General features: G+C 42.3%; 1 protein-coding gene and 4 long non-coding RNA genes across 5 annotated transcripts; 2 read left to right on the forward strand and 3 right to left on the reverse strand.

Annotated features, from left to right (window-relative positions):
• Positions 1-8,095: 8,095 nt before the first annotated feature.
• On the reverse strand, positions 8,096-14,698 carry LOC121641172. Its single transcript, XR_006010663.1, has 3 exons — positions 14,625-14,698; positions 12,605-12,612; positions 8,096-8,106 (listed from the first exon to the last, which is right to left on the reverse strand). It is a non-coding gene; the product is annotated as an uncharacterized LOC121641172 (long non-coding RNA).
• A 19,038-nt stretch (positions 14,699-33,736) lies between these two features.
• Positions 33,737-59,203, forward strand: LOC121643344. The gene is made up of 5 exons (XR_006011103.1): positions 33,737-33,840; positions 40,440-40,446; positions 42,180-42,185; positions 54,490-54,495; positions 59,193-59,203. It is a non-coding gene; the product is annotated as an uncharacterized LOC121643344 (long non-coding RNA).
• On the reverse strand, positions 40,789-41,294 carry LOC121643336. Its single transcript, XR_006011102.1, has 3 exons — positions 41,130-41,294; positions 40,956-41,052; positions 40,789-40,855 (listed from the first exon to the last, which is right to left on the reverse strand). It is a non-coding gene; the product is annotated as an uncharacterized LOC121643336 (long non-coding RNA).
• On the reverse strand, positions 42,088-42,977 carry LOC121643350. Its single transcript, XR_006011105.1, has 4 exons — positions 42,793-42,977; positions 42,512-42,584; positions 42,220-42,249; positions 42,088-42,135 (listed from the first exon to the last, which is right to left on the reverse strand). It is a non-coding gene; the product is annotated as an uncharacterized LOC121643350 (long non-coding RNA).
• On the forward strand, positions 48,068-50,235 carry LOC121643325 (cytochrome b-c1 complex subunit Rieske, mitochondrial). Its single transcript, XM_041990694.1, has 2 exons — positions 48,068-48,316; positions 49,318-50,235. Exons 1-2 carry the CDS (start codon positions 48,106-48,108, stop codon positions 49,926-49,928), a joined length of 822 nt encoding a protein of 273 aa, XP_041846628.1. The 5' UTR covers positions 48,068-48,105; the 3' UTR covers positions 49,929-50,235.
• Positions 59,204-63,580: the final 4,377 nt, after the last annotated feature.

Below are 63,580 nucleotides of genomic sequence, written 5' to 3' on the forward strand. Positions count from 1 at the left end.
GTTCAGGGTGACATCGATCCTCCTCACTTTCAACAACTGACAGTCAGTTTCCATAAAAATGTACACTCCTATACAGTTTATTAACATTTTTGGGTTGATCGATAGCACTGTAGTTGTAGTTGTAAAATGAATCCTCAAAAATACAACTTGCCTAATAATAGCGCACACAGGTTATAACTTGTCTTGTGAACTTCGTCAACATATCTAATTTACAGTTTTGCAGGTTGGGGAGAAAACAGCATAACAAGAAGATTGTGTGGGTGTGAGTTAACATGTTGCTTCATGTTGCTAAGCAAATAATGGATAAGCTGACATTTAAAGATTCAGACTTGCATTTAGGGGAAATTTCTGGTCTGCAAAATGTATCTGCTCCTTTTCTGCAGAAACAGGAAGCAAGTAAGGATGGAGCAGAAGGCAGACAGCAGAAGATGCAGAAAGACCTGTCTGGCAACAGCTGACTAGTTAGCAATAGCGTCCAATCACTGTTTAGCTTAAGAAAGATGTAGCTGAGTCCAGGAAGTGAGCAGCAGTTCTGATCTGGATGCAGACAGCAGTACTCCTTTCTCTGTAATTAGGAGAGGGTCTCAGCTGAAAAACAGGGCTCAAAGCTCTGTGCACTTTTCCAATTAGCTCAAAGAACCTTCCATGAGGGTCACTTGTTGTACAGCCAGCAGTAAAACAATTAAAACATCAGTCACAAACACACAAACAACAATAAATATTTAAAATATACTATATTATACATACATATATATATATTTCTATTCTATATATATATAGAATAGAATAGAATAGAATAGAATAGAATAGAAATACTTTATTAATCCCTTCGGAGAGCCCTCAGGGAAATTTCGGTACCAGTAGCAATACAACACCAACAGTAAAGCAGGACAAGCACAAGACACAATATATACAGGTACAAAGCAAAATAGAGGCAAATAGAATGCAATAAATATAACAATAATAACAGTAAGATAAGTTAAATAAAACAATATAAACAAGCATTGCACACAGTAGAGGTGGTACAGATTCCCAGTTCACTATTGCACGTATAAGTTATTGCAACTGTTTGTATGGGTTATTGTGCAGGTGTTGTATCAGGCGGACTGCACACCTCCCTCTTCTCCCTCCTTCTCCCCCTCCTGCCTAATGCAGAGTTGTACAGTTTGATGGCTCAGGGGACAAAGGAGTCTCTGAGCCGGTTGGTCCTACTCTTGGGGAGGAGCAGCCTGTTACTGGTCAGGCTTCTCTGTGCACTGATGACAGTGTGCAGAGGGTGACTGGCATCATTCACAATAGCCAGTAGTTTTTTTAGTGTTCTCCTCTCTGCCACTGTCACCAGGGAGTCCAGCTTCATGCCAACCACAGAGCCCGCCCACCTGATGAGTTTTTCCAGCCTGTTAGCACACCTTTTTGTCATGTTACCCCCCCAGCAGACAACAGCATAAAAAAGCGTACTAGCCACCACAGACTGATAGAACATCCACAGGAGTTTCCTGCAGATTTTAAAAGATCTCAGTCTTTGCAGGAAGTACAGACGGCTTTGGCCCTTCTTGTACAGGGGATCTGTACAGCATGTCCAGTCCAGCTTGTTATCCAGCCACAACCCGAGGTACCTGTAGTTGTCTACAATCTCCACCTTGTCGTCCCTGATGGTCACTGGACGTGGTTGTGGGCTGGACTTCCTGAAGTCAATAACCAGCTCCTTAGTCTTTGAGGTGTTAAGCTGGAGATGGTTCATCTGACTCCAGGTGACAAAGTCACTGACCAGATTCCTGTACTCGTCCTCTCCATCATCCCTGATACACCCCACGATGGCTGTGTCATCTGCAAACTTCTGGATGTGACACAGCTCAGAGTTGTAACAGAAGTCTGAGGTGTAGAGTGTGAAGAGGAGGGGGGCCAGCACCGTCCCCTGGGGTGCTCCTGTGCTGCTAATAACAGTGTCAGATGTGGTGTCCTTTAGTCTGACGTACTGCGGTCTCTCTGTGAGGTAGTTACCAATCCAGGACACCAAGCAGGGGTCTACCTGCATCTCCCTCAGTTTGTCCAGAAGCATCAGGGGCTGGATTGTGTTGAAGGCACTTGAAAAATCCAAGAAGAGGATCCTCACTGTGCCCCTCCCCTTATCCAGATGAACTTGGACACGGTGTAGGAGGTAGAGAATAGCATCCTACACACCCACACCTGCGCGATAGGCAAACTGTAGGGGGTCCTGGGCCTGTTGCACTTGGGGCTTGAGGAGATTGAGGATGAGCCGCTCCATCGTCTTCATCAGCTGGGATGTAAGTGCCACCGGTCTGTAATCGTTCAGCTCACCAGGGCATTTTTTCTTTGGAACTGGAAAAATACAGGATGTTTTCCACAGGGTAGGCACTTTCCCCAGCTGTAGACTGTGGTTGAAGACATGCTGGAGTGGTTCCCCCAGTTCAGCAGCGCAGGTCCTAAGCAGACGAGGAGGCACTCCGTCAGGGCCTGCTGCTTTCCATGGGTGGAGCTTCCTCAGTTCTCCCCTCACCTGTTCTGCTGTTATGTGTGGAGGGTGTTGAGATGGGGGGAGGGGTAAGGGTTGGCAGGGGGGCTGCACAGGGGATGAAGTCAGGGAGGATGTGTACTGCAGTGGGGTAGGGGGGACAGTGGGCTGGTCAAAGCGGTTAAAGAATATATATATATATATATATATATATATATATATATATACACTGCTCACAAAAATTAAAGGAACACTTTTTTTATTGGGCCTGGCATGAAATCAGTTAAACCTGTCTGATAATTTTCTGGTTGGTTAAGCAGCTGAGGGCATCGTTAATCACTTTCAGCTGTATTGGTGTTCATGGAATTAACAACAGGTGCACCACAGTGGCAACAATCAGAAAACCCTCAAAACAGGACTGGTTTTACATGTGGAGGTCATTTCAAGTTTCTCCCTCTTGATCTTTTTTGGCTGATTTTTCACTCGTGCTGGTTTTGGCTTGAGTAATCATCTCTACTGGCAGTATGAGGCGATTCCTTAACCCTACAGAAGTTGCACAGGTTGTCCAACTTCTCCAGGATGGCACATCCACACGTGCTGCAGCAAGAAGGTTTAATGTGTCTCCCAGCACAATCTCCAGAACATGGAGGAGATTTCAGGAGACTGGTGGTTATTCTCGGAGAGCTGGACAGGGCCGTAGAAGGTCCTCAAGCCATCAGCAAGACCGATACCTGCTCCTTTGTGCAAGGCGGAACAGGCTGAGCACTGCTCGTGCCCTACAGAATGACCTCCAGAGGGCCACTGGTGTGAATGTCTCTACCCAAACAATCAGGAACAGACTTCATGAAGGTGGCCTGAGGGCCCGACGTCCTGTAGTGGGCCCTGTGCTCACTGCCCAGCACCGTGGAGCTCGACTGGCATTTGCTGAAGAACACCAGAATTGGCAAGTCCGCCACTGGCGCCCTGTACTTTTCACAGGCGGGAGCAGGTTCACCCTGAGCACCTGTGATAGACGTGAAAGAGTCTGGAGAAGACAAGGAGAACGTTATGCTGCCTGCAACGTCGTTCAACATGACAGGTTTGGTGGTGGGTCAGTGATAGTCTGGGGAGGCATATCCATGGAGGGACGCACAGACCTCTACTGCCTAGCAAATGGTTCTCTGACTGCCATAAGGTATCGAGATGAAATCCTTCAACCCATTGTCAGACCCTACGCTGGTGCAGTAGGTCCTGGTTTCCTCCTAATGCACGACAATGCCCGGCCTCATGTGGCAAGAGTATGCAGGCAGTACCTGGAGGATGAAGGAATTGAAACAATTGAATGGCCTTCACGATCCCCTGACTTAAACCCAATAGAACATGTGTGGGACATTATGTTTCGATCCATTAGGCGCCGCCAAGTTGCTCCTCAGACTGTACAACAGCTCAGGGATGCCCTCACACAGATCTGGGAGGAAATGCCACAAGACACCATCCGTCGTCTCATTAGGAGCATGCCGCGACGTTGTCAAGCATGCATACAAGCTCGTGGGGGCCACACAAGATACTGAAAAGCATTTTGAGTTGCAGAAATTAAGTTTTTGAAAAAAATGGACTAGCCTGCCACATCTTCATTTCACTCTGATTTTAGGGTGTCTACACAATTGAGCCCTCTGTAGGCTGAAAACTTTTATTTCCATTAAAAGACTTGGCATCCTTTTGTTCCTAAGACATTGCCCTGTCGTTATTTGTATAGATATCCAACTTCATATTGAGATCTGATGTATCTAATGTGTTTCTTTAAAGTGCTCCTTTAATTTTTGTGAGCAGTGTATATATATATATATATATATTATACCTGCCTATTTTTATCTTTGGGAGAAGTACCTGTGCATTTTTTAAGGTTTTCTTTAACACCACACAGAAAGATGCTGCTAACAGTCTCAACTTGCTCGCTGATGTTTGGGGACGAGGATGTGAGTCTGTGCATTCAAAGCACCTTTGCAGCCTATCAGTGCCCATGGTTTGAAGACCCCGGTAACCTTCTCTGTCTAATTTACTACAGGTGAGCCAGACAGCTCTGTAAGCATTCTGGACCTAACCATAGCATCTATCCAGTTTTTTACCCAGATGGGTTGTGCAGTTGATAAAATCTTTTTAGTGATTTGTCAACTGAACAAAGGTTGAAGTTGCCATGATTAATTTCAGGGAGTCTAGGATATCAGTTCAAATTTATCCAACATGGTTTTGATGTGCTCTGTGTATGCAGATGCATTCGCTCTTGGGTGGATATAAACGGAGATAAAAGATAGCTGAGGGAAGAACGCAAGCAGACATCCATAAGTTTGATGTCAGGGGTACACATTTTTTCTCTGACAACTGTTTTGCACCAGCACAGGTTGACATAAAGGCCGACACTGCTCAGAGCCTCAATCTTAACTTATGGGAAACCTGAAGCACTCCACCTTTAGTCCACCTGTACATAAGCCTCTTAGGGAGTATTCCGCCTGTAAGCCTCTGATGGCGTACTCCGCCGATACGCTAGCCTCTAATAGTGTATTCGGCCTCTACATCAGCCTCTAATAACATACTCCGCCTCTACATCAGCCTCTAATGACGTACTCCACATCTACATCAGCCTCTAATAGCGTACTTCGGATCTACATCAGCCTCTAATGACGTACTCCACATCTACATCAGCCTCTAATAGCGTACTCCGCCTCTACATCAGCCTCTAATAGCATACTCCGCCTCTACATCAGCCTCTAATGGCGTACTCCGCCTCTACATCAGCCTCTAATGGCGTACTACACCTCTACAACAGCCTCTGATGGCGTCCTCCGCATCTACAACAGCCTCTGATGGCGTACTACGCCTCTATATCAGCCTCTGTTGGCATACTCCGCTCCGCCTACATCAGCCTTTAATGGTGTCCTCCGCATCTACATCAGCCTCTAATAGCGTACTTCGGATCTACATCAGCCTCTGATGGCATACTATGCATCTATATCAGCCACTGATGGCGTACTCCGCTCCGCCTACATCAGCCTTTAATGGTGTCCTCCGCCTCTACATCAGCCTCTAATGGCGTACTCCGCCTCTACATCAGCCTCTAATGGCGTACTACACCTCTACAACAGCCTCTAATGGCGTACTACACCTCTACAACAGCCTCTGATGGCGTCCTCCGCATCTACAACAGCCTCTGATGGCATACTCCGCCTCTATATCAGCCTCTAATAGCGTACTCCGCATCTACATCAGCCTCTGATGGCGTACCACACCTAGACAACAGCCTCTGTTGGCGTACTCCGCTCAGCCTACATCAGCCTTTAATGCCGTCCTCCGCATCTACATCAGCCTCTGATGGCATACTCCGCCTCTACATCAGCCTCTAATGACGTACTCCGCCTCTACATCAGCCTCTAATGGCGTACTACGCCTCTAAAACAGCCTCTGGTGGCATCCTCCGCATCTACATCAACCTCTAATGGCGTACTCCGCCTCTACATAAGCCTCTAATGGCGTACTACGCCTCTGCAACAGCCTCTGATGGCTTACTCCGCCTCTATATCAGCCTCTAATTGGCGTACTCCGCTCCGCCTACAACAGCCTCTGATGGCATACTACGCCTCTACTACAGCCTCTGATGGCGTACTCCGCCTCTATATCAGCCTCTCTTGGCGTACTCCGCTCCTCCTACATCAGCCTTTAATGGTGTCCTCCGCATCTACATCAGCCTCTAATAGCGTACTCTGCCTCTACATCAGCCTCTAACGGAGTACGACGCCTCTACATCAGCCTCTAATGGAAGCTCACGGACATTTCAGGAATGTCTGGGTGCAGATCTGTTCACATTTCCACCGCAGGACTGACAACACTGTCTCACTGCAAAGGTAAGCTCACCTGCTGTTAGTGAAGGTATGATGCTGGTTGGGGTTACTTTACCTGTTTTGTCTGATTTCTTTACTTATTTAAATTTTGAGCATAAATGATTCATGTGCATTACAATGTTCCTAAAGAAACTTCATATTAATATTACATAACTCAGAAAAAGTTTTAAATGCTCTAATAATCCGACCACATGTTCATACAACATCATTACTGGAGCTAACACGTCAGTCTGGCATCAGCCTGTAAACCAGAACCTGTAATAATATAAACGTCCTTATAAATGAAGCTAAATAAAGCAAACGGGTGTAAACGGTTGTTGTTTGTCTGCCAGTGTGTCTACAGGTCCTCCCAACACCTGACTGGCTCTCCACTGAAGCTCTGGTCATCATGGAGGTCTACGGCCTGCAGCAGATAAAGAAGACTTCTGGATCTGCTTCATGGAGGTCTACGGCCTGCAGCAGATAAAGAAGACTTCTGGATCTGCTTCATGGAGGTCTACGGCCTGCAGCAGATAAAGAAGACTTCTGGATCTGCTTCATGGAGGTCTACGGCCTGCAGCAGATAAAGAAGACTTCTGGATCTGCTCCCATTGGTCCATTTGGTGACTAATTTACATATTTAACAGTTTTTAGCACAATTCCATGTTATATTGTTTGTGTAGAAATTTCCATCAAACATGTAAAATTCTTTCTCTACATGACTTGAAGATATTTTGACACAACTTCAGTGTTTTATTTTATCACATGTTCATATTCTCTATTTTCTTTTATTGAATTTTATGTTTAACGTTGTGCTGCTGCTGTTTATTCTGAGAATTTCAATAAAAACTTATGAAAAAGTAAAACTGTCAAAATTCTTTTAACAATCATGTTTCTATTCAGTGTTTATCTCCACAAGATTTTTAATGTAATTAAAATTTAAAGTAATTTTTATTATTAAACTGACGCTGGTTTTTTATGTTCTTAAAAGGCAACGAAGAGTCAAAATACTTCAAAAATGTCTTTAACACACTTTATTATTCATGTTTACGTCATGGACAAAAACAAAAAAATGCACATTTTTACTGCCCAAATAATATAAAAAAAAAACTTCCAGCTGTCTGACTGTACACACACATCATCTTCATCATCGTCATCATGTGTCTCATCCTCTGATCAGCTGATCTCCATCTAATCCAGCCTCTCTGGTCTGTAGCTGAAACTTTCCTCTCCAGCATCAGGTGTCCTCTTCAAGATCTCCAGGGTCTGCATTCTGGTGGACTCCATCTCTGCTGCTTGCAGCGTTTCTTTCCTCAGCTGATCTGTCCCCTTCCCCCCATTAATAGACTGTCCCAAACAGTGAATCACAGTTGCGTATACAACAGGTGACAGGCATGTAGCCCAAACTTATCCACTTGTAAGAGCCCACATGACCCCAGCGTAGGTAAAGTACAGCCCAACATAGCACCGACGTACAAAAAGGGGAGGGTATGTTGTTGCCAACCAATCGGATGGAAGCCTTAAGGTCCAAACATCTTAAGACATTAACTTTGTATGTCTTAACACGGAAAAAATTTACGCCTTAAAGCGAACGTCAAAATAGACGTTTTGGTCCATTCGGCCTTCCATAATGGACCAGTGACTTATTGCCTCCAATACGCAGCTCAGGAGGTAGAGTTATTTAAAACAGAGCACCAAAGTTTTAGATTGACATGTGACTGACAGGGGTTGTTGTTGTCTAGGTGTGTTTTAATATATTGGTCATCCAAACAATAAACAGCTCTGAATGTTTACTCTTAAGTTGTGTTTTAGCTGTGCACAATGGATGTACAGTTAGAGGAGTAATCATCATGAAAACCAGAGAGCTGTTGCTGCCAGTTAGAGCCGTTGCACCAACTCTAGCCATAGCTGGTATGACCAGCTAGAATGTCATGCAGCAGAGAAACTACTGCTGTTCTAACATGGTTATAAAGGCCAGTTCAGTTTAATCTGGTTTAAGTCTGTTTTAATATTTCTGCTCATCTAAAAGTTTTACCTCCTGAGTTTTCTGGATCTAGATAGAATAATAAAAGTTGGAAATAAACGCTGACATGTGGACATTTTGTCTCATGTTCGTCTTGATGTCAAACCAAATGTTTTTATTTTACAGCAGAATAAAGAATCTGGCCTCACTGTTCCAGAACTTTGGAGTGGAGTATACTTATGTACATTATAAACATACCCAAACTCTTTACTGGTACTATGTCTCAATGTTTGGCTGAAGTGATTAATCCAAAACTGTTACCCTGATATTCCTTGATGAGCTTGTCCACACCTTCGTCCAGGTAGATGAAGCCCTTGATCATGTTGCACATCAAGGCTCTAAAGGAGAAAGAAAATATAAATGCATGATACAAGTTAGATGGACTGTACTTATACAGCCCTTTTCCAGTCAGCTCGACCACTCAAAACACTTTGAACTACACACACACACACACACCTACACACACACACACACACACACACACACATACCTACACACACACACACTCATTCATACCCCAATAGGCACATCGGTAGCCAACGTGGGGTTCAGTGTCTTGCCAAGGACACTTCGTCATGTAGTTAGGGAAGGCCTGGAATCAATCCACCGACCTTCCAGTTGGACGGCATCTGGATTAATAGACTCAGAGAAATTCCTCTCCTCATCCACCGAACAACCACGTCGCTTTCAGCTCATCCACTTCTAATGCCGTCACATTTTCCAGTCTTCACACTGGAAATGTCCGGGCCATGTGATCCTGTAGAAAGCTCTGATATTCATGGAAGTCTGGATTCATGTCCACATTGACTGGAGGAGAAACAGGACCCATCTTACCTGTTTGCCACTTTTTCTAAAGCAGTGTTTCTCAATCCTGGTCCTCGGGGACCACTGCCCTGCATGTTTTAGAGGTATCCTTCTTTAACACACCTGTCTCAAATGAATGGCTCGTTAGCAGGCCTGCAAAGAACTTGACAAGCAGTTCAATTAATCTGAATCAGGTGTACTGGAGTTGGACAGAACTAAAACATGCAGGGCAGTGGTCCCTGAGGACCAGGATTGAGAAACACTGTTCTAAAGGTACATAAAATGTGTTTGATCTATTCAAAATGTGTGTATTCAATTGCTTCTGCAAGAAAACTTTAGCATCAAAGTAATGATCAGTCTGACAGCAGGTGTTACAAACTGTCCCAGTTTCTTTTCAATCACTTCATCCTACAAACCAATTATCACAATTACACAAGATTCACTGGAAAAGCACCTGTGATGAGACAAATATGAAAGGAATAACTTCCTTTTTAACATATCATTACCCTTTTATTAACCTTAGTTTTTAGTCTAATAACTTACATTAATTATGGACTAGATTTATATAGCACTTTTTCAAGGCACTCAAAGCATTGTGTATTCATCATTCATCCACTCTTCACTCATAGGTGAAGGTAAGCTACTAAGCTAAGGTGTAGCAACAGCTGCCCTGGGGCAGCCTGATGCAAACATGGCTGCCAGTCTGCATCTACAGCCTCTCCAACCATCATGAACATTCATTCACCAGCGATGCCGACACTGGAGGCAACGACAGATGACTGGGGGGATTGGGAATTGATCTGCCAACCCTCCAGTTATTGCACCAGCTCTACCACCTGAGCCACTGCCACCATTACAGAGATTTACTTGGTATTTTGGGAGTTTTGGTAATTCTTAATGAATAAATGTGAAATATGTCAAACTTTAAAAAAATACCAGCAAATTAGACCTGCCACTCAGTTTTCTTACCTTTACTAATAAAATACATGACATGAGTTTACATTTGAACATATCCAGAGCATTCTCTAACATGCTGCATTTGGGTTGATGTTTAAACATCCATGCAAAAGGTTTTCAAAGCCATTTATTTTCTGACTTACTGTTCAGCCATGTGGCGAAACCTGAGGCCTTTTCAGAAAACCAAAGACCTGATGACACAAAAGACAAGATGAGATTTCATATGCTGTTTTTGTGTGGGAACAATTAGCATTATTGCTATCTGTCATTCTGACTATTTACTAGGTCAGGGCTGTTCAGTTCAGTCTCACAAGGGCAGCAGGTTTTTGAAATTTCCCTGCTCCAACACATCTGACTCTGCACTGAATAGCCCTGAACTGGGGCTTGAATAGCCTGGGTAAACTGTACCTCATTGGTTTGCATGGGTACTCTGGCAATGATAGTTAAGCTTTCGCCTCTGATGGAGAAAACGCCCCACCGTATGTAGGACTTTTTAACAACACTGAGCAGCTCCTTCAGGGACAGGCTGCTTCACCGTCGGTGTGAAGGAGGGATGCTAGTCATTTGGACATTTAATTTGTTTTTAATACAGTTCTTTTACACCAAAGACGCAAAAACTATTTGCAGTAATGTGAAAGCAACAAAAACAAAAGTGATTTTCAGTTGCAAAATAAAACCTCCCTAGAATTTCAGCTTCGGTACCTCATGCAGGTGGCCTGCTGTCTGTGCCTGAACCAAATATCAGTACAACCCTGCCCTTGTCAGACAACATGTGCATATGGAAGGCAGAACAGGCAGTGTCCTTGTTTAACTCCATTTAAAAAATCAAAAATAAGAATTTTTTTCCTGACCATTAACATGAATTTAACCTTGCACATGTAATGGCAGCGGCAACCGAAGCACTGTCAAAGTGAAGTTAGCTTTAGGCTAATGTTGTGTATTACTTGAAGCAGGTGTTGTGGAGAAATAGTCTGAGACGGCATTTTGTAGTTTATGTGATGAAGTGGGTGATGACGTGACTCCACTGAGTGATGACCCTCTTTCTGGGTTCTAATGCCATTGATAACTTTCCCTCTTCTCTGTGCCGTATTGTCGTTTCTTTTGTTTATTGTCCTTGGTGTCTTCATGGTCGTTTCTGTGATATGATAACTTTATATGAAGATCTTCCCTTCCGGGGAGAGTAGTAGTTCTCTATAGGGGGTCATTTGCAGGGATATGTGGTCAGACTGGCCCAGGTGTGTAGATGGCTTAGCCCTGTAGCCCAGTGTAGACCTTGTCTAGTGTGTTGGGTCCTCTTGTCACACACTTCAATTGCTGGTAAAAGGAAGCTTTGCTTTTAAATCCACATGGTTAAAATCCCCCTGCCAAAATATGCACTGCATCAGGATACACACTCTGCTGACTGCTAATGCCACCATGTAAAAGCCCGAGCACCACGTTAGCATTTGTGCCTGGGGGTATGTAGACAGCAATTACCATGACAACTGTAAACTCTCTCGGGAGGTAAATTGGTCTGCATTTTACACTCACATACTCAAAGTCTGGGCAGCAGTGGCTGTCTATGGGCACTGTGTTAGTACACCCGTTTTTGTTGACATACACACATAGTCCTCCCCCCTTGCTTTTGAAGTACGGTATGGATGAATGAAACCACGTCTCTGTAATCAGCAAACTGCAACTGTCACTCATGATATTTGTTTCAACCTATAGCCTCAATTTATCCATTTTCTTAGCAACAACTCTGGCGTTGGTCAGGAAAAGGCTGGGACTGGCGGTCTGGGCAGCTGCTTCTGAGGCCTTACTACCACGCCAGCACAGCAGCTGCCTTTTTGCTTCCTTTCCCTGCGCCACCTTCTTCACCTGCCAACTGGAATGGTAATCTACAGGGAGCCAGGTCTCCTCGCCATGTCCTTCTGGATGTTGCGTGAGTGGATAAACTTGGATGTAATACTCAGCTCAAAACGGACATCGATCTTAAGAAGGGCATCCCTGGTGTAGCTATTGAGTGTGTCTCAAACCGCGCACTTACATGAGTGCACTGGAAGGTAGTGTGTGGTGCGCACTAAGCTCTACCTTCTGTAGTGACACTATTGTGGGTAAGTCCTGATCCAAATTGAGCTCTAACGTTTTGCACTTACCGGTAGGAACGTACCAGCTTAGCAGCGCCGCTCTGTTTATATAACTTTTTTTTTCTTTCAAAATCACGTTGACATACGTGTTTGCATGTCATCATACTTTATGCTATTAAATCCTTTTAAAAGGCCTCATTAGTGAAACAAAGAACCGTGGCCTCCACTGTATTAATCTATCTCAGTAGATAACAATAGAAACCATCAGCACACATTCATGTGTCTTTGCATGTCTCCCCCATACTTGTTAGTGTAAAGTGCAATTTAAAACACTAAAAAACAGCTTTTAAATAAGCAAAGATATCTTAACTGAATTAAAGTACATTACATTATACATGTGTTTTCATTCACGTCTGCAACAGGAAACCGATTTTACTAGAAACCATCATTTAAAATATGAAATGCAGTAATGAAGACGCTAAAACAGGGATGCAGAAAACATTTTATTTAAACTTTTTAAATATTAAAACATTTCTCTCTTGCCGCCTCCTCTTCTCCACAGCAGCGTCCAAGCCCACAGGTGGTAAATGCCTCAGTGCCACTGCTGGCTCGGCAGTTTGATGCCACAGTGACCTATGGTGAACACAGAATGGCAGGTTATATAAAAGCAAACGTTATTATGTACTTTATGGGTACTTTGCAGACACTTATCTAAAGTGATGTACAATCAGCTACGGCTTAGTCAGCGTTACCATGGAAACGGGCCGGTTCTCTAACCAGCGGTGTTTCCGAATCAGTTTTCAGATCAAGGACCATTTCGTTTACGCCAGAGACCCCGCAGTGCTTCATCTGGAGGTTCAACAACCATAAATAAACATACGGAACCTATAGCATTAATCATTTTTAACACTTATAGCCCATCTAGATCCGCAAAATCGGCTATAAAACTGCTAACATTTACGTTGCTAACTCTACTGCAGCCTCCAACAAATGATCAGATCCATAACTGTCATCAGGGATAGAAGAGATAAGAAGCATGCTGCAGTTTATATTAGAATTATGATCAAATAACTTCATACTTACAACAGTAGAAAATACCCTCCGCCTGCATTGGTACCGCTGAGCTCTGAAAAACTGGTTGAAAGTCCCTCCCCTTCCGCTATGTCAGCAAGATGGCGTCCGTTTAGTGCGTGTAGTGTCCATCGTTTCGCACTAGATTTTTGGCCGAGTTTAGGGCAGCATCTGGGTACTTTCAGTGCACTGAGTTTTTACTGAAATTTCTATGTCAGCGCACTAAGCACTTAAATGTAATGTTCGAAGTATAGAAGTGCGCGGTTTGGGACACACCCTTTGTTTGACCAACAGACTGAAGTCCCATTGAGAACTAAAACATACACAAAAAAAATCTAAAAGTCACAGAATGCCAAAACACTGAGCTGCTGCAACTGCATGCGGCGCCATCTGCTGGCACACACATGAAAAACTGATATACGATTCAAATAGGATAAATAAACCATAAGTGATTATACCAACAGTGCTATAAAACATCAGAGAACAGAAAGAATGATAAGGCTCAGACCATAAATGAATCAACTCCTGTTGATTAAACATTATACAAATTCTGATGATTTGAATGGTCTGTAAATCTAAATACATACATATATAAAGCTATTAAAGATAAATGTTGTGGGCATTACTTGATCTGAAAGAACAAACCAATTAACATACAAGTAAATTAATGGCAGAGAATATTCCCAGATGCAGAAAATCTTCCCAGGTCTCCTCAGAAAAAACCCTTCTGGTGGAAGTATATAAAACCCTTTTCAGAGTTTCAGATAAAACTTCTGTTAGTTAAACAAGGTTTCATTATAAGATCTGCAGAGATCTAAAGGATGATCCGGTCTGTGTCATAAACCATTTCTGTTGGTGTGGAGACTGGGGGTCTCAGAGTTTATGAGTTTAGAGAGACACAAAAAGGATGACAGCAGGGGGGTCCAGGTCTACAGTTTCAGACCTACATCTGGAACAGCTAAACATTAGTGCGGTTTGCTTGATAATTTATCATCCCAATGACAGATTTGTGTGTTTGCAGGAGGTTTGTTCAGAACTCCCCACATACCAAATCATGGTTTAAGCAAAGTCCACCTCTCGATTCTTTCTGAGAAGAGTTGATGTCTATTGCCCTGTGGACATCACCTCTAGTCGTAAATTCATGTGTGGTTTCATTATGCTTCTCCCTTTGGAATAAGTTAATCCTTGGAAAGTTTCTCTGTCTCTGTTAAGAGAAATCCATCTGAAAATAAAAAGCAAAAGCAAAGTTCTTGACGTGTCCCATCTGTTCCTTTCTGTGCGACAGAATACACTGTGGAACCATCTTCATGCCAACATAGAGAAGGCCAAAGAACTGGTGGTGGATTTCCACCAGCGGACCAACTCCCCCTCAAGACCAGTGAACATCCAGGGAATGGACATAGAGATGATGACATCTTACAAGTACCTGGGTGTTCGCCTGAACAATAAACTGGACAGGTCACTGAACATTGATGCACTGTACAAAAAAGGACAGAATAGACTTTACCTACTGAGGAGACTAGGGACCAGGGATTTAGTTTTACTTTCTCATAAAACAGTAAATGCTGCTAAGTGTCAGAGTCGGCAGAATGATGTCCTTGCAGCGTTTGTCCACTAGATGGAGCTCTGACTCCATTCAATCCCACAGTCATCCCCCTGTCTTTTCAACTGGGTTAGCTAGTGGCTAGCCAGGTTAGATTAACAGTGGTCTAAGACAGGTAATTTATAATAATTTTGTGAAATTAATGACTCAGCTTGTCTCCAGTTTCAGCTGAACTCTGGTTGCCGTGTGTAATGACAAATAACGCATGCTTTGTTGTGTTAGTCAGCCTTTTATTTACGCTGCATTGCTAAAGTTGTGTTAAATTAGCTTATGGCGCTGTTTTGGCTAACTGCTGTAAGCAGAAGTCTTATTGTGAAGTTTGAAGCACTGGAACAGGATGTGCATGTAAAATGTTAGAGCATTGCAACGTTGACTTGTTGCTGTAATAGCATGTCAAGAACTGGCTGATGTCGGCAGTTCACACATATCGTGTGGTTAAGTTATTCCTAAAAAGCAGCCTGTCATAACAGCCGTCTGTGTTAGCAATAACATCGTTGTTATCCCAACCTAGCATAGCATTAGCTAAGTAGCCAGTAACTGCAGAAATAACATAAGTGTGTAAAATATCTGAGCGTACAGAAGGAGCGTTGTGGATGCAGAGGGGAGGATTTTTACTCACTGCCGCACCTAAAACTTTATTAACATTACAGTCTGTCTTCACCACGTCATGATGTCATGTCTTAGTTTTACTTTGTCAGAAAATACTAGCGTGAGCGGCTGTAACAGCAATTCTGTGTTACAGTTAGTGCCAGACCATGGTGACCATAAAACACAACGCTATCAAAGATGACGTCTTTCTGACATTTGAGAAAAACATATCTGGTTTTTATTTTGGTTCATATATGATTTATACCATTATATATTTCATTGCAAAGAAAATATTGGCATAAAGAAAATGTAATTTAACATTAAAGGCATCAGAAGGCTGCATAAATAATATTTAACTTCACTCATGTTTGATAAATAAGGCAAACACCTTACATATATGTTTCTATTTGTACTTTAACCTACTTCCAATTTACATCAGCAAGAAGTACAAAACAAGTTACATTTAATTCATTCATCATTCATTTATACAGTTCACTTATAGATTGACTTTTTTAAGGTTATATAGTTTAATTTTCCAGTTATTTAATACTGTGTTGCATATTTTTGGAAACTCTTCTCCTGTAAAGTTGGTGTAAGCGTTAATTAACCAAACATGAAGTTTATTTATTCAATATATATATTTTTTTAAAAATCAGCCGATTAATCGGTAATTGGATTAATTGGATCGGTATCGGCCTCAAAAATTCCATATCGGTCAGGCCCTAGAGGAGACTGAGGTCTGTTGGAGTCCAGGGGGCGCTGCTGAAGATCTTTTCTGACAGTGGTGGAATCAGCCAGTCTTTATTGAGCCGTCTGGAGCAGCTGCATGTCTGCTGTGGAGAGGAAGAAACTGAACAAATGGATCCAGGCCAGCTGTGGACTGAGATGCCCCTTGGACCCAGTAGAGGTGGTGGGAGAAAAGCGCATGAGGCATAAGCTGTCTACCATGTTGGAGAACAGCTCCCACCCCCTCTAGAACACTTTGACAGCACTGCAGAGCTCCTTCAGAGACAGACTTCTTCATGTGTGAAGGAGTGCTATGGTAGATCCTTCCTTCATGCAGCAGTTAGACTGGAAACCAGCACAGCTCCCAGTAGACCAGAAACACACATGCAAAATCAAAAGACAGCAGAAATTATTATTCTACATATTGTAAGTATGAACAATAATGAACAATTTTTTCATTTTTATTTCTTAATTTTACTCTTTTTTGTAAATGTCTGAACAGCTTTGTTGGAAATGGGTTAGGGTTTGGCCATTTGCCCTGACGAAGGCCTTTTTGGCTGAAATGTGTTGGCATGTTTTTATTAGACTAGCCATGATCTAATAAAGTCTTTTTAATCATCACTCTCTTGAGTGCCTCAGTTATCCTTCTATGAGCTCTACTTGAATCCCTGAACTGAAGAGCACCAGAGGAATACTCTAGCAGCACCACCTTCAGAATCACCTAAAACTCAATAACCTCTAAGAAGGATTTCAGTCCGGTTTCTGTGCCACCTTCAGTACAGAAACAGGACTTGAATGAGTCACAAACGACCTACTGATGTACTGGTTCTCCATCCCTCCTCATTCTCCTGGACCTATCTGCTGCATTGACCCAGCTGACCATGGAATCCTAATGGTAATATACTGTACTTACAGTATAGCGGTTTTCTAGTCTTGACCACACAAAGTGCTTTGCACTGCATGACACATTCACACACACACAAACTCTATGGGTACATTCTAAGTGCCTTTTGTCCTAACACACACATTCATAGACACATTGGGAGGCAACATGGGGTTCAGTGTCCTGCCCAAGGACACTTCAGCATGGAGTCAGGGGCTCCATTCTTCCATTTTTGCTTCTTCCACTTCACCACTGGACTCCAACCAACACACAGTCACCTGTGGAGTTCCCAGGGGTCAGTCCCTGGCCCTATACTCTTCCTCCTCTATCTCATCCCCCTTGGCCAGGTCATCAATTGCCATGGTTTTCCTTTTCATTGTTATACTGATGACACTCTAGCTCTATGTACCTTATAGCTCTAGCTTCAAGCTCTATGTCAATACCTCAACTCCACCCTCATCTTCATCATTGTCATCGCTGTCACAGTTCACCATCTGTCTGGAAGAGATAAAAGTTTGCATGGAGCACAATTTCCTCCAACTCAACAGCTTTAAATCAGAAACCATCCTGGTCAAAACTCCTCAACAGACCAAATCACCAGCATCACCTTCTCTGGTTCCAATATTTCTCCCTCACCAGCAGTCACAAATCTTGGTGTAAAAATGGACGCCCAACTCACCCTGATTAGCCGTCGTTAGAGGGGGATGATGGGAAGACAATCTGCCACAGTTTAGTAGTGGAGCTTTAATGAAATCTTTAAGATATCTGATATAACCAGATATACTGCTGAGCATTCTTTAAATTCAGATGACAGCGGCAGGGGTTGGTGAGCTTATGACGAGCATTTTTCAGAAGCATGAAGCACTTCCAGCAGCTGACTTGGTAAGTAAACGCCATGTTTCCATGTCTGCTATTACTGAAAGTGTGCATAAAGGAGGAGGGACCGGTATGTTCAAAGGGTCGATCATCACACTGTTTAATCATTGTCTTCAGGGGTGATGTGGTTGGAAGAAAATATTCAAAGATGGTGATCAGAAATCTGATCATGATGGTGTTTACTTGGTAAAGAGAATTTTCATGACTCACTTCAACCACCTTTAAAATAAAAAAAAAATTTCTTCAAACACAGATGTTTCAGAGCCAATAACACTGTTAGCCTAATAGTGAAAAATGACCTCACGTCAAGACTCAAGTAATTTCAGCCCATCTCAGAGAAAATAAGAGAAACTAGGGGACAGTATCTTTGAAAGAAAATGAAGGTGCCACTTTTCTTTGCACCCTGCAGCTATCCGGTTGGAGACAAATTCCTTCTCCCCAGAAAGATTTGCAGGCATACGGCAAACCATTAAAAAGCCATAATCCATAAATCACAGCATCAATAAAGGTTTCCTTCCCTCTTTACAGCCGTTTCCTAATCACTGACCTTCCTTCCCTTGGGCACTCTGCAAACAGCTGCTCAGGTTCCCCTCTGACTGCTAACTCAGTTCCAGGTCTCCCTACGACTAAGAAGACAGAAAGCACCACTGAAGGTGCCCTGAGCTCTCTGGAGAAAAAGGCATTATGAGGAAATCTATAAAGACTGAAAGGATGGGGGTGAGGGCTGCTGGTAGTAGATGAGAGCTTTTCTTTAAACTGGACAACCTCAAAGCCTGGACCGTACAAACATCATACATCTGCTCTCCATCTTTGTGAGTTTTGATGCAATTATTTAATGATATTAATGCTCTCTCTCTCTCTCTCTCTCTCTCTCTCTCTTTCTCTTTCTCTAACTCAGTCTGGTTCTTCTTGTTGAAAAGATGGTTTTCTGTCTGAGAAAGTTGCTGGATTTCTCTCCAGGTAAATGTGAATTAGGCCCTGTTCACACCACCATGCTTCTTTTGTTTGTTTGTTTTTACCTCGTCCTCTCAAGCATGGTGGCAGTAAAATGATGGTCTGGCTGCTGTGTTGGGTTGAAGCCAAGAGGAGCTTCATGGGTATAAGGCTTCTCTTGATAATCTCAATTTTTATTTCTTTATTTATTTAAATATCTTGTTTCATCTTATTTATTTAGTATTATGGAATTTCAGTAATCTTGCTGGACCTCACCAGAGGGCACAGAAAAAAAAGAAAAGAAGTGAGAAGGAAAGTAAAATAAAGGAAGAGGAGACAAAGATCCAGCAGACAGAAGCAACGAGCTTCAGTCCAACCTAACAGCAGACAAGCAGCTGCTACACCTGTACAGAAACACAGCAGAGAATTTCCTACAGCTTTTACAGGTAAACTAAGCAGACAATCATCAGGAGTTCCTAAAAAAATAACCAAGACAACAACAAGGTGTATCACAACAACAACCAAAGAACCAGAAACACACACACCTGAACCAAAGCATCTCTTAGTGTATAAACACACTGGACACCTCAGTGCTGAGTCAGCATGCAGAGGATGAGGAAGGAGGAAGGATCAGAGATGAGTGTGATCCTACAAATGTGGCCACGTCTCTACGGAGGTTAGAGGCAGACTAGGGCGGCCCAGAGACCTGGGCCATCAGCAGCATCCCGGAACATCAACCCAAGCAACACTACCACGAAGACCATACTGGACCCAGAGGGCAGCAGGTCCCAGAGCCCCCCAGTCACGGTGGGCACCAACCATCCAGGGCGGTTAGAGTGAAGGGCCCAGGGCCCCAACAGCCCAGATACAATATAGTGATCAGGTGCAACGCCGTCTACACAGTTAAACATAGGTCAGAAGAGGCTTAAGCAGCCGATGCTGAAATTGGACCAACAGACAGCGCCTCAGTGGTGTCATCTAAACAAAGAGTGCAATGAATCTGCTTTTGTGTGTCTTCTACTGCATCTTATATATATCTGTATATATATATATACATATATACAGATATATGTATATATATATACAGATATATATATATATATATATATATATATATATATATATATATATATATATATATATATATAAGGGCTGTGAAAAATAACTTATTAATGGTGGTAACTAATTTATGTTGTTAAAGGGGTAGACCACCGTAAAATGTGTTTTTTGAGCTGTAAACAGCAGTTTTACTTAATTGTGATGAAAACCACCTATATTGTTGATAAATTTAGTAATTTTATAAAATTTAAAAAAAAGAGGATTGTGTGGGTAAAAACCAGGTTGTGTTTGTTTTTGTGACAGAGAGAAGTTATCTATGCCATGAGAAAAGTTTAAAAGCGTTCTAACCCCCTCCCACCAGATGCAGGTAGGCGGGGCCTCATCTTGCAGGTATAGAAAACCACACCCACCAATGCAGATGAAGGGATGTGAGCTTATGTGGTGTAGATCTGCTAGTTTCAGACTTCTGTTCTTTCAGAGTTTCTGATGAAATCTTCCTGCAGAGGGACGGATTTGTGCTTCTGTAAAAGTAACACCGGACTTTATTCTTTACCTGCTGATCCTCATCTGGTGCCAGACAGAAGCTCAAATCGTAGCAGCAGCAACTTCCAGCAGCTCTTCCTGTAGCTGCCACAACCTGCCATGAGTCTCCACAGCTTTCCAGAGCTGCTGGAGCTGCTGACAGGCAGCTAACAGCTAACAGCGCTAACGGCTCACACTGATACGTTCAAGACCACCTGGTTCATGTGTAGCTGAGGAGATTCAGGAGGGAAAGTCTTCCACCTCAAAGACGCTCTGTAGCGAAGCTGCTTTGTTAATCTGGCTTTCCATCCTGCCAGTGAGCTGAGCTGCTGTCTGTCAATCATTCCTGCCTGTGTGTCCCGACCCGTCCACTCTCCGCCCCCTGATCACCCCACACCTCCCACCCAACCCCTGCAGTTTCAGGCATTTTTAAAAAAATGCCTGAAACTGAAATGCAGTGGGTGGAGCTGAGTTACAGTCATTTAACAGATGACTACTTTACTTTACAAAGGTTGGCACTCTGTGCTCCTGCAGGGTGTCGTGGATTTTTGGTAAGGAACATGATATGACCATTTTAAAGGCAAAATGACACCTAGTGTTTCAAATCGGAACTGCAGTTGAAATAGAAAAACATGGACAGCGTTCTTCCTCCCCCTCGGAGAGTTTGTGTAGGTTGGCGGTTTGTGAGAGGACGGTTCTTTTATACAGTCTATGAAGGACGGAGAACAAAGCGCCAGCAAACATCATGATGACGAGCGAAGATGATTCAGACACAGGAAGTTGCTATGCTTTGCAATGCTAGCGCTAATTTACGTTAGCATAAAATAGAGTGTACAAAAAAGTTACATTAATCAACAAATGCCACGCAGCAGCAGTGGAGGAGCTATTGCTCACGTTGAGAGATGTGCAGCCAACAAGAGTCAGAGAAGCAAAATATGTGGCTATGGTAGTGTAATATCGAAACTAATTTTTAGCACAGCTAAATAATAAAACAACTGTTGCAATGTAAAAATTGTTTCAGAATGTGTTTAGAAAAAATATTACATTGCTTCCAACACTGTCATACAGGCACCAGCATACAGTCATGGCAAAAAAAATTTGACAGGCTTAAGCCTAATTAAATTCCATGGGTAGTTTACCCCCCTAAAGCATGTCAAATAGGACTAAGTATTATGGAAACAACTACATTTTTGTGGCATTCATTGTATTCTAAAGGTTAAATACCCTTAAGTGCTACCAGGCATTAACAAGAAACAAAGGAGTCAAGTGGTCTAATAATATTTTTCATGGCTGTATTTTTTGTTTGTCCATTTTTGTTGCTGTTGGTTTTTTTTTCCCAAAACCAAATAACCTTGCATAACATTTAAATTAACACTGAAACCTTAACACTGGAAAGGTGCATCATTCAGTAAACATTTTTTTAACTGTTCAAAACTTGACGCTGGTTTATTCTTCATTTTGAGTCTGGAAGGGTGGAGGATGATCCTGGCTAATGGCAGCATGCTGTATTTGCATGTGCCTGGAAAAAGGGCTGGGTACGACTTAGATGATGTAGATGAGCATTACTGAAGGACTGTGGTTGATTTAAATCTTCAAGAAAGGACTGAGGCTGGGTGGGGGTTGGAGCAGAAGCCACAGGAAATAGTGAGGAATGGTGAGTAGGAGGCCATACTGGCTTGTAAAGCTGAGAGGGCTGCGTTGGTGGCTGGTAAAAAGGTGGTTTGATCTCTCTATGAACTGTTAACATGGTGAACATTTTTGATCGTGCTCCTGCTGAGCCGCCTGCATTTTCAACGGAAGGTCAGCATCGTCATTTTTTTTTTTTAACTTGTCCTGTCCAGCATCATAGCAAGCAAAATGATAATCTGGTTGCTGTATCGTGCTGAACAAATTTGCTCTGCCAAGGGGAGGCCTATGGGTAAGGCTCCTCTTGATAATGTGATTAATTTATTTATTTATTTACTTTGAATCACAGAATCTATGTAATCTTGCTGGACCTGACCGGAGGGGACAGAAAAAAGATGGAAAATAGCAAAAAGAGTAAAAGGGAAAGAAGAAAGGAGACCAAAAGATCACAGACAGAAGGAAACGACCCTTCAATCCACACCATCACCAGACAACAAACTGTTACACCTGTACATGAACACACCAGAAAATTTCCTACAACTTTTACAAAAGCAGAAACACACACACACACACACACAAAAAACAAACAACAAAACAAAAAAAAAAAAAAAAAAAAAAAAAAAAACAGGACTGCCAGTCATTAAGAGTTTTTAAATAATAACCAAATCAAATCAAAAAGACATAACAGCGACCAGATACTAACTCACAGGAAAAATGCAAAATTTTTTTTTTTTTTTATAATTATCGCTTAATATTAAAAACCCACTAGACAACTCAGTGACTGTGTCAGCATACAGAGCATGAGAAACAAGGAGTGATCAGTGATGAAGAGTGGTGAGTGAGATCATGCAAATGCGACCTCGCCTCCACGCAGGCCAGAGGCAGACCAGGGCCTGGGCCGGGCCCTCAGCAGCAGACCCGGAGCACCAACCCATGCCACCCCACCACAAAGACGACTCCAGCCCCACCCGAAGGGCGGCAGACGAGGGCCCCAGCAAGAGCCCCCCACGGTCCCGGGGCACAGGACCCAGTGGGCCAAGATCAGCAGCCGCCGGCCCCGCCAGGGACCGGCCCACCCAGGGCAGCCCAAGCGAAGGGCCCAGGGCCCCAGGAGCCCAGAGGCGGCCGCCCCACCCCCAAAGGCAGAGGGCCCGCAACATGCCTAGGAGGACCAGGCCCCCCCAGACAGCCACCCGGCGTAGGCCAGCACACACCCCGATGTTCCAGCCGCACACCCCGGGAACCAGGGTGTTATCGGCCCCCTCCCCCCTCTCCCCATCTACTTTAACCTGCACCCCATATAACCCCACACTCACACCCTCCCCCGTGCCGCACCCACAATCACTCACCACCACACAATCACGCCACACACAACCCTCCCACCATGCCCCGTGGGGGACACCCCAGGCGGACCAGCGGACAGCGAGCCCCAACCCCCATAGAGCCAGCAGCCCACCAGCGCAGCCACCCCGGGACCCGGCCCCGGGGCAACTCCCCCCGCCCCTGCCCGCCCCCAGCCACACACAGGAGGAGCAGGGGTGTTAGAGGTCCCCAATACCCTCTCCCTCCCCGCTCCTGACTGTTTATGTAGTGTGTGTTGTGTGCAATTAAAATTGAGGGGCAGTGACTGCAATGAGCCACGAGCCGGGCCACCTAAGTGGCCCCGCCCGCCATGCACCGCATGCCATGCCCCGCATGCCATGCCCCGCATGCCATGCCCCCCAGGTGTTTGTTTGTGTGTTGTGTTTTTTGTGTTTTGGTGTCTCGGTGCAATTAAAACTGAGAGGCGAGCAGCCACGGGGTGCGTCCAAGGAGACCACTGAATGGTCTCCTCCGTTCCACCCCGCATGGCTCCACGCCTCCCAACTCCCTACTTGTGTGTGTGTGTGAGACAGAGAGAGCGGGAAGTAAGAGGGGTCCGGGGATGTACGTCCAGAGGGAAGCAAACTTCCCTCTGGATGATGAGCCTTTAGTGGCTCCCTCCCACTCTCACTCCCCAGACACACCCCCACTCATCCTAACACATGCATACGCACGCACACAAACATACCCCCCCATTCACACAAACATCCAAAGTATAGACACACACACACAACACACAAGCATCCCTGTCTCACACCCCAGCACCTCCCCCTATAATCCCCCGAATCCCACTCAGCCCTCCTTCAAACCCCTACACCCCCCCTGCCCCCGGGCCATACCCTGGGTCCCAGGGTGTCAACCAGACACCAGGGCATGCACCAACCCACATCACGGCAGCACATCCGGGCAGGCCCAGACCCCAGGCACATACAGAGCCCACCACCCCGGAGGGAGGAGGACCACCCCCGGGCACCAGAGCCCAGAACCCCCGCCCAGCCCGCCCCAGAATAGCCCGGCCACCCGGCTCAGGACCGACGCCCACCAACCCAGGCACCACCAGTGGCCTCACCCCCCGCCACGAGGCGACTCCAACCGTTGGCCCCCTCAACCCCCGACGGGGCCAGACTCAGAGCCACCCCCACCGCAGAGCAGCCCGGTCCCGCATCACGGGCAACCACAAAAAACCCGCAACCACCAGTCAATCCCGGCCATTTCTCAAACCCCCATAGCAACGAGGTCACAGTCCTCCACCTACACTAAGTGATGGAACTAAGCACAGGGGACCAGAGGGAATGAGATTCAGCCGAATAGTTCTTTAAGGAGGCAGACATTGTCTCACTACTGATCTGGTCAACTAAGAGATTCCTAAACTGCTGAATACACAGATTATTTTTGTTTTTCCAGTTCACAAGGATAGTTTTCTTTGCGATGCATAATGATGTGCGTATCATGTGTGCAGAGTTAATTGCCATATTAATGTCACCCAAGTCACCTAGTAGACATAGTGCGGGGTGTATATGTTCTAACTGTTTTATTCCTTTATTTTTCCATTGAGTAAAATTGATAAGCTTTTTGTTTTGCAGGATGTCAGGGTTGTTCCAGAGGGGTGTAAACTTACATGGAAAAAGTGAGGATTTGGTTATTTTTAGAAAATCCCACCAAGTCACTAAGGAGGAACTGATATTGATGCTTTTAAAACACTTATGTGTTTTTATGGTTGAGCTGATGAATGGCAGGTCAGAGATAAACACATCCTCACACAATGCTTGCCCTACATCTAACCATGATTCATCCAGACTGCTAGGTTTAAGCCATTTGGAGATATACTGCAGCTTGTTAGCTAAGAAAACATGATTAAAGTTGGGTAGCTCCAATCCGCCTCTATCTTTAGTCTGTTGTAAAGTTTTTAGACTGATACGTGATGGCTTATTTTTCCATAAAAATTTAGATATATGTGAGTCCAGTGACTTAAACCAGCTGGAGGATGGTTTAGTGGGTATCATTGAAAACAGGTAGTTTACTTTAGATAGAACCATCATTTTAACTGTGGCAACCCTCCCCATGAGTGATATGGGTAAGCGCCTCCACCGTGAGAGATCATCCTCTATTGCTTTAAGTAGCTGGACATAATTTAGCTTTGTTAGTTCTGATAACCTGGGGGAAATGTTTATGCCTAGATATCTAATGTTTCCAGACTGTATTGTAGTTTTGGGTATGTTTTGTAGGTCACAGTTGATGGGCATAACAATAGTCTTAGACCAGTTAATAGAGTAGTCAGATATTGATGAGAATGTGTTAATAAGTGTGATTGTCTGAAGGAGAGATGTCGGTGAGTTCTGGAGAAAAAGGAATATGTCATCAGCATAAAGACTTATCTTGTGTTCTATATTTTTGGCATGAATTCCTTTAATCTCTTTATTTTGTCTTATGGCAGCAGCTAGGGGTTCAATAAAAATAGCAAAGAGTGATGGAGAAAGTGGGCAGCCCTGTCTGGTTCCTCTCTGCAAACAGACGCTTGGAGAGGTTTGATCATTGGTCTTCACACATGCATTTGGGTTGTTATATAATATTTTTATCCAATCTATGAAAGATGACCCAAACCCAAATTTGTTTAACGTTGCAAATAAAAATTTCCAGTTTACTCGGTCAAACGCTTTTTCTGCGTCTAAAGAAATGACTGTGGATTCCAGATTATGTAGAGTAGAATAATCTATGATGTTAATTAATCTACGCATGTTAGTAGAGGAATGTCTACCTTTAATAAAGCCTGTTTGGTCAGGATGTATTATTAGAGGGGTTATTTTTTCTATTCTTCTGGCCAAAGCATTGCTAATTATTTTGAGATCTACATTTATTAATGAAATTGGAAGGTAACTGGATGGAAGTGTCGGGTCTTTACCTGGTTTTAATAGTAGAGTAATATTGGCTAGGTTCATATTTGAAGGTATTTTTTGTTTTTCCTTTATTTCTAATATCATATTGTAGAAAGTGGGTGCCAGCATTGTCCAGAATTCTTTGTAGAATTCTGCTGGGTAACCATCTGGACCTGGAGCTTTATTGTTGGGCATATGCTGGAGAGTTTCATGGAGTTCGCCGACTGAAAGGGAGGAATCCAAGTCCAGCAACAACATTCCTTACCACGTCACCATCCACGCAGTCAGAATTCATGAGTCACCGGCTGTTCTTCAGAAATCGTCTCTGAAATATTAAAGATGGTCAATGTTCCCAATTGTCGGCTACGACCCGTTTCAGAGCGGATTATCGGGACAAATCTGTTCGTAACCTCAGACCAAATGATAATTGGACAGGGAAATCTCACGATGATCGGGGGCGTTTGCCATCTGAGGTTGGGAAGAGGCAAAATCGGGACAAATACAGCCCCAAAATTGTTATGTGTACCAGGCTGAAGATTATAATCCTCCTGTCAGACGTCGTATTTCAGTGTTATTAAGTCATGAGTGACTGTAAATTACCAACCTGCATCACCGCTGGAGCTGCGAGCAGGTTTGTTGCACTCGCTGCGGGGCTCGAGCTCCTCTCCTCGGGCTCCTCTTCGGCAAAGCAACTATCCAGCAGCTCTATCGGCTGAACGCTGGGCTTGTGTCCTAAAATGCAGTCTAGCGCTTTGTAAAATTGACAAGTGACACTTGACTGCCACTTCCCGCCGTCATTTCTTTCTTATTTTATTAGGAGAATGAGGATGTTTTAACACCTGCTCTTTTCCTGGTGACAGAGTTCCACACCCACACGTTTCCTATATTTTTTAACTTATGCTGCGTTCTGCACCAACATGGCTGCTCTAGAGGATCTCTGCTCATCTCTGTGCAGCAGCTGCTTCCTCCCTCTTCTCGCATGTTGCTCCGTGAATCATGGCAGCTGTCGGTGATCGCTGATCGGCTTTTCTCTCTTGCTGCGAGTGTTTATGGAACAGCTGAGAAGGAGGAAACTAGCGGTTCATGTTCACACCGTCACATATTTACCCCAAAGTCTTGTTGTTGGCAGGACCTTCTCTAACACAGTAGCTGCTGGTGGTAGACAGGGTTTATACTTCAGCTATGCAGGGCCGGGTCTAGAAATGCTCTGATGGGGGACCAGGAGCCCTGACCAGGAAAAGGGGGGCACAGATGAGACCTTTTTTAGGTCACTCACACTTCAATGATAAAAAGAAAAAGCTGTTTTTATCAGCTTTATCAGGGTTTCTTCATCAATGTCGGCTGTTTAACTTCAGTCGTCAAATCTGCTGCTTTGAAATTATCACCATGGAGACATGACTCTGTATGAATTCTGATTATGATTTAGAACAACATACAGAAGTACATTACATGCTGCATTTACTGACTCTGGGACATCTGATATTTACCCAAGAGAAGCTCAGTTAACAGTAAATATTTGTAGCACCGGTTTGTTCTGGTGATACGATGCAGTAAAAAATCTTTGAATCTTTGTTTTTTGAATGTGTATTTTAGTAAAGTTGAAACTTTTGTATTTGAAAAATTTCTTTCTCTAATTAATTTTCATAGTTTACTTTCAGTTTTCTCCATTCAAATTCAGATGTGAAATTCAAACTTTTGTTTCACACATCCGGGACCCGACATGAGGCAAAACTAGTCGATCGCAGATGGAGTAACATCAGTTTTATGCAGTTCTCAACGGCTACCAGCAGAGGGAGGGCGGGGGGAGGGTGGGGGCGGGGAGAGAGAAAAAGAAGTGAAGAAGACGGACAGACGGACATGTCGGGAGATCAGCGACCAAACGCCCAGGTTTGTAAAAATTTAAAATCACAACGATACATGTACGTACTCAAGTTACTTATTTGTGAACAAAAGTGCGCTGATATCATCATCATCATCTTAACTGCCAGACTGATGGTCCATACAGAGTAGAACACACGAGACATAAGCCACTTAGCATGTCGCTGTTTTATTGAGGGTTAACCTGGTTATACTTGTGATCACTCTCTCAACTCAACATCGACTGATTAGAAAGAGATGTTGACCAAATTTGGGCGTATATTAGCTAGAATAAGTGACAAAAGCGGGAGTTTAACTATGAGATGGGACTTGGGGCTTCTTGGGGAGCCGTTCTTTTCAAAGAGACATTCATGTAGCTACCAAATCTGTCAAAGGCCTCTGGCAGGTTGCTTCCTGTGGTCTCTATCAAGGCTTAATGGCTCCCTGCCTGCTTTCCTGTACGAAAGTAACAGTAACACTACAGACAAAGTAGGCACAACGTACTGAAATACCCCAAAAAGCTTTGTGTACAATTTAGATGTTTTGTTGTATGTAGTTGAACACAGCAAATAACGGCTGAACAGCTTCCAAACAAGCTCCTTCGAAGCATAACCTGTTTAGACAGTAAGGCGAGTCCCCAAAAAAGTCTGTTAGCAATAGCGTCACTGTAGTTATGCTAACCTAGCATAGCGCTAGCTGACAGCTAAGCCAGTAACTGTGGTGTACAAACAGAACAAGCATTCATCACTCCGTCAGCTGTGCGTTGAGGTGTATTTGAGGAGGAGGGATGTGAAAGCAGAGGAGAGAAGGTTTGTTCACTGCAGGACAGACAAGTTAAAATGATGAACATTATAGTCTGTCCTCAGCAGCCCTCATAATGTCGGTCTTAGTTTTACTTAGAAAATACCAGAACGTGACTCCGTGTTTTTGTGGAGAAACATTAGTGTCAGCCTGTTTCTGACCATCATAAGTTTAAAATGCAACTTCACAAAGATGACACGTTTCACATCTGAGAAAGTCTGTTTTTAATTTTGGTTCGTATGAGACATCAGTTCATGGTAAAGAAAATAATGAGAGTAAAGAAGATGTAATTTAACATTAAAGTGTATAAATAAGCCAGTAACTTCATTCATTATGTTGCTTATATACAGCAAACACCTACGACCCGAATCTAAAGATAAGTTAATCAGTACAGCAGTTTCCAGACATTTCATGTTTTGTTGCATGTTGTTCTTGAAAACTCTTCTCTACTGTCAAGTTAAACAAGTACTAAAGTACAAAATATTGTGAAACAGTCAAATGGTCGGCTTGTAATTCAGATCTTTGTTGTAAGCATGAAGGGACCAAAAAATAAGTTATTTTATTTGTTATATTTTTTTAAATTATTGGCCGATTAATCAGTTAACTGAATTTTTTTCTGCCAAATATCATAATCAGCCTAAAAAAATCCCTAACGTTTGGGCCCGACTGTTTCAACAGTGCTATATTGTGTTTATGTTAGAAGATGTATTTTAATGTTTAATTTGGTTGTTTTTGCAGAATGTGTTCATTCAGGAGGGCCTATCCAGGTTAAAGGAAATATGTAGTCACCCAAGACAGGACCTTCCTTGGTGCATTGGAGAATGTGGAATTACCCACTGATGTCTGTGATGCTATTGTTAGAGCTTGTTAGAGCAGCAAAAGACACCTCCATCTTTTCCTGCTGCAGTGAGGATGATGGGCCTCATGGACATTATCGGATTCAGATCATCTACACAGTCTACTTAAGATAGGTCTTCCTGTTAAGTGTGTAGCAGACGTTCTCGCTAATGTACAGGAGAATGCAGGAGTGCAACATGTCAGCCAGGAGTCTCTACTATCACTGACGATGCTTTGGATGGGAGAACCAGAGCCATTAAATCCAGATTACCTCATGCCGGATACAGGATTGTTACAGGTTGTCTTCAAGCAGAGGGACACCGTGTACAGTGGAGGAGAGTGAAGGCCTCAATGCACAGAGTTGATACAGAAGGCATCCTGTAGAGATTAACTACCATGGGGTGTGTGGTTCGGCGAAAATACTCAGTTCAAGGCCCGCATGTTCTGCAGCACATTGATACCAATCATAAACTCATCAGGTCTGGGTTTTTCTTATAAATTACTTAAATTGTGATCTCAAGAATGCCTTTTGTTTTCTTATAAACAAAATGATGTAATTTGTCCCATCAGATACAACATGGTGATATTTGGTGGAGTAGATGGCTTCTCTCGTAAGGAAAGAATACCTCAAATTTCTCTTGTAAACATTTGATTATTTAAAGTCTAGGAGGCTGTTTTTGCCCCTGTTCATTTGTCTAGCTGTGTAAGATGCCAGGCAAACTTTGATCTAACTTTTTATGTAGGTAGATATTGACTGACCAAAGTAAAAGCTGATTAAATTGTGTGCGTAGGTCAAAGGTTACCAGACTCATGATGTAATTTTACTATCGGCCTGCAAAAGCATTATTCTGTCAGAAGACGTGCTCTCTGAATGCTCCCTAGTTTTGTTTTCTAAGATGGTTTAACCTATGGAAAGCCAATTTATTCACAATTAAATAAATTAATATTATTATTGATAATTCATCATATTGTGAATGTGAAACTTTTCTTTTGTATTTCAGTATAGTTTTATTTTGCTGCATGACTGTAGTGCTTCATTGTTTGTGTCTTTTTATTTTGGATCTTCATATTCAGATGAAGGGGCGGGCTTTCTGGAGCTACGCGGTGTAGAACGTCAGCCAATCCCCGATGATGACAGGACAGCTGTCAGCCACCTTATTGTGTCGCAGCTTAGTAGCCACCGTGTACGGACACTAAATTAAATCATTGTTTTAGCCTCTGTCATTCAGTGAAGAAACATTCTGCTCTGGCTGTAAACGGCTGCCATTTTTGCCAGAGCAGGATGTTTCTTCATTGAACGACAGCACGAAACACAGCGAAACAACAATCTGTTGTAGCTGATTGTGGTAAAGCTTACCGGCAGCGTTTGGGCTAGAGACGACAACCATGTATGCTTTCTTTAGACACGGGTTCTCGAGCTTGGTATTGTCAAAGCACAGTGGTGCTGCAAAATAAAAGTGTCCTGAAATACTTGGAAATACAAAATAAAAGTTTCACATTATGAAAAATATCTCAAACTTTTATTTAGGACATTTTCATTTATCTGTTTTGTGGAATATTTAATATTTAATTACGAATAAATCGGCTTTCCATAGTTTATTATGTTCCTATGTCAAACAATACTAATCTAATCCATTCTACTGTACAAATCTTTGTCAGTTTTTATTTATCAAAGTAAGATAATTCATGTATTTTTGTTTCTCCTTCTAGATCATGTTCCTTGATGCTGCATCTAACAATACAGCCAGTACTGCACTTGTTTTTTTTTCTTGATGGAGTAATGTCTGGCCTTACAAGTGAGGATGTTTGCAATGAATTTGTACTGTCAGGAATTTTTACAGCACAGTTCTTTATTTCATTGGACATGAAATCAAAATGAATTCTGTCTGTATTTGCATGTTAACACTGAGGGTAAGAGGTGACCAAGGAATTAAAAATGTGGAGACTGCAAGGTTGATGTTCACCGTGAGAGGCACAGGATGTGGAAGCTTCATCGGTGGAAAAAGCGTCCATAATCAAAGCTAAAAGATTTCATTTGTAGGGAGGATTGCGCAATACCCTCAGTAAAAAAGAAATGCCCAACATTTGTCTGGTTTGCAGAATTGAACAGCTGTGGAGGGATGTTTGGTGTGACACATACACAGCCTGGAGGAAGATGGATTCCTCATCATTTCAGGTAGTCTTCATCTCTTTTCTGCCCAGTACACCTTCCTCCCAAGACTCAAAGCTGACTTGGCAAAGTTTTCTGCCGGCTGGAACGATCCCCTCAGGACAGAGAACGGACTTTCCCCAAACCGGCTCTGGAACTTGGAATGCTGCAGCATCCCATCAGAAATATCTGAGGAAAATGTGGCAGTTGAGTAATGACATTTTTTGTTCTCTTGCTTAATATCTGATGATTTTTAAATTGTAAATTTTAAGCATTAATTTATCTTTGTTATAGACCATCCAAATTAAGGACATGGATTGGGAAAACTCTGGGCCACCTCATCATACAACTGGAGGTGTCAATGTGCCAGAAATGGAACGCTGAGGATGATGAATCTCTACACCTTGCCGTTAAACCCCTTTCACCTTCGTCCTGTTTACCTTACCACTCTCTCATGCACCGTTCCTGCTCTGCCATCATTGATGGACACACCATTACTGAACATAGGCTTCAGTTGGGACAGCATGTGTTATTATTAGTGTTACTGCACACTTCAATGTAAAAAAAGAAATGCTCGACTCACCGACTGCTTATAAGTAAGTACACTGTGTTGTTTTGAAATTCTGTCTTCCTCTGTTCAATTCAACTCTGTATGAGTGGAGTGTACAAACAATGTAGATGTGTAAAGTATTTTAGGTCATACTCTCTATGGCAATACTTAACATTCAAAAAGTTGAAACCTGAGGTTCCCATTTTAGATATTCTATTCTATTCTATTCTACAGTCATTTAGCAGACGCTTTTATCCAAAGCGACTTACATTTGAGCGTAAGAACAACACAAGCATGAATTCAAACAAGATGGACGTCATAATTAAGTGATAGTCAGACCGCTTTTGAGTCCAGTTGGACCAGGTGCTGTCATGTAGTGCTAGAGGCAGTGCATGTAATTTTTTTTTTTTTTTTTTTTTTTTTAGTCATTTATTTAAATACAAGATTACGATTTCATCACACAATATCATGTGATATGAATAAAGTATCTATCCATTCATCCATTTTGTCATTTAAAACCTTTAACACATCAGGAGGCACTACTGCTGCTCCCACTTATCAATATTTTGCCCTGAGAACCAACCAGCTATTATTCGGAATGAATGAATATATAAACAAGAAATACATTTAACAGCTACCTTTTAATACACACCAACAGTCTTAGGGGACGGTTCCTTGTCCGCTGGGACACCATCACTATGTCATACAGTCAGGGAAGGACTACTTATCTGGACAACAAAGATTCTTTTTCCTGTTCTGAAAGGCAGTCAAAACATCTTTAGGACTCCCAAAACTGGAATAGCAAAATGCCATATAGATGCCTTGCAGCTGACGTCACAGACACGTTCCACTGCGTTCGAATGCTTGCCGCCGCCATATTGAGTACCTGCGCTGAGTACCTGAACCACACAGGTAGTCGGAGATGCCGTCAAAATGCTGTGCAGTTGGGTGTGACAAAAAGAAAGGAGACTGAGATATAGCTTTTTATAGATTACCAAAGGAAGAAGAACGTCGTCAGAGATGGCTTTCAGCGATCAGGAGGGTTAACTGGACGCCGACTGCAAGTAGCCGTCTGTGCAGTGTACATTTCATATCAGGTGAGTTTCAATGCTAGCTAGGAGAGCTAGCTTTAGCTAGCGGGGTTTGATAAACAAACTTTTTAGAGAAGTAAGTGATTAGATTAAATCCAATTAGACCCTTTGTGCAACAAATGCATTTGATTAGCATTTCATATGAAGATCTTTCCACAGAGATAGCAGTTGTTAGCTTAGCTTACATATCGGTCTACAGCAACAAAAGTTAGCTTACACCACAACAAGCTAAGCTGCTAAAGGACGCTCCTCTGCAGTCTGTGCTGTCTTAATAATAACTGACGATCGGTAAAACAGCAGCGGATATTTTAATCGTTTCCCTGTTGTTTTATTTATGGCCACTTCTGTGCACTAGCAGCATTTACAGTTTTCAGCTTCTGTTAACTTCGGGTGGAAGGTCAATGTTGATAGTTTATTGTGCTTAGATCAACTTAAGATATTTCATTCATCTGGTTACTTGGTTGTAGCTGCCTGGAAAACAGGTCGAGTAATATTAACTGAAACCTCTGTCTCATCAGGAGCAGAAAGCCAGAACCCACTAAGTCCAGACTATGTCCCAACAATATGTCCCCATCTAAGTTCTCCCAACAAGCAGAAGAGGACCGAGGAGAGGACAGACAGGAGGAGGACAGACAGGAGGAGAACAACAGCGACTAGGAGGACCGAGGAGAGGACAGACAGGAGGAGGACAACAGCGACCGGGAGGACCGAGGAGAGGACAGACAGGAGGAGGACAACAGCGACCGAGAGGATCAAGGAGAGGACAGACAGGAGGAGGACAACAGCTACCGAGAGGATCGAGGAGAGGACAGACAGGAGGAGGACAACAGCGACCGGGAGGACCGAGGAGAGGACAGACAGGAGGAGGACAACAGCGACCAGGAGGACCGAGGAGAGGACAGACAGGAGGAGGACAACAGCGACCGGGAGGACCGAGGAGAGGACAGACAGGAGGAGGACAACAGCGACCGGGAGGACCGAGGAGAGGACAGACAGGAGGAGGACAGACAGGAGGAGGACAACAGGGACCAGCAGGGGGAAGGGGATGCACAGCAGATGAATGACAGGGACGAGGCTGGATTGGAAATAGATGGGTCCTGTAGTAATGCAGCTTGTCAACATTAAAAGATTAAATGAGGAATTTATGAGATTAAACACTGAAATCCGTAAGATTAAAGGTCAATTAAATTCATTATCTTTCAATCAAGACAGTTTCCAAGGCAAAGATGAGAAAGTCCACAAGTTAACCGGTCTGCCTTCTTATTGTAAATTGATTGTTTTCTCTTTTATATCATCTTTTCTTAAAGTTAAGTCATGTCTATCACCTTTCCAGCAGCTGTTACTGACATTAATGCGTTTGAGGATGAAGCTGCCACTTTTCTTTCTAGCTTATTTGTTTCATGTATGAACATCAACTGCTGTCTGGTTTTCATCACCACACTGAATGTTGTGTATTTCAGGCTGTGTAACATTGTGAGGAGGCCGAGCAGAGACCAGATTTTAATTAGTCTTCCCATGTGTTACAGAAAGAACTTTAAAAATTTCACCAGTATTATTGACTGTTTTGAAATATTCATTGAAAGACCTAAAGAGATGAGAGCACGAACACAAACTTATTCACAATATAAACATCATAACACAGTTAAATATTTCATTTCTATAACACCGCAAGGGCTCATTAGCTTTGTTTAAAGGCTGGGGTGGGAGGACAAGTGATAAATATGTGACGGAGCATAGTGGGTTTCTTGACCTGTGGTCCCCTGGGGACGTGGTTCTTGCAGACAGAGGGTTTAATGTAGCAGAGTCTTTGGGACTCGTCAATGCACGACTGAAGATACCTGCCTTTACCAAAGAAAAACGACAGCTTCACCCAGAGGAAGTCGAGTCATGGCGGGGACTGGCAGCAGTGCGCATCCATGTGGAGAGAGTTATAGGACTTGTAAGGAATAAGTACACTATTTAGCAAGAAACTATACCCACATCACTTTGTTATTCAGCCCCAGATGGACTCAGTCCACTAGACAACATGGTGAAAGTGTGTTTTCTGTAATCTTTGTCCTCCTGTTGTTCCACCAGAGTGACGTGCAGAATGAATCATCCCAACCCACAAAGAACGCATATTTAAATAAATCTGAATTTTGTTTAACAATATGCTTGTTTCATTCTTACAATATTTTTACATTTTTAAGATTTTACCACAGAAGAGAAACAAGAGAAAAATGAAGCCGTTTGTCAATGATGATTTTAATACCATGACACATACAAAATCTAAAACAAGAAAAAGACATTATCACTCCTCTCCTCTTCCCACCTCATCCTTTCATTTCTTTTCCTCTAGCTCTCCTCTCACCTTCCCTCTCCTTTCATTTCCTCCTCTGCCTCTCTCACCATCCTTCCTCATCCTTTTATCTCCTCCTCTCCCTCTCTCTTCTTCCCTCCTCCCCTCATTTATACTCTCCTCTTTCTCTCCTCAACTCAGTCTAGAATTCATGTAAAGTAGGTTCAGTAAGTCAGAATAAAATCATTAGAATGAAAACATTAGGAAATGTAACCTCGGGCTGAATATAATAAAAAATAAAGATTCTCAAATGTTTTTTTACTATTTCTGATGCATAACAGCTGAAGGTCTCATTTGTTCTGTACCTTCCTGCATTCATAACATCTCCACACTTTTGGAACCCTTGTCTTATGCAAGCAGGACCTGTGGAAGTGTCGTCTGCACTGTTTGGATTTGCAGATAACAACATCCTCTGGTTCTCCCTCCGGTTCCCCACAGTAGCTTCCTGAATAGCGCTGTTGGTCTGAGGCTGGGGAGACCACTGTGCGTGGTACTGTGTAGTACTTTCCCACTGTGCGTGGTACTGTGTAGTACTTTCTCTACTCTGCTATATGTCCCACTGAAGAACACTTCATCAAACTGAATGTGCTGAATAAATGTTTCAGTTGGACTCCACACAACAAAGTCACAATACTACACACCCACAATACGCATATATGCTTGAACTTGTGACGTGTATTTGTGACGTGTATTTGTGATCGGCCTTTAGTTTAATCACATTGTTCTTTTCCATCAGACAGAAATTTGTGACGGTTTTACAGCTGTTGATAATAGAGCTATCTTTGAGGACAAAGGGACATTTTATCTCAAGCACACCTCTACCATGGCAGACACAGTTAACAATCCCATCTGGTGAAGCACCAATCCAGGGCAAAGATGGGTTGATGATGAGGCCTGTTGTTGTCACCTGAAGATCTGTGTGATGATCTCGCTGTGATGTAATGCTTCCTTGCTGCTGGCTCATTTTGATTCCCCCATCTAGAGAAATGAAGTAGCACATTAATTAGACCGACTACTTCCAACAATAGCAAGTTAAAGTTTACTAGTTCACATAAAAAACCTGTACATTAGAACTTATGTATACATTATCTAATTGTAAATTGTACACATTATCTAATCGTGGAAGTACCTGTCTTCTTGAAAAAGCAAAAATATAATAAAGGATTTTTTTTTTTTTTTGGAAGGGGGGGGGGGGGGGGTATTTTGAGCTTGCAAAACTTAAGTGTTTGAACTGGAATAATACGAACTGTTTTACACTGCAAGCTGGCTTATTAATGAAATGAAAACTGTTGGATGAAAATAATCCCAGACTTTTAATCAGCAACCAACAGAATGTTGGTGGAGTCAAATTTACTTGCAAAGAGTTAATTTTAACACAAAACCTGACACTGTGGACAGTATACAGCCAGCTGTGAACCGAAAGAGAGCCAAATGTGAACTAAAGATAGTTGTTCAGTCCATTTGATAAAACTGTGTTATCTTCTCAGCACGGTCATGTTCATGAGAAAAATCTGTTATGTATCCACTGACAATATACACACAGTCACAGGTAGTGTAAGATTCACAGAATATGCTGCAATAGTCTAAGAAGAAAACTATTATAACTATAAACTACGATCTTTATTAAAACAATTATAACTATGAAACTATTAACTTTATTGAACTTTATTTTCTTCTAACAAAAACCAACCCTGGGTGATCCTGTTTAGTTACGTAGTCTTTCTATATGAACCCGTCTTTACCTCACTGCCTCAGTAGAAACCTGACAGGATCGAGGTAACAACCCTTTTAATCAAGGATTAAAGCCCCGTCCGTCCGTCCTGCCTCATGAAGACTGATGCTGTTACTGCCTGCTCTCTGCTCAAACCACACCTTGCTGGCTGCCTGCTCTCTGCTCAAACCACACCTTGCTGGCTGCCTGCTCTCTGCTCAAACCACACCTTGCTGGCTGCCTGCTCTCTGCTCAAACCACACCCTGCTGGCTGCCTGCTCTCTGCTCAAACCACACCTTGCTGGCTGCCTGCTCTCTGCTCAAACCACACCTTGCTGGCTGCCTGCTCTCTGCTCAAACCACACCTTGCTGGCTGCCTGCTCTCTGCTCAAACCACACCTTGCTGGCTGCCTGCTCTCTGCTCAAACCACACCTTGCTGGCTGCCTGCTCTCTGCTCAAACCACACCTTGCTGACTGCCTGCTCTCTGCTCAAACCACACCTTGCTGGCTGCCTGCTCTCTGCTCAAACCACACCTTGCTGACTGCCTGCTCTCTGCTCAAACCACACCTTGCTGACTGACTGCTCTCTGCTCAAACCACACCCTGCTGGCTGCCTGCTCTCTAGCTTCCTCTTCTATTGAAAGGACTGCAAAGTGTTTTAAACATTGAAGGTTATTTCAGTAAAATGCAGTTTTTAATGTTGATGCATCTGTTGATATTGACGTTAACCAAAGTACAAAAGGTATACTTAATACCAGTATTTAGCAAATTAATATTTATCAGATGCTTTTACCAAAAGCGTTAAAAAAAAGATCAATACTCAAGCTACATAGGTAATCATAGTTAGTTTAGCAATATTAGAAAACTGGAAAGTGCATTAGAAAGTTGGGAAAGAATAAGACTGTTGCTCTGTTAGCTGAAGATCGTCAAAGACCTTTTCACTCTCTACTAGTAGTGATGATAAATCAGCCTGTAAACTTGCATTTGAGAACAGACTTGTTAGAGGTTGTGGTAAGTTCAGTTTGAGGGTCTTTGGTATGTATCTGTCAGAGTGACCCTCGATCACAGACAAAATAGCTGTTCCTTTGGGATTACTATCCTGAACATCACACTTATAAAGCTGCTGGAAGAACTTCATGTACTCATCTTCTGAAGGGACAGGAATGCTGGGTAGTTGGTTGGATTTTGAAGGGTTCTTTTTGGTTATTGATATTTTGCTCAGTTCTTCATAATTGATTTTAGATTTTTTGCTTGGGAGGACCCAGGCACAGGCCATCTGAGTGCTGGACTGTCCATCTTTGAGACTGACTGCAGCCAATAGTGCATACGTCAGTGCAGCTGCATGGGAGCATGCTTCTCCTAGTCCAGCTTTACAGGTGCAGTGAGCCGTTAGTACTGTCCCATCCTCTTTATCAACAACCCAGGGTTGTGTAGGTTTGACATTTATGGCCTGAGAGTGATTCACCTAAAGTGAAAGAATAAAATTTATTAGTGAAGTATAAATGAAAAAATACTTATCAAGGACGAGTGTATTATTTTAACTACCCAGTGGCAAGTACAGCGTTACATGAAGTAACTTAAGGTACTAGGCTACTTCAGTAAACATTCACTACTTACAACAGTAAGGAGTTAGATGCTCGTTCACCCACCACTTGTAAGTCTAAAATAATTTATTTAGGACCTTAACATCACTCTTACACTGCTCATCAGTCATCTATCATTCGGTAGATTATTTATATCGTCGTAGCCTCCTTCTGTGCAGAGCTAACAGCTACATAACATTAGTTTGTTTATATAAAGTCGATTACCAGTACACGGCTTACCTTTCCTTTAAGCAAAAAGATCTTCTTGCCTTTGAGATGCCATATTTTCGGGTCAATGACCCAGCCTGCCGTGAAATATCGATAAGCATCTGTGCTTTTAAAAGCTTTCAGACTTTCTCCTGTGTAGGATGATGGGTTATGTATGAGGTAGATGTAAATGTCGTGAAAAGAAAAATCCGGGAGCTTGTCAGTTGAAGTTAGCAGTTGGAAAATTTCTGAAGGGACTCCATAAGGATCGCATCCAATAACAGCTATTCTTTCATTGTATCTTTTTAATTCTCGGCGATTAAAATGAGAAATATCCATCTCTGCCTTCCGGTGTTTGGTACTCAAAATGGCGGAAGTAAAATGAAACGCGCAATGACGTCACCCTACTGAAAGGCATGAATAGTGTTGTCAATATGCTTGTAACATCTGCAAAAGTTAGTTTGACTTCATCTAATCCTACAGCTGATGGCACGCCTGCCCAAGCCGGATAGCCTCTGTCATGACATGTTTAAACTTAGGTTTGCATGTGCTGGACAGACAGACGTGTTGCTACATGCTGAAACTGTTGGACAGCATATTACATGAACACCACCCTCAGTGTGACTGGAGGGCTTGAACTGCACACAGTTTCTTTCCTGTCCTGTGAGCCACTGTAAGAATTTGCATCAAACTCTGTCTCTTCACCTTTATATATGTATATATATATATATATATATATATATATATATATATGACAGGTTAAATAATAAAATCTTATGTAGTTTATGGCTTAATATTATTGTTAGAATACGGTATTTATTTTCAAGGACACTTACTCACCTTCACGTTTATTCCTGGAACAAACAGGTTGGCAGATGATCGGTTTTGGCAGACCAGGTCAACAAGGCCATAAAGTTTGAGCCCATCCCAAAGTTGGGACAAAGCGGCACCAGACGGACGGTGGCGTGAAGTACGATTGCCCTGAAATACAGAAAAAAAAAAAATCCATATGGAGTTTGCTGGTTCACCAAAATGTAACTAAGTATGAAATCAGCATACTGTAGAGACAGAAATTAGGCTACCGAATAATTTCGTCTCTCTTTTTCATGTCAACAGGACCCTGGTAGCCACAGCTCAATATTTCTTCAGTTCTGTGAGTCGTTCCTCATTAGCTGACTCAATCTTTGAGAGACACATATTTCAGTTAAGACCATCCCAAAGCCAGAAAGAGGGCACAGTAACATTCTACATTAGTAAAAAAAAATCCACTTTTTACCTGAGTGATAATGAAATTGCAATGAGAATCACAAACATCCTCTTTTACTATTTTGTCCATCTGCATCGCTTAAGTATTTCTAACACCTCTCTTTCAGGCAGCAGGGTGGTGGTCCACCTTGAGCCAAACTTACTGCCCAAATTTCACCAGCACTCCTTAGAGAGAGAGGATAAACAGCTGTAAAAAACTGGGGGAAAAATCCCTGTGTCACCATGATCAAATATGAGGACACCACTGCATGTTATTACAGCATACTGGAAGTTTCCTTGGTCCAGATCAAGCAATTAATATTTGGGAGGTTTTCCAGTCTTGTCACCCTCAAATAACCTTTGCTTCAAGCCGGCCACCATATCTTAGAAGACATTAAAACACCATTGGTGTAACAAGCTTCATTACTGTTGCTACTAAAGATGGTTTAAGTAAACGTACCTGTGAGGAATTCTTTCCGTAATGCCCCTGTATCAATGCCAGCCTCCCCTATGAATGTGACCTTCAGCTGGAAACTGGGCAATACCTCCTTTTGCTGCTTCCACTGCGCAAGGCTGCGCTCCACCATGTTGGATCTTGACACTGTGACAGGGAATTCTTCCTCTGTATTCACGGCAGAAGTTAAGGTTTGCAAGACGCCATCCAGGCTGATGGATAAATAAATATAACAGAAAGAAGTGCAACTATAGCGCATGATACGTCTGAGAGTTTCAGATTGTAGCGTCAGGTTCACACCTTTTTTCATATATGTCAAATAATAACAATAATAATAATAATAATTATAATGGATTAGATTTATATAGTGCTTCTTTCAAGGCACTCAGAGCACTTTACATAGTGTATCCATTATTCATTCACTCCTAACTCATACCTGGTGAAGGTAAGCTATGTGTGTGTCCTGGGGCAGACTGACGGAAACATGGCTGCCAGTCCACACCTACGGCCTCTCCGACCATCACCGAACATTCATTCACCAGCGATGCTGACACACAAACCTTATGTGTGGTATCTTTACAATGAGTAAAACAGTAACCATGCATACAAACCAAGAAATGCTAATCTTGTGTTTTGAGGACGATGGAAGGCTGACTTCACCGTGAACACCAGAGAGAAGATCATTTCCCACATTTTTAAACATGTGGAGCAAAACCATGAAAAACCACACAAAACAATACATTAACAAATTCACCCTAAAGCATGAACTTCAAAATAAGGAAAAGAGGGAGACTTGAGGATTACTTCTTCGTTATGTGGCAGTGGTAACAACCAAACAAGTTTTTCAAACATATTCATGATGAAAAGCTAGATGCTTGGAGGGAGCCTCCTAATATGATGACAACATTTTTCAAAACAATACAAAGAGATTACAGTACCTTTCTCCACTATCACTCGCATGTGTGTCAATCATGCCTTAAGGAAATGTCATACCACATATAGGACACATGATCTGTAACAGGAGGACCCACAAAAACACATAAAATGAGAAATTAGCACAAAGTTACTTTCAAAATAGAAAAGTAGTCAATGCTACCTCTGCTGTTTCCATATTTCCATCTGTAGGCTGTAAAATAAGTGACAAAGGGATAGATAGTTTTATTATTTACCTCTGACAGCTCCTCATTGCTTAAATCCATTAAGGTGTATGGCTTACCTGAAAAACTTCACTCCACTAGTGCAACCAAACATATTTTCAATTGGACATTACGGTTTTGTCACAAGGTGTGATCTTTTGTGCAATATATTAAAATGGATTTGGATAACACCCTCCAGTTTTGGATATAGGTCTCTCAGTCATGAACATACTTAAAAGTAGTAAACCTCACCTCAAGTTTTGAGTCGAACTGATTGTCTTCAGCTTCTGGCATAGTGTGTGGCATCCAAGTCATCATCACTGATCTGCTAGTAAAAAAAGCAGCAGTTCTGAGCTCAGATAGTATTTGAAAATGGAAAACCAGATAACTATTTCATATGACATCAACAAAGCTGGACCTGACGAAGCTCTTGATCGGTGAGTTTTCAAAAATAGGAAGATTTCTTGGTTTGTATTAAACAATTACAGAAATGTATGATGTGTTAGCCCAACCTCAACCATGAAAATACATACCTCTATTGCATTCGTTTCTGAAGGCTGACATTTTTCAACATGTAGAGCCAGTATTTGTAGTGGATAGCTGGCATGACAGGAGTGGCACATGGCCTTTGGCATATTGAAGAAGGACCTAGAATCTGGTGGCAGTGGCTGAGTGTCTAGTTCCTCCTGTAATGGAGCAATGTAGAGAACATTCTTTCCACTTCCACTTAACTTTTACATTGTCGACATGGGATGGTGCCCTACATACCTCATCATGGGTGTAGTTCGCTGGTATTAATGTAGAATATTCGTCCCAAGCCTGATTGGTAGGTGCAGAGGTTATGGGCCAGGTAGGTGCAGAGGTTATGGGCCCGGTAGGTCCAGAGGTTATGGGTCTGGTAGGTCCAGAGGTTAAGTTTGTTAGTAAATTTAATAGATGTCTTGCTGACCTTACAACTGCAGAATTGTCCACCTGTTAAAACAATAATAGACAGTTCTGAGGTCACTCTCCAAGTAGAATACATGGAGAGGCAAAACATTACATTTTTATTTATATATATATATATTTACATTTAAAACATGTTTCACAGTACACTAGCTTTGAAAATTTAGGAATCTTTCATGTGCTTCCTGGCAAAACCATAAATCATATGGGGATGTGTTCCAAAATACATATCATGATGGAGGGCCCTTGACTGGAAAAAATATGGAAAATTTATGCTATGAATACAGAAGAGAAGCACATCTTTGGGGCCATATGTACATTGATCGATTAGTTGTGAAAATAGGTAACTGTTTCAACACAGAACATGACATTAATTTCTAGATAGAGCACAACTTTGAATTTAGGGGGACAGAGCTCAGCTAAACAGATCTGCTTGAATTACTGGCTAATGCAGCGCTGTCACAGAGAGAATCCCATCATTTAATTTTAATGTAACCATAATATCAAACAAGAGACTATCGTACGTACGTTGTGCCTACTTTGTCTGTAGTGTTACTGTTAGTTTCGTGCAGGAAAGCAGGCAGGGAGCCATTAAGCCTTGATAGAGACCACAGGAAGCAACCTGCCAGAGGCCTTTGACAGATTTGGTAGCTACATGAATGTCTCTTTGAAAGGAACGGCTCCCCAAGAAGCCCCAAGTCCCATCTCATAGTTAAACTCCCGCTTTTGTCACTTATTCTAGCTAATATACGCCCAAATTTGGTCAACATCTCTTTCTAATCAGTCGATGTTGAGTTGAGAGAGTGATCACAAGTATAACCAGGTTAACCCTCAATAAAACAGCGACATGCTAAGTGGCTTATGTCTCGTGTGTTCTACTCTGTATGGACCATCAGTCTGGCAGTTAAGATGATGATGATGATATCAGCGCACTTTTGTTCACAAATAAGTAACTTGAGTACGTACATGTATCGTTGTGAATTTAAATTTTTACAAACCTGGGCGTTTGGTCGCTGATCTCCCGACATGTCCGTCTGTCCGTCTTCTTCACTTCTTTTTCTCTCTCCCCGCCCCCACCCTCCCCCCGCCCTCCCTCTGCTGGTAGCCGTTGAGAACTGCATAAAACTGATGTTACTCCATCTGCGATCGACTAGTTTTGCCTCATGTCGGGTCCCGGATGTGTGAAACAAAAGTTTGAATTTCACATCTGAATTTGAATGGAGAAAACTGAAAGTAAACTATGAAAATTAATTAGAGAAAGAAATTTTTCAAATACAAAAGTTTCAACTTTACTAAAATACACATTCAAAAAACAAAGATTCAATATCAAATACGGTCATTTGGATTAAATTTTTTAAGCAATTACTCAAACAGACATTTTCATGTTCAAACTGAACGATTAATGTTCAAATATAAAGAATTCAGATTCACTTCCCAGTGCCACAAAGTTTGTCCCATACAATAGGGATAACCTCACCCTGGAGAGGGTTTTGGAACGAAACTTATTTAAACATGTGGGGGAGATTCACAAAGAGTGGACTGCAGCTGGAGTCGGTGCTTCAGGAACCACCAGCACAGACATATCAAGACGTGGTTTCAGCTGTCGCTTTCCTGGTGTCAAGCCACTCTGGAACAAGAGACAGAAGCGTCTCACCTGGACTAAAGACGAAAAGGACTGGACTGCTGCTGAGTGTCCAAAGTTGTGTTCTCTGATGAAGGAAATGTTCACGTCCTTTGGAAATCAAGGTCCCAGAGTCTGGAGGAAGAGGAGAGAATCCATGTTGTTGAGGTGGAGAGTAAAGTTTCCAGGCAGTGATGGTTTGGGTGCCATGTCATCTGCTGGTGTTGGTCCTCTGGGTTTTCTTAGGTCCACGGTCAACGCAGCGTCTACCAGGACGTTTTAGAGCACTTCCTGCTTCCTGCCGCTGACCAACTTTATAGAGATGCAGAATTCATTTTCCAACAGGACTTGGCACCTTCACACAGTACCAAAGCTACCAGGACCTGGTTTAAGTACCATGGTGTCCCTGTTCTTATCTGGCCAGCAAACTGGCCTGACCTGAACCCCTATGGGCTATTGTGAAGAGGAAGATGAGATACGCCAGACCCAACGATACAGAAGAGATGAAGGCCACTATCAGAGCAACCTGGGCTCATAACACCTGAGCAGAGCCACAGACTGATGGACTCCATGCCATGCCGCATGCTGCAGGAATTCAGCCAAAAGGAGCCCGACTAAGTACTGAGTGCTGTACATGTTCATACTTTTCATGTTCATACTTTCCATGTTCATACTTTTCATGTTCGTACTTTTCATGTTCGTACTTTTCATGTTCGTACTTTTCATGTTCGTACTTTCCATGTTTGTACTTTTCATGTTCGTACTTTCCATGTTCGTACTTTCCATGTTCGTACTTTTCATGTTCGTACTTTCCATGTTCGTACTTTTCATGTTCGTACTTTCCATGTTAGTACATGTTCGTACTTTTCATGTTCGTACTTTCCATGTTCGTACTTTTCATGTTCGTACTTTTCATGTTCGTACTTTCCATGTTCGTACTTTTCATGTTCGTACTTTCCATGTTCGTACTTTCCATGTTCGTACTTTTCATGTTCGTACTTTTCATGTTCGTACTTTCCATGTTCGTACTTTTCATGTTCGTACTTTCCATGTTCGTACTTTCCATGTTCGTACTTATGTTCATACTTTTCATGTTCGTACTTTTCATGTTCATACTTTCCATATTCATACTTTCCATGTTCGTACTTTCCATGTTTGTACTTTTCATGTTCGTACTTTCCATGTTCATACTCTTCATGTTCATACTTTCCATGTTCGTACTTTTCATGTTCGTACTTTCCATGTTAGTACATGTTCATACTTTCCATGTTCGTACTTTCCATGTTCGTACTTTCCATGTTCGTACTTTTCATGTTCGTACTTTTCGTGTTCGTACTTTTCGTGTTCGTACTTTCCATGTTCGTACTTTCCATGTTCATACTTTTCATGTTCATACTTTCCATGTTCATACTTTTCATGTTCATACTTTCCATGTTCGTACTTTTCATGTTCGTACTTTCCATGTTAGTACATGTTCATACTTTTCATGTTCGTACTTTTCATGTTCGTACTTTCCATGTTCATACTTTCCATGTTCATACTTTTCATGTTCGTACTTTTCATGTTCATACTTTCCATGTTCATACTTTTCATGTTCGTACTTTTCATGTTCATACTTTCCATGTTCGTACTTTTCATGTTCGTACTTTCCATGTTCATATTTTTCAGCTGGCCAACATTTCCATAAATCCTTTTTTGTATCAGTGCTCCCACCAGGCTTTTCTAGCCAATCACAGTGCTTCCACCAAATTACTCTTAGGCAGGTCATACTTTTCAGGGTCTTTCATACCAAATATGGAAGAACCTGATACCACCAAACTTTTCATACCCTTCCAGTGACCAAAAGTTCCAGGTGTTTGAGGATTTTAACCCTTTAAATGTTGGCTTGATGACTTGAAGCAATCTGGTAAAAGTTACTAAAACTTTTCACAAAACTTTCGGTGAAAAATTTGACAAACAAATGGCTTAAACAGTGAGAATTTATCTAGAAAATGAAACGTGCTTTCTTAATTTTCTCTTTAATAGCTGATGTTATGATCAGTGTTTCTGTCTGGAGCGAGTTAGGCCAGAAGTCCTTTCAGACTGCTGGGCTGCAGCACAAAACCAGGTAAGCGAATAATTAATGTTAAAAATAAGAAGAAGAGTGAAATAAACAGCTTCATCTGAACAAGGTCACCTGTGTGGGAGAAGCTTTGGTTTAGCTACTTTCTTGAAACATAAAACAACAAAGTTGTTTCACATTAAATAAAATAATAAACAACTTGAAAAGTTTAGTATGGGGACATTTTTGTTTATAAAGCTGTGTATTTCCTCTTTAGATCCAACTGAACCCAACATGCAACATAAATAAATTTCAACTTATTCTTGTGGAGACCTGAAACAGACTTGCTGTTTTAATGTCTGTAGAATTTCTCCACACAACTGGATTGACAGTAATTATATTCTACAGGAACATCTACTATAAAATGAATTTATATTTCAAAACTTACACTTTCTCCTGGTGACAGCAAGGAAAATATAAAAAAAATTATATTAAAATCTTGCTCCTTGTCACCAACAACAACTTCTATACATTTTTTTTCACTAAACATTATACATAGAAGGAAATTAGCATATCAGTGTCATTTGTTGGCAGCATATGAGGGATAATTTACATAAATGTATAATTAGTCCCAACCAATTCTCTTCTATAAAACCAGCTGTACAGCATATGGAGACAGTGTTGGTTAAACGCCTTCATTTTTAATCACAATACAATGTTGATTCAGTTACATATTTTCACCATTAAACCCAGCAAAATGTGGACGGATTTTCAAATGTAACTAAAAATCCAGTTTAATCTGAAATCAATGTTGAATGAACCGTTTTTGCTTTCTGGGTAACTACTGCTAGATGTTGCTTACTTTTACAGATGAATACTATACAAAATAAATACTAATCCTCTAAAGTCTCAGGAATTAAGCAGATCATCTCTTGTTCGTCCTGAGATGCAGGAATTGTCAGAATAATACTAAAATATGTTAAGTAATGCTGTTTCATGTTGTAGTTGTTCAATCCAAACAGTTGGGGAAGATCTATAATGCAGCTTGCTTTGTTTATTATATATATGAGAAAAGATAATTTTTTATAACCATTTGCCAAAGCTACAAAGTAAGAAATAAATTAAATTATTGATTTTTTTATATTTTTTCAGACTACGTCAGTCTTACGTAATGTAATCCATGTGATTGTTTCTACGTCAAGACGTAGCGTGCACACAAGGTCGTCCTAGCAGCTGAAGATGATGTCGCTAGCTGCCCGGTCTGGGGCATTTTCCCCTTACATGCAGGCTACAGCTTTCACTGTGGCAGGGCCCCTGAAGGCTCTGATACCTGGGGTTGTAGTCAAAGGAGAGAAAATGCTGATTAACCCGAAGAAACCGTTCCTGTGCCGCGAATCTCTCAACGGTCAAAGCCCAAAGACGGGGCCTGCTGTAACAGTTAGCATCAACGGTGAGCCCTGTCATTGACTTACAGCGTAGCCTGGGCTAGCTTAGCCGACTAGCGCGTCCTAAACAGCGGTATGAAACCGCATTGAAACTTTTTGCCAGACTGATTTTAGCTGGCCCTATCCATGGAAGTGGTGTTCCTTTACAGGTAGATCATTTCCACCAGACGTTAAGCTTAGGTTTAGTTAGAGTTAGTGGCCGGCTGCTCCAGGTTGTTAGCTATACACCGGTTAGCCAGGTGGCTAATGAGCGGCTACGCGTTGGTGGTCAACGTAACAAAGTTTATAATAACACCCGTTACGTGCGTGAGTGCACATTAATAAGAAGTGTGATCATGCGTTGAGTCGTTAGGTATATGTCGTTAATCTTAAATAGTATCAGTGATGTGGACCCGATACCCACTGCTACCCGGTTCTATACAGTCATTATGTAGATTTATTATTGTACAGGTGTTATCTGTATAATATATAATTAGCTAATCCCGTGGTAACTAGTGTATCTGCACACACACACACAAAAGCATTTTTTAATGACACGATTGTATATTTTTATTAGGATTAATGAAACGCCACTGATGATGGAGAAAATCTACTTATATAAAGGTTTATAAAGGGTTTAGTAGTTATTTGTACAAATATTTGAACCCCTCTAACAAATCTGTGTTGCTAAAATATGTTTGACAGACACAGAAGCCAAAATAACATTTATCTATAACTTGTAAAAGTTATTTTTCCTCTTAACGACAGAATAAAAGCAGAACTGATAACGTCGAAGGTTTTGGGTGATGTGGTGGTGGCGTATGATAAGATGGGTTTTATTTCCATCCCTAGCGAAACTACTACTGACTGAAGGATTGTTCTCGTACAACTCCAAAGTAATCCAAGGTTATTCTCCAAAAGAAAAGTACAAATTGATATCTGACCCATTAAATAGGGGGTGTTTTGTAAAGGAAGAATTATTATTATTAGCCTTCTTTACTAAGTTTTTACTGATATTGTTTTTCAGGCCCTGCTGGGCTCAGATTTGCCCACACAGACATCAGGGTACCAGACTTCTCTGACTACCGGCGTCCAGAGGTGCTCGACCCCAACAAGCCATCCCAGGATAGCAGTGAATCCAGGAGAACCTTCTCCTACCTGATGACCGGGGCCACGGCTGTGGTGAGCGTGTACGCCGCCAAGACGGTGGTCACACAGTTCGTTTCCTCCATGAGCGCCTCCGCTGATGTCTTGGCTTTGTCCAAGATAGAAATCAAGCTGGGTGACATCCCAGAAGGCAAGAACATGACCTTCAAGTGGCGAGGTAAACCACTGTTTGTACGTCATCGCACCGAAAAGGAGATTGCCACAGAGGCCGCCGTCAACCTGGCAGAGCTCCGAGACCCCGAGCACGACAAGGACCGGGCCGTCAAGCCCAGCTGGATCATCGTCCTCGGAGTGTGTACGCATCTGGGCTGTGTGCCCATCGCTAACGCCGGCGACTTCGGAGGCTACTACTGTCCCTGTCACGGCTCGCACTACGATGCCTCGGGCCGCATCAGGAAAGGCCCCGCCCCCCTCAACCTGGAGGTCCCCTACTATGAGTTTCCAGACGATGACACAGTGATAGTGGGGTAAACGGCGTTCACCAGACAGAGATGGCTATAAACATCCACGTGTACGTATAAATTTAAGCTTCACCTGGTCTGCCAGCGTTGCTCTCTACTTCCTGTCAGTCACATGACAACAGCAGCTGCCATCTGGTTTACCCGACTTTTACAGTTAACATTTGAATAGCACCGCCATCCTCTGTTCTTGTCTCGTTGATATGATGTGAATATGAAACAAAAACACCTGCTTATCTTAACTTATCATCCATCTGATTATCAAAGATCAAATGTCGTGTTCAGGAGTGTGTCAATAAAGATTTCTATTTTATTTGAAAGCTGGGAGTCTGAACTTTTTCTTTGCCCCAAAACATAATGGAACTGCTGAATGGTCATTGCTTCAGACTCCGCTGTGATTAACACGAGAACAGATGAGTTTAGCAGGTCTGTTTTCTTCAGGGTCTCCATGGAAACGTGGCATCCCTCCTCAGACTAGATGAACATCCTGTTTGCAGCAGATCAGACGCTACATAAAGTCACATTTAGCATTGTGTCAGTTTCTGGAGAAGCACATCCCCGTCTACGAGTGACCGGACCAGACTGAGGGAAGTTGTTACCATGGTAACTGCGTTTGTGGAGTAAAACTGCTTTCTGGTAGGTTTGCAATAAAGAAATGGTGAGTTTCTCCTTGTGTCCTCCCACCTGAAGCACCTGTGAGACATGGCGTAGCCTACCCTCGCTAACTCACAGGTGAGGAAGAGGAAGACCTCCGTCAGCCCCTGGATCGGGTTTGCTCGCCGTCCTCTTCCTGTTATGGAAAACAACCTGCTTGAATATATTTTAAACTATGTGGCAAATTATGAGTATTGAGTAAGACAAGTTATTTATTGTCATAACACCAACTTACAATATGCATTAGTACGATCTAATAACCCGCATGAGGTATGTAGAGGAATACCAGATCAATAACTTCACAGAAGAATCCCATGAAGCCATCTTTTGTCCCCAGTAGAAGATCACCAACACGTTTCACCACGTGATGAAAATATGAGCTGATAGTGAATCTGATGGAAAAAGTTGGAACAGGAGCAACAAAAGGCTGGAAAAGTACCTGGTACAAACCAGAAACACCTGGAGGAGCATTGGACAACTAACCAGGTTACCTGGCAACAGGTCAGTAACATGACTGGTATAAAAAGAGCATTTCAGAGAGGCAGAGTCTTTCTGACGGAAAGATGGACGGAGCTTCACCAACCTGAGACAAACTGGATCTAAAATTGTGGAACAATTTCAGAAAATGTTCCTAAGACTTTGAAGATCCTCCATCTACAGTGAAGAATATCATCAGAAGATTCAGAGAATCAGGAGGAATCTCTGTGTGCTGGGGACAAGGCTGGATGCTGGTGATCTTCTGCATTGAAAGCAGACATGATTCTCTATTGGAAACCACTCAGGAAGACTTCCAGCATGGCTTCACAGGAGAAGAGTCCAGCTGCTGAACTGGCCTGCCTGCAGTCCAGACCTTTCACCAGTACACAACATCTGGAAGCAGAAATCCAGCAACCAAAGTCCAGGACTGTAGAGCAGCTAGAATCCTGCATCAGACCAGAATGGAACAACATTCCTCTCCTAAAACTCCAGCAACTGGTCTCCTCACTTCCCAGATGTTTCCAGACATGTTAGAAGAAGAGATGCTACACCATGCTGAACACCACCCTGGAACTACTTTTTACACCATGCTGAACACCACCCTGGAACTACTTTTTACACCATGCTGAACATCGCCCTGGAACTACTTTTTACACCGTGCTGAACATCACCCTGGAACTACTTTTTACACCATGCTGAACACCACCCTGGAACTACTTTTTACACCATGCTGAACATCACCCTGGAACTACTTTAACACGATGCTGAACATCACCCTGGAACTACTTTTTACACCGTGCTGAACATCACCCTGGAACTACTTTTTACACCATGCTGAACATCGCCCTGGAACTACTTTTTACACCGTGCTGAACATCACCCTGGAACTACTTTAACACGATGCTGAACATCACCCTGGAACTACTTTTTACACCGTGCTGAACATCACCCTGGAACTACTTTTTACACCGTGCTGAATATCACCCTGGAACTACTTTTTACACCGTGCTGAATATCACCCTGGAACTACTTTTTACACCGTGCTGAATATCACCCTGGAACTACTTTTTACACCGTGCTGAACATCACCCTGGAACTACTTTTTACACCGTGCTGAATATCACCCTGGAACTACTTTTTACACCGTGCTGAATATCACCCTGGAACTACTTTTTACACCATGCTGAACATCACCCTGGAACTACTTTTTACACCATGCTGAACATCACCCTGGAACTACTTTTTACACCATGCTGAACATCACCCTGGAACTACTTTTTACACCATGCTGAACACCACCCTGGAACTACTTTTTACACCATGCTGAACATCACCCTGGAACTACTTTAACACGATGCTGAACATCACCCTGGAACTACTTTTTACACCGTGCTGAACATCACCCTGGAACTACTTTAACACGATGCTGAACATCACCCTGGAACTACTTTTTACACCATGCTGAACATCACCCTGGAACTACTTTTTACACCGTGCTGAATATCACCCTGGAACTACTTTTTACACCATGCTGAACATCACCCTGGAACTACTTTTTACACCATGCTGAATATCACCCTGGAACTACTTTTTACACCACGGCAAACATCACCCCGGAACTACTTTTTACACCATGCTGAACACCACCCTGGAACTACTTTTTACACCATGCTGAACATCACCCTGGAACTACTTTTTACACTGTGCTGAACATCACCCTGGAACTACTTTTTACACCGTGCCGAATAAGTAGTTCCAGGGTAAAATTAATTGAATTACTTTTGTAATTCAATTAATTTCAAATTAGTTTCGGTTCATTTTACTCCAATTCAATTAATACCATTTAGTTAAAATGAGATTACATTGCATTAAAAGTGCTGTTTGATCCGTTTAGGGCTTCCCGACGTGGGACTTGCCTCCAGACTGGAGCAGAGAGACTTTGGCGTACTTCTGTCTTGTCCTATCTCACCGTTAATAAAATAAGTAATAGGCACAACTTTGCAGCGTGATTTAGATGAACCAGCTCACTTCATCCATATTTACCAAATTTTATCATCTTCCAACCACTTTCCTCTCAAAGCTACAGAATATTTGGAAAGCCTTTGTAAAAATATCACAACTGTCACTAAAACAAAAGCCTGTTCGATAACTAGCATTATGACCCCCACAGATCAGTACCTTGATGCTGCTCCTGGATCAGCTAATCCCACAGATCCAATTCAGTTATCAGCAGCTGAGGAGAACAGATCTGTTCTGAGCTTTAAGGCCTGTGAAAAGGTGCTTACTTTTAAAAAGAGAAGGCTGGAGCAGGTGAAGCTGAGGCTGCTAAGGGAATTGTAGTGATCGGCAGCAACTCTGATGGTTCCAGGATCTCAACTTGAGAGCTGCATCGTCCAACACTGGCACAGCATGGCTGGGGAGGTTTTACTTTTCAGTGAAAGAAGCAAACTCTTATATTCCCTACTTACTGTTTCACATCTATTTCAGACCTCATCTGAAGTCACCACTAAAACAAAACCCAAAAGTGGCTATATTTCTCTAAGAGATGCCATCAGGAGAGCTGAACCTCTGTTCCAGTAATGAGGGTAAAGCATTGATCAGCACCAGTAAATAATGATTTACAAAAAGTCAACTTACAGCCTTTATGTCATACTTTAGTCCGACTCTGCCCTTCATAAAGCAACGCAGCATCATCCTATGACTGCCTCAGAAAAAAATCACAGTGCTAATAATGCTGTGCTTTATTTTGAAGAAGCAAAAGAAAACAAACACAATAAATTATATTAGTCAAATCAAAAAGAATAATAATGATATGAACAAAAATAAAAATAAATGATAATATGAAGCCAACATGTCTGAAAAGAAGTTGGATGAAGCTCATTTAACCCCTCTCCACTTCTCAGTTAACAATCAGCCACAAACTTACATATTTACGTTATCCATGTTCACAAAAAGAAAATGAACAGATTAAATAGAAAAATCATTGTGAGACCAGCCGGTTGTTAAAGCCCTCCTCCCTGTACCTGGTGAAAACCAGGTGTTTTAAACTGGGTCATGCTTGGTCAATGCTGGAGCTCCACTCAAACTGGTCCACAGCCTCTATGTGATCTTCCCTCAGATCATAAACCCCCCTCTGGAAAACCACAGAATATTTTCAGGAAGTAGACAGTGAGCTGCTTTGTTCCTGATCCCTGCTTTTAGAAAATGAAGCAGCTAAGTAAATTTTTCTGGTTGTAAGAATTGTCTGTGTGATCCTGGAACCGAGTCAGGAATTATTCTCACAGCTCTTCTCTGCAGGGTGGATGCTGATGGTGTTGGACATTTGTAGGTATTGCCTACCCTCTGCACAGAGATGGAAACATGGGAAAACCAGAGAACAGTAGAGGATGTGGTGGGGTCTGTCGTCCAAAACTTGGAGGGGATGTTTGGTCAGGAGCGCGGAGGGGTCTGTAGCCCAGAACGTGGAGGGGTTTGTGGTCCAGAATCTGATTATCTTGCAGCCAGTCATGCAAATGCTGCATATCTGTGTTAAGTTTGTGATTAATGGTGTCAATGTTTGGACCAGACAGAAAAATAACAGTATCATCAGCGTATAACAGAGAATTGGAAAAACTAAGCACATGAGGAAGATCATTAATGTACAAAAGGAACAGTAAAGGACCTAAAATGCTGCCCTGTGGAACACCCATAGAACACCTTAGTGGCTGTGATGTTACTGAGCCAATTTTTACAGTCTGAGATCTGTCACTTAAATATGATGTAAACATGTTTATTGCAGAGGAGGACAAATGAAAAGAAAGAAGTTTATGTAACAAAATTTGATGATTAACTGTATCGAAAGCTTTTCGAAAATCTATGTATATAACTCCGGTAACATGATCTTTGTTTAGAGACGCACGTATCTGCTCTGTAACAAGAAGCAAAGCCGACATGGTCGACCCGGAGGGTCGAAAACCATGTTGGCAGTCACTAAGCAGATTATTATTTTCAAGGTAATTGATTAATTGATTATATAATGTTTTTTCAAGTAACTTAGAGACAGTTGGGAGAATTGCAATTGGACGATAGTTGGAAACATTTGTGGGATCATCAGACTTAAAAATGGGGGTGATCTAGGCTGTTTTCCACATGGCAGGAAACACTGATTGCCTAATACACAAATTAACTAAATGGTGAAAAAGTGGTATAAGAGTACTGGCATGAGTTTTCAGAAAAGTCATGTTTAAGTTATTTATATCACAGGCATAGGAAACATTTAAAGAACACAAAATATTATTTAAATCATTTTGTGAGATTTCAGAAAAAGAGAATTGTTGAGATGCAGCTGATACTGATGGGAGAAATAGAGGAGCAGTAAATTTGGAGGACAATTCTTGTACAGATGCAATAAAATACTCATTAAAAGTACTGACAATTTTATCATGATCAGTGAGAAGAGTACCATTTATGGTTATTTGTAAACTGTTGGTATTTTTAATTTTGTTTTCACCAGTTATAGACTTAGTTGGTCTGTGGTCCAGAACTCAAAGGGGTTTGTGGTCAAGAATGCCGAGGTGTCTGGTCCAAAATGTGGAGGGGTCTGTGTTCCAGAATGCAGCAGGGTTTGTGGTCCAGAACATGGAGGGGTCTGGTTCAGAATGTGGAGGGGCCTGGTCCAGAACGTGGAGGGGTCTGTGGTCCAGAATGTTGAGGGTTCTCTGGTCCAGAATGCAGAGGGGTCTGTGGTCCAGAACGTGGAGGGGTCTGTGGTCCAGAACACAGAGGGGTCTGGTCCAGAATGTGGAGGGGGCTGGTCCAGAACCTGGAGGGGTCTGTGGTCCATAACTTGAAGGATTTTGTGACACATAACGTGGAGGGGTCTGTGGTACAGAACGTGGAGGGGTCTGTGGTCCAGAATGTGAAGAGGTCTGTGGTCCAGAATGCGTAGGGGTCTTTGGTCCATGAAGTGTAGGCTTCAGTGGTCCAGAACGTGGAGGGGTCTGTGGTCCAGATTGTGTAGGGGTCTGTGGTCCAGAATGTTGAGGGTTCTGTGGTCCAGAATGCAGAGGGGTCTTTTGTCCAGAACGCGGAGGGGTCTGTGGTCCAGAATGAGGAGGGGTCTGTATTCCAGAACGTGGAGGAGTCCTTCATTCAGAACGTCGAGTGGTCTGTGGTCCAGAATTCAAAGGGGTCTGTGGTCCAGAACGCGGAGGGGTCTGTGGTCCAGAACATGGAGGGGTCTGGTCCAGAATGCAGAGGGGTCTATGGTCCAGAATACTGAGGGGTCTTTGGTCCATGAAGTGAAGGGTTCTGTGGCCAAAAACGTGGAGAGGTATGTGGTCCAGTACGCAGAGAGGTCTATGGTCTAGAACGGTGAGAGGTCTGGGCCAAAATGTGGAGGGGCCTGGTCAAGAACATGGAGGGGTCTTTGGTCTAGAATGCGGGGGGGTCTTTGGTCCATAACTCGAAGGGTTCCGTGGCCCATAAAGCGGAGGGGTCTGTGGTCCAGAACACGGAGGAGTCTGTGGTCCAGAACACAGTGGGTTCTTGTCCAGAATGTGGAGGGATCTGGTCCAGAACGTGGAGGGGTCTTTGGTCCAGAATGTGGAGCGATCTTTGGTACAGAAAAGCGGAGCGGTCTGGTCCAGAATGTGGAGGGGACTGTGGTCCAGAATGAGGAGGGGTCAGTGGTCCAGATAGAGGATGGTTCTATGGTCCAAAATTCAGAGGGGTCTGGTTTAGAACATGGAGGGGTCTTTGGTCCAGAATGAGGAGGGGTTTGTGGTCTAGAATGAGGAGGGGTCTGTGGTCCAGCATGCGGTGGGGTAGTTAACCCCCATTAATTCCTAAGAAAAACCCCAGTAGTTCCTAAAAAACCCCAATCGTTCTTGTAAACCCCCAGTAGTGTTTGTAAGCCCACAGTAGTTCCTCACTAACGCCTGCAGTATTTCCTGACTAGCCCCCATTAGTTCCTGTAAACCCCAAGTAGTTTCTATAACCCCCAGTAGTTCCTGTAAACCCCAAGTAGTTTCTATAACCCCCAGTAGTTCCTGTAAACCCCAAGTAGTTTCTATAACCCCCAGTAGTTCCTGTAAACCCCAAGTAGTTTCTATAACCCCCAGTAGTTCCTGTAAACCCCAAGTAGTTCTTTTAAAGCCCCAGTAGTTCCTGTAAACCCCCAGTAGTTTCTATAGGCTCTTTCCGACTGTAGGAAACTTTGGCAGTTCCTATAACCTTCCTATAATCAAGGGGCAGGAGATACGCCGCAGACAGAGGAGACGTCATGTAAGTTTAGCTTATTAAACATGCAGCGATTATATACGTGTCTTATAAGTAAACATTTCAGACGGTTTTCTACTGTCTGTGTTGAGCAGATTACAATAAGTAATTTATTGTAACTCGTGTTCTGTTTCAGACGTTGCTGCAGCTCATTGAACTCCTCACCATCCGGCTGGTCCGGAGCAAAGCTGATAACTAGCGGGAAAAGGTTGTTCTCAATTTTACCGATGAGCAGTGGACAGAGAATTTCTGTATGTCCAGGGAGACATCTGTGGCCGCCTGAAGCTGCACTGGAGAGGATGGACACAACCACCTGCTGCAGGTACTGAAGGAGATGGAGAACAGCCTGGATGTTTTACCTCCTGCCTTCCAGCTAATCACTACACACCTCTTCATAATAAGCATCATGTTCTGGAAGTTCCACAGACAGAACATACATGTATACATGATGTACACATTTAAAGAGAAAACGTTCCATAGAAAATGTTCATTTTTTGTTATGTGCAAAATAAAGATCTCATGAAATGAAATGAAATGAAAAATACTTTATTAATCCCAAAGGGAAATTCAATATTGTAGTAGTAGTAATTTTTTAGTAAAACAATCACATTAATTAATTAAGGGCTTTGTTCTTCAGCCTGATAGCTGCTGGAAGGAAGGATCTTCTGTATCTCTCTGTCTTGCATCGGACTTGAACAAGCCTCCCACTGAACACACTCTGTTGTTTCGTCACGGCGTTGTGTAGAGGGTGTGAAGGATCTTCCATTATCTTCGTCAGCTTGTACAGAATTCTTTTTTTGATGATCAACTCCAGCGGCTCCAGAGTTACTCCAAGCACAGAACCGGCTTTCTTGATCAGTTTGTTAATTCTTTTCAAGTCTCTGGTTCTGATGCCGCTGCCCCAGCAGATTGCTGCAAAGCTGATTGCACTTTCAACAACAGACCTGTAGAACATTTGCAACATTTTGGTGCAGACGTTAAAAGATCTCAGCTTCCTTAAGAAGTAGAGTCTGCTCTGACCTTTCTTGTAAATGTACTCAGTGTTGCTTTTCCACTCAAGTCTGTTGTCCAGCTGAACTCCAAGGTACTTGTATTCCTCCACCACCTCCACCTCCTCTCCCATGATGGAAACACTTCTATGTGTGTTCTTGTTCCTCCTGAAGTCAACAATCATCTCCTTTGTTTTCTTGGTATTCAAGATGAGATGATTGTCACCGCACCATTTCACAAACTGACTGACCAGTTCTCTGTACTCTGCTTCTTGTCCATCACTGATACACCCAACAACTGCTGAGTCATCAGAGTATTTCTGCAGATGACAGAACTCAGAGTTGTACTGGAAGTCTGAGGTGTACAGCGTGAATAGAAATGGTGAAAGTACAGTCCCTTGTGGTGTTCCAGTGCAGCTGACCACCATCTCAGACACACAACCTTTCAGTCTCACAAACTGTGGTCTGTTTGTGAGGTAGTCGTAAATCCAGGTGGTTGTGGAGGGATCCACCTGGAATTTCTGCAGCTTCTCACACAGCAGAGCAGGCTGAATCGTATTAAAAGCACTTGAGAAATCAAAGAACATGACCCTCAAAGTGCTGCCTGACTGGTCCAGATGAGAGTGGGCTCTCTGAAGCAGGTATATGATGGCATCTTCAACCCCAAGCCCATTACGGTATGCAAACTGTAGTGGGTCCTGAAAGGTGTTCACCTGCTTGCTGAGGTGAGCCAGTAAGAGTCTCTCCAGGACTTTCATGACGTGAGATGTCAGGGCGACTGGTCTGTAGTCTTTTGGTTCAGCTGGTTGTGGTTTTTTAGGCACTGGAACAAGGCAGGATGTTTTCCACAGCACCGGGATTCTTCTCTGGCTCAGGCTGGTGTTGAACAGGTGCTGGAGAATCGGACTTAGCTGTTTTGAGCAGGTCTTGAGAACTCTGGGACTGACACCATCTGGACCTGCAGCCTTGTTCTGGTTTAGTTTCACGAACTCATCTCATCCCCTGCTTTTAAGCTTTGTGTGTTTATGGAATCTATCAGTAGAAGGTGGAGGAGTAATCCATCACTGGAGGGCTGTTTCTGACTGATTTATGGTCTAGAATTATGAGGAGATACAGTCACACAAAATTAGCAGAATATGAGGGTTAAAATGTAGTAAAGGGTGGTGAAATGTTTACAGGTGTGTACTTTTCTGTCATTTAGCAGACACTTTTATCCAAAGCGACTTTTATAAGTGTCCACAAGTATTTGATGCTGGACCTTCGTTAAACATGATGAACTTCATCCTGTGCTGCATTTTAAAAGTTGATAAACTGGAATGTAACGCACACTCCAGGATAAAGACTTAAACTGTAGTGAGTAAAGATGGATTATTTAATATTTCATAGCTATTAATGGTTAATAACTACTTAATATTTTTATTAGCTAACATTTCAGAGATGCTGCCAAACCACATCTGACAAAAACTGAAAACTTCAGACTCTTTACAAAGTCATTTATTTTTTATAGTGAATAAAGTCGAGCAGAAATAACTATTTACATGTGTGTATATGATGATCATATCACTTTGGCTTTTCCTGCCATCCTGTCCAGTCCACCCAGAGACCCTCCCTCACAGATCTCTGCTGGCTTCAGTTCTGCCCGTCCAGCCGTTGCTCTGTTCCTGGAAGACCTGCAGCATGTTGAAGCTGCATCGCTTTGCTGTTCAGCATCTAACAGCTGGTCCTGCACAGCAGCCAGAAGAGAGTCGGCCCTTTTTCTATTTCATGGAAAAAACAGGGAGGGTGGAGACAGATACTTAACACATCAACTATAATAAAATATTTTGAATTGTAATATAAAAACTCAACAAGATGCCTGTACAATGCAGCAGGATGTTTTTTACCAGGTCCAGGGTGACAGAGGGTGCCGGCAGCTGGCTGGTGCTGCTGATGGTGGTTGATGCTGGTTCTGGTTTAGTTGCTGAAAAGATAAACATTTTAGAATAAAAAACCAAGTTATAAACATGAAGGATGCTAATAAATTTATAATGTATAGTGTAAAATTCTTATTTGTCCAGGGGTGCACAAGTCAATAACAGTCATTTCAAATGAAATTAAAAAATTAAGTTTAAGTTCCATTGAAATGACTGAGTCTGTTGTTACAATCAGTTCTCTGTGGCTCCATCAGTTCACCCTTTTCCATTTAAATCAGCATCTGTATATAAGCATACATGCCCTGTTTACATTTACCTTTGTTATCTCTATTAAATCAAGAACAGGTATTTTTATGAGCATTAAAGCTGTTTTATTTACCTGATCGATGCGGCTGCTGGTGGCAGCAGGAGCAGGATGCTGTTTGATGAAGTAAACATGGATCAGAACCAGATTATATACAAAAACGATGGAAAACATGTGCAGTAGATCAGCTCAGCTATCTGGGTGGTATGAGAACAACTCTTAGGTCTATACAGAAGCTTTAATGCTTCTTGTCCTGTTTACTAACCTTCAAACTCCTCTGAGTGTGTAGTGTTTTTACTGGATGATCGCCTCCAGAAGCCCCGCCTCCAGAAGCCCCGCCTCCAGAAGCCGCACACAGTGGTTATTTGCTGCAGCGTTGCCTCAGTAGACATGTCGGTGGTCCAAGGTGTCGAATCATTTACTGGTTTTTCGGTTCATCCTGCTCCGGTTGTCGTGGTCCTTAATTTATTTGTAGTCTTGTGTGAGTTTTCTCCAAACGCTGCTTCTGAAAATCCCCGCGTTCTCTGACTGAGAACTGATCATCGCAAATATTTTTATATTCCGCTGCGAACCTTTAAAACCTCTCTGAAAATCCTCAGAAGAGCTTTGACCTGATGCTCTGTTGTTGTCGTCCTTATCTGCAACCATGGTTTTTTAAATATGGCAGGGACACAAGAACATGAAATCTGGCAAGGGGTGTAGCTACCAGTCACCAAACACCTACGTCATGAGGGTTCCTATGGAACCTCGAAAAGACCCTGCCTTGGAGTAGGAGCTAAAATGGTTCTAGGAATCGAGGGCCTTTACCCCTATTTCCTATATGTCTGAATGCACGATAAAACGGCCTGGTTCCTGAAAAAGTTACAGGAAAAGATTCCTACAGTCAGGAAGCTCCTAAGAAGTCTAGCAAGAGAAGGCTCTGGCACGATGGTCTCCCAACCCTTCACTCTGATTGGTTCTCTGATTACCCCCCTTCCCCTCCCTCCTCCTCTCCTTTGCTCTCACATCTTCAGACACAAGTTAAAAGTTAGCAGGTTATCTGCAGCAGCTGATTCAAGCTGGAATCGCTGAGTTCAGGTTGTAACGCAAAGTTAATGCCTGCAAAAGATGAAGCATTACAAGTCACCTATGGGTGATGATCAGCTGCAGTTTTGTGTATTTCTGTACATACTTTTCCATGTTCTCTGCCAAAGCTTGTTGGTGTGAAAATCCTCTGCAGGTGAAAATTGGACTTATAAGTAGAAATTTTCTCCAATAATTATAATAATAGTAATAATTATTAATAATAAAAATAATAATGTAGTAATAATGATAATAATAATAATAAAACTACTCATTCTATATAATACCTCTTCATTCCTTTCATTTCTGTACGGTTTTAGTACCATCTCTTCATGTATCGATGTAAATATGTGGGTATGGCCTGTGTTCTTCCTCCGGCCTGGTTCACAGGTTGACCCACAAAAAGACACAGAAACTTTTCCATGGTTCTCTCTTTTTTAGGTGTTGTTTGCTATGCTTTTGTATGCGGTAACAGGCTCCTGATCAGTGCTGTGTGATAATTAACCAGGTCCTGGAGTTTCAGTAACTTAGATTGTAAAAGCAGAGTTCGTTTGATCCAGATAACGACTTCATGTCAAACACGCCCTCTTTTGTAATATTAATAGTGAATAAAGAGCATTTTTATAATTGTTTCTCCAGACCTCTATACAGCATGTTAGGTAATAATAACAATGAAGAATCTAAAGTGATTTGTAATCCAGGACCAACTACATTTTATTTTTGACTAGACATTTTTTGCCACAATGTCTGATGTGGAGCTTCCATCATGTGGTATCCCTCCCAGGATTTTATCTCTGTTACCTGTTACATCATTTCTTCAGCTACATGTGTGTGGACATCATCTTTGTTTCCACCCTGTCAGACCAGATACTGGACATATTGTTGTAATTATTCCTAATTTATTATTATCCATCCATTTTTTTCAATTTAATTTTACTTTCACTCTTTCTAATGATTTGGTGCTTGAGACCTTTTGATGCCCTGTACAAGTAGACCAAACAAGTCTGCAATTAAATGTTCAATTAAGGTTATATACATGTTATTCATTCAAAGACAAATTAAAAACAATATCTAACAGTAAATAATTTATATATCTGTTAAAGTCGGACAGATACAGTAACTCCAGCTCTCCTCCACCTCCATGCAGCTGCAGGTTGATATGAAGTATGGGATTAATGGTGTCACATGCTTTTCTAAAGTCTATGAATACAACACCTGATGGTTTCCTTGATCCAATGCATTCATTGTTTCTTCTGTTACTTCCATTATTGTGAACGATGATTGTTTCTTTGCTCTAAACCAGACTGACTCTGGTTCAGTAATTTATATTTATTTAGGAAGTTTTCCAGTCTTTTGTTAAAGTTTTTCTAGGACTTTTGAGGCTGGTACTTTCTGTCCTGATGTTTGTTCTCATGCTTGAACAAGCTATTTTCATTTTCTGGGCCAGTTTGGAACAATGAATTACAAAAGCTCTTTTTACCAATGCCATATCAATTACATCACAATCAGTCGTCATAGCAAGAGATTTCACCTCCAGCTCAAACAGCAGGGTTAAACTAAACATTGTATTTAGGAATTCATCGGTTGGCTTATGTAGCGGATTCAACCTCAGAAAATAAAGATTGAACTTTGGTTTAATCCTGACTGCAGATCTGTTCATATTTCCACCGCAGGACTGTCTCATTGCAAAGGTAAGCTCACCTGCTGTTAGTGAAGGTATGATGCTGGTTGGGGTTACTTTACTAGTTTTGTCTGATTTCTTTACTTATTTAAACTTTGAGCATAAATGATTCATGTGCATTACAATGTTCCTAAAGAAACTTCACATTAATATTACATAACTCAGAAAAAGTTTTAAATGCTCTAATAATCCAACCACATGTTCATACAACATCATTACTGAAGCTAACACGTCAGTCTGGCATCAGCCTGTAAACCAGAACCTGTAATAATATAAACGTCCTTATAAATGAAGCTAAATAAAGCAAACGGGTGTAAACGGTTGTTG

The sequence above is a fragment of the Melanotaenia boesemani genome, chromosome 1, assembly GCF_017639745.1.
Source record: "Melanotaenia boesemani isolate fMelBoe1 chromosome 1, fMelBoe1.pri, whole genome shotgun sequence".
In the NCBI taxonomy this organism is placed as follows: domain Eukaryota; kingdom Metazoa; phylum Chordata; class Actinopteri; order Atheriniformes; family Melanotaeniidae; genus Melanotaenia; species Melanotaenia boesemani.

What these genes read in the sequence shown, in the direction of transcription:
- LOC121643325 (XM_041990694.1), top strand. Translation starts at nt 48,106, where the DNA reads ATGATGTCGCTAGCTGCCCGGTCTGGGGCATTTTCCCCTTACATGCAG. An exon ending in TGTAACAGTTAGCATCAACG is followed by an intron (nt 48,317 to 49,317) that starts GTGAGCCCTGTC and finishes ATTGTTTTTCAG; the next exon opens with GCCCTGCTGGGCTCAGATTT.